The sequence below is a fragment of the Poecilia mexicana genome, unplaced genomic scaffold (genome assembly GCF_051168715.1).
Source record: "Poecilia mexicana isolate PSO_F unplaced genomic scaffold, ASM5116871v1 scaffold_8, whole genome shotgun sequence".
In the NCBI taxonomy this organism is placed as follows: Eukaryota; Metazoa; Chordata; class Actinopteri; order Cyprinodontiformes; family Poeciliidae; genus Poecilia; species Poecilia mexicana.
The window spans coordinates 25,874,192-25,946,280 of NW_028263377.1; the positions used below are offsets into that span (position 1 = coordinate 25,874,192).

The 72,089-nt window shown below is 39.2% G+C and overlaps 3 protein-coding genes across 3 annotated transcripts; 2 read left to right on the plus strand and 1 right to left on the minus strand.

The window, feature by feature from the left end:
* Positions 1-4,710: 4,710 nt before the first annotated feature.
* tmem100a (transmembrane protein 100a) lies at positions 4,711-10,148 on the minus strand. Its single transcript, XM_014980470.2, has 2 exons — positions 9,848-10,148; positions 4,711-5,690 (listed from the first exon to the last, which is right to left on the minus strand). The coding sequence occupies exon 2, from the start codon at positions 5,626-5,628 to the stop codon at positions 5,224-5,226; it is 405 nt and encodes a 134-aa protein (XP_014835956.2). The 5' UTR covers positions 5,629-5,690; positions 9,848-10,148; the 3' UTR covers positions 4,711-5,223.
* A 1,145-nt stretch (positions 10,149-11,293) lies between these two features.
* pctp (phosphatidylcholine transfer protein) lies at positions 11,294-16,615 on the plus strand. Its single transcript, XM_014980599.2, has 6 exons — positions 11,294-11,506; positions 12,505-12,622; positions 14,259-14,338; positions 14,455-14,626; positions 15,291-15,358; positions 15,736-16,615. Exons 1-6 carry the CDS (start codon positions 11,381-11,383, stop codon positions 15,808-15,810), a joined length of 639 nt encoding a protein of 212 aa, XP_014836085.1. The 5' UTR covers positions 11,294-11,380; the 3' UTR covers positions 15,811-16,615.
* A 35,074-nt stretch (positions 16,616-51,689) lies between these two features.
* Positions 51,690-52,993, plus strand: nog1 (noggin 1). Its single transcript, XM_014980881.2, has one exon. The coding sequence runs from the start codon at positions 51,976-51,978 to the stop codon at positions 52,642-52,644; it is 669 nt and encodes a 222-aa protein (XP_014836367.1). The 5' UTR covers positions 51,690-51,975; the 3' UTR covers positions 52,645-52,993.
* The last annotated feature ends 19,096 nt before the right edge of the window (positions 52,994-72,089 follow it).

The window sequence follows — 72,089 nt, forward strand, 5'->3', positions numbered from 1 at the left end:
AAAAAGGGAGGAAACAGCCTGGAAGAGGTTTGTCTTGATCATGTGGTGAAACGGGGGTTTTACCAGAACCTCTGGGACTTCGAACAACCAGCACAGCAGCCACTCCAGGAACCTCTGGCAGCACATGAAAGGATCAGAAAAAGTGTGTGTGCTGCTCTGCTTCTCACACCTTTTGTGACCCGCAGATGTTTTAGCGTCGAAATGCACGTAATGTTTCTGGAAAATTAGGACAAAGGTCCACTCAAGCTTTTGACTTTCTCCCTCTTGGCCCGTCTTGAAGCAAAACTGCCGCTGGTTCCCCTCGAAATGTGCATCTCATTACTCAGTTTGCAGCAGAAGTTTTCTCTCTCTGCCTCAGACTCTTCAGTTCATAAAATCTCTGCTGCAATCCTAACAAACCGAAGGCTGGCGGGGCGGACACACCTCTCCCTGCAGGAAGGAGTTGAGCTGCTGCGTGACACGGAGGAGAGTTTAAAGACTCGGTTTGGCTCAATTTTATGGCCTCCTCTGATTCTGGACTTCCTCTCGCTGGGCGGCGTCGTGTCAAATCAGAGTTCAGATGAGGGAAATGCAGCAGATGCTGTGAGATTATTATAATTAAGAGCCTGACGTCACAGTTAACAAAAGCACTTCAACACTAAAACTGAAGTAATTCATTCATTTAGAAAATATTTTCATAGAAAAAAGTTTTAAAATGATAACAAAAATGTCTTTTGTGCTTGGTAAAAGATCATAAGCCATTTCTCCAGCCAGCGCTGGAATAGCACGTTTGTTTTTGGTTGTATTTACCCAGAATTCCCTGCGCTGTAGTCCAATTCCTGCTTTTGAAGCCGTCTCCAGATTCAAACACCACCAGAGTTCATTTCAACCAAACCCAGATCTAGGTTTGTAGGCGGCCAGAGTTCTCTTTTTGGTCCACATCAAACGAACCGGACTTTGATAAAACAGCCGTGAATGAAATCTAAGATCCGATTTAATAAACAATTAGATCATTTCAAACACTGACAACATTTTTATTAAAAGAACCATAGCTGCAAAATGGATTCTGACAAGACATTTGTTTTATTTTTTGTGTTTTTAAATCATCTTTGGGGCATTTTAAAAGGGAATCTTATGTGAATTGACTTTTTTGTGGCATAATTCTTGTCCTCATGTGTCTTGGGGCTGAATGTTATTACCCCAAACATAGCAAACATCAACAGCAGCTGCACTGCAAAACACAAAACCTTACCAAGAATTTATGGTTTAGTTTCTAGTGTAAATATCTTGGTACACTTCAAATAAGAGAAAAGTAATCTACAAGCAACTTTTCAGCTGGAGGCGCTTGTTTTAGTTAATAATTATTTACACTTGAGGAAAAAAATACTATTTCCATTGGTAGATTATTTCACTTATAACTTGGGAAAATGTCTTGTTATAAGTGAAACAACTTTTTAATCAGTATGGAGGAATAACAGACATAAAACAAGCTTCTATGTCTCGCTGAAAAGTTCATTTTAAGTTATTTTGGTCTTAATTCAAGAGTGTAAAGATATTTCTACCAGAAATTGGACAAATGGCAAATAGTTAAAATAAAAGTTAAAAGTAAAGTGATTTTCTGCTGATTGCAGGAAGTAGAACCTTAAATGATGCTGAATGTCTCTCAGTTGTTTATCGTCTTGGAGAGTGTTTGTGGATCAGTTCAGTCAGAACATTTATCAGCCAGACCGTCGTCTGGGTTACGCCGGTCCCGCCAGCTGGTCAGGGAGCCGTCGGATCAGGTCCGTTTGACCCGCTTTAGCTCCAGACTGCACAGCTGTTTCATGCAAGAGCTCAGCTCATTATGTTTAATTGTGGAGAATTTCAGCAATGTGCAGTCGGCTGTGCTGCAGGCTGGAGTTTCACGCGGCTGTTTGCCGTTTCTGCCCTGCAGATAAAGGTTCTGTGCAACCCTGAAGAGTGATGTTTATGTATTATTTATATGAATTGCAGAAACGTGACAGTTTCAGTCCTAGTAGACTCATATTTTCCGCTGGGTGAGCATAGATCTTTGTGCAGTCAGCAGTTTTTTGTTTTGTTTTGTGATGCTGATTTTATAGAGAAAAGGTTAAAAGCTGAAGACTGGTGTAGTGAACATGTATTTTTACATTTTTGCCATTTTCTGCTGGCCTTGTTTTAACCCTTATTCTGTCAGATTTCAACAATAGAATTACTGGTTGAAAAATAGAACCAGACTGAAACTAAATGTGGATTTTCATCCAAAAAACATGCATGAAACATACATGAATTCTTTGTAAATTTGAATCTTTGGTGAAACGTTCATTAGCAGAATCTTCTGCATAACATCTAGTTGTGTTTTCATTAAAATGTGTGCAAAACTTTGTCAGTAACTGCATTTCCACTGACCATATAATTGCACAATTTGACACTTCAAAAATAAATTTGCTTAATAGAAACATACCAATTCTGAAAAAAAGAAAAACGTGTTTTTTGGATTAAAAGTTTTATGTGCAAGGATGAGATGTTTTTTTCTTTGGCATTTTGAAATTGGTTTTGCAAAAGTGCAATGAAAACTTGACCAAGAACCTGCTGGTTAAGGAGAAAAAGACGTGTGGTAGGATGGTGATGTAGCATCATGCTCTTTAATTACTCACTGCTGGAACGAACTTATTCATGTGATTTTGATCATTTTCCTTATTTAATGGAAACTCTGGAATTGGGAAATGGTTATTTTTTTATGACATTAGCAGAATATCAGCACATGTACACTTGTAATGGAAATGCAGCTAATATTCCACTGATGTCGAAAGAAACACAATTTTGCAATTTCATTAAACAAGAAACAGGATTTGACCCTTGAGTTTGACACATGTGCTTTATCTGGTTTATCGATCCATTCTGGCACAACCGAACATTTGTGATCTTAGTGTTATGGGGTTCCATTTGTGTCAAAAATAAGTAGAAGTCATATGTGTAGATGTGTCGTTGCTATGTGTCGTTGGTCTATGTTGCATCTGCATGTATTAAACGTGCTTCATTAGTAAGTGGATATCTTCCGTTGTGGGGACTTTCCTCCTCCAGATTCCCTCCTGTTTGTTGATGAACTCCTCCAGCAGGCAGCGCGGCCCTGGCTGGAATGACAACCACGTGAGGCACAAAAAGTGACGCACGCAGACCCTGCAGGAGCCCGCGTAATGAGGCTAAAGACGCTGACGGCGAGCACCTGTCAAACCTCATATCAAGTCTCTCCATTTTTCCAGCTTCGGGCTGGCTTCCTCTGAACCCGAGCAGCCGGGCAGCAGACGCCCTCCAAGCATCGCGTGTCCCATAAATGTGTTAGCGATCCGCGCGCCGGAGGGGTGGTGAGCTCCCAGAAGTGACACCGTGTGTTGTAGGGTCTCCTCTGACGCAAGGAAACCTTTCAGTTGTAGTGTCTGGTGTCACTCGGATGCATAGCAACGCAAATGCTGCCTATAAATATACTTCCCTGTCCGGGCTATTTTAAAACCAATAGGGTCAAACCGAAGTGTTCAGCTTCCTTTCAGTGTTGGAGACAAAATAAAGTAAAAAACTGTAAACTAATAAACTTCTGTAAAGGGAAAGCAATGAGTCAGCAAATACTGTTATGTAAGACATAAAGGGTACTCTGCAAAAACACAAAATCATACCAAGAATTGTTATTCCAGTTTCTAGTCCAAATATTGGACAAAACGGACTCTTCAGAAAGATTTTGAAGCTTTTTAAAGTCAATAATTCCCTGATATTGACGAAAAAGTATTTGTACAATTGGCAGATTACATGGGAAAAATGTCAAGTTTTGTTGTTGTGGGGAATTTGGTTGTGGATTTTAAGAAACAGGCTTGAATTAAACACTGTTTCCATCACAGAAGAAGAAGTGGAGGTGGGTGAGGAGATGAGGGTGGACTTGTTTCTGCCATCATCTGTTACACTGATGGCAACAAAAAATCTTTCCATAAAATGTCCAAGTAGCTATTGTGATAAACAATAATAATGTTGTTATGAGACCATTTTGAACTAATATATTGATAATGGCATAACAATGCAAGTTTTCCCTCTCAAAATCAATAAACAACACTAAGCAAGTATTTTTGATCTAGTTTCTAGTACAAACATCTTAGTACACTTGAAATAAGACAAGTAGTTAAGTTAGTATTATTAACTTAACTATCCTTAATATTTATGAACAACTTCGAGCTCCACTTGCAGATTATTTCACTTCTGGGAAAATGTCTTGTTATGAGTGAAAAAATAAGCCAATTTAATTAGCACTTTTTGATCAATATTCAATTATTATTGACTCAAAACAAACTCCTATAGATTGCTGAATCAAATTATTTGTTAGAAAAACAAAACAGTTCAGATATAATTATTGTGTGTGTGTGTGTGTGTGTGTATGTGTGTGTGTGTGTGTGTGTGTGTGCGTGTTTGTGTGTGTGTGTGTGTGTGTGTGCCAGTGATTACAGGTTGCTTTCTGTGACTAGAAAGCAACCTGTAGTGTTATATTTTCCTTTTTATTATTGTCTTGTATATAAATTTTTATGACCTATCAAGGTACAGCTCATCAAATGGTGACATTTATGTTTGAACTGTTCCATTTCACCATTTTAGGTAAATTTTATTACTATTTTCCATCAGAAAACAACCAGAAAGCAAAGAAATATTCCATAAACATTATTATTTCTATCAGTTGTTTCTGAAATCTGCACCATGTTGGAGAATCAGTGGCTTTATTGAAACTCATCTTGTTATACATGCAGTAACTTCAAGAGTTTACATAGTAGACCATGAAGATAAGTTCAGACTTTGCTACATAAAGTTTATTATCAAAAACGATGTGGAGGATTAAAGTTCTTCAGGAGAAAATACATGAAAGGTTAAATAGTTTTCTCCAGAATATCATGTACATTATTATGATTCTGGATTTTCCCGTTTCCCTCCTCCATCCTGGGCTGTTTTTTCTTTCCCCACAATCCTTCCTGTTGCAATCAGCCGCCCCAAGCAGCAGCGCGTTAATGCAGGACTTCCTCTCCACCGCTGTGCACAGTGGTAATTCAGTTTAATTGGGTTTCGTTCCTCCTGGCTGTGTTCCCAGCACTCCAGATGCTCGTCGTCTGTTTGACAAATAAACCCCTGCCAGTGTCTTCAAAGCCCGCAGCGTCTGAGCTTTTGCAGGTCGGAAACGCTGCGATGATGCCTGATAACGTCCCAGAGAGTTTGGCGGGTTCATGTGAAAATACTCCTCCGGTTGGTGACCAGGGCGGTTTGACTCTCCCGCCGCCTCTCCTTCTTCCGCTCCAGCCGCACCCTCCAGCAGACGGCGCTGGACGCCAGCAGCACCAGCCCGGCCGACAGCAGCACCAACCCGAAGTAGGAGATGGTGGATCCGTGCGAGTTGAAGCTGTACGCCACGGCGGTGACCACGATGCCGGCGATGAGGACCACCACGCCGAACGGGACGGTGCAGCGGTAGCAGGAGAGCTCCGCGCCGCCGGTGGCTGCCGTCAGCTGGACCTCGTTCACCAGGGGGATGTTCAATGTCGTCATGGCGACTGGTGGTTGCTCGGCGGCTTTGGGCTTCTCAGAGGTCGCTGGCGTCTTCATTGCGTCCTTGTTGAGTTCGTCTGGCATCGCAGGATTAGGATGAACCGACTACAGTTGGCTCCTCACTGCGGCGCTCTGGGGTTCCCAGTCTGAGGAGAGACAAACCAACCAGTAAGCAAACCAGAAGAGGTTTGGATTGATCCAAAATCAATCAAAAATATTGATAATATCAGCGCACAACCTTTTACATTCTGAGGTGTGTGTGGACACTGCGGTGTGACTCTGTTTTAGGGTTTTTTCACATCTGATAGTCTGATAGACTTCCTTAGTTTGGAGACCAGAATTGCAACATTTGCTACATTTTCAGCTGCTGTGATTCACTTTCACATTTTTTTACTGAGTCAAATGATCCAAACTAATTGAAAACCTCCTCGCCTGTGGGGGCGCTGCACCAAGAACCATAGAAGGAAATGACACAAAAACCTCTAAAGAGGACACTGAGTGCAACTTGCTGCTTCACAAAATGCAAACAAAAATGCATGTATTCACACCTCACCAAAAGAGCCGGGCTACCAAGACAAATGAACTTCAGTTCAATTAAAGTGAACTAAACAGGTCTGGTGTGAATGCAACCGCAGATCGCATCATTTTCAAACACACAAACAGATAAAGGTAATTTTTATGCCTTTGTTTTGGCGCCCCCACTACCACAGCACCCATATGCAGGGGAAATCATGCATACCCACTAATGGCATGTTCTGCAGGATTTAACTTATTTTTGTTTTTACACAATATTAGAAATATATTAAAAGATACAAATAAAAAAATAATTAAATTAACTTTTTAAAATAAAAAAATACAACTGTTATTGCCTGACATAATAATAGCAATTCTTTTGTGTATGCTTGGTCATTTGTAGCAAAGGATGCATCTGCAGCTAAAAACATCTGTTTATACTTTTGGTTAATAGATAGATAGCCAAAGGTGCTTAATTGGAGGTTCATTTATTGTTCTTTCAGGAAATGAATTTTAGTCTGTATCTTCAGGTAACAATTATTAAGTTAGATGACGATTATTTCTATAATCATGATTAATTGGATAAATCGTTTCAGCCCTGGTCAAAAGGTCAAGTTTAGTTGCTCAACGCAGAAGAAACGAGACTGAAGCAGATGTTTCTGGTTTGATTTCCACATCACATTTCACAATTCGCCAGCTCACTCTGACCACCACACACTGCTTCAATAAACCAATGTAACCTCTTTGCACAATCCAGGCCGCCTCTCAGCCCAGTCAGGGGAGAATGACGCAGGTCCGCTCAGCCCGACACGAGCTGAGACATTCCCTGGAGAGCGCGGGATACGGAGCGCTCGCTGAAACGCAAGAAGCTCTGAAATCACAAGCAGTTTCACAACCGTCCCCTTCTTTCTCCCGCCTGTAGGTTTTCCCAACGCGAAGCCGGGATTCAGACACTGAGGGACAAACAAGTTGCTTCATCACAACCAGATGCTGCTGGAGTTCATCTTTCTTATCCCAGAACAGTCACTGCATGTAGGAAGCTTTCCTGGAGGTTTGTTTTTTCACTGCTGATACTGGACCTCAGGTTCAGCGTCAGTCTTTGGGTTAAAGCTGAAGTTCCTCCACATTCCAGCATGTGGCTGAAATGTTTGATTTTTGTCTAAACTAGGTGACAGATTTCTGTTTGTTAGTATTAAGCATCCCGTTGAAGAGGGAGGGACACAGAGGGAACAGAAAATCAGTAATAATGACTTAATTTGTTCATGTCTCTGAAAGTAAAGCAACTCAGAACCAGAAAGTGTCCACACCAGAGATTCACAAAACATTTTGTCCAAGTTAAGGTCCAGTGTCAGCTGTCTGAATTATCATTTTCTCATCAAATCCCCATTGTCAGTCCTCTTAGGCTGAACGATATGCATGACAAACAACATAAGCATTTCATATCAGTCAATATAGATAATTATTGATTTATTTTTTGCCAAACTGGTGGCATGATCTTTCCTGTTTTATCAACAGTTTTCAGTTCATGCTGCTGTTTTTTTATTTTTAAGCAATTAGAAGGCATGGCGGTGAAACCTGAAACTGCTACCGCACAAGTGGCTCAACAAGTTGTTGCTATGAAACCAAGGAATGAGTTGCTAGGTAACCAAAGAATGAGGTGAGTGAGTTAGTGCAGGGGTCCCCAAGCTACGGCCCGCGGGCTGGATCCGGCCCGCCACCTCATTTGGTCTGGCCCCCTGAACAATACCAGAGAGCATTCAGTGTTTTTTTTCCATATATATGTGGATTTTTCTTCAACCACCAGGGGGGGCTCTTGAGCAGATATGAAACTTAGTTTCCCTCAATGGAATATATAGTAGTCAGTACCAGTCACCGTTTCGCTCACGGTTTTTTTCCATTTGCATTCTGGGTAAAAATCTATCTACAAACGCGAATATGTCGTCGGCAGTAATCCAGCGCCGCACCCCCCGCTCCACAGTTTCACTCCCCCCCCCCCCGCCCCCTCCGTCAACAAAAGTTTTCTAAGGTTTCTTTCTTGAAAAACTAAGACCGGACCCCGACCAGAAAAGGGAACAGTTATGTGGCCCTCGCAGGAAAAAGTTTGGGGACCCCTGAGTTAGTGTATTCCTGAAACCAAGCTGGCTGAGAGGTTGAGCGACTAAAAGCCTTTCCATTGCCTACATCCCCCAGATTGCAGTGCGGTTCTGGATCAGAGTTCAGTGAAATTATTGAACATTTTATCAGATCAGTCAAATGCTACTTCTCCATCTTTGGTTCTGGTTCTGGGGATCCAGAGCAGAACCAGAAGACCTGAGAGGGATGAAATGTTGATACAACAGCAGCAGATCTTTAATGTATTGTGGTGCTATGCCGTTCAGTGATTTATAAACTACCAGTATGTTGAAGTCTATCTGCTCTATCTTCCTGGTTTTAGTCAGAACTCCAGCAGCAGTATTCTGGATCAGCTGCAGCTGGAGGATTTTTTAGACAGACCTGTAAAAACACTGCTGCAGTAACCAATGCAACTGAAGATAAACACATGATCTAGTTTATCTTGCCAGGACATTAGTCATTTAATCCTAGAAATATTCTTCAGGTAATAAAAGGCTGAATTTGTAACTGTCTTTAAGTGTCTCTGAAGGTTCATGTCTGAAATCACACACCAATATCACTTCCTCAGACAACCGATGTATTACCTGATTAAAAATACTTTAAACATCATATTAGAAATTAGACATTTTATCAGCTTTGATGGAAACCAGCACATCCCATTTCTTACCGACCATCACAAACACATGAACATTTCTTAACATAAAAATCTGGAGGTAGAAGAAACTTAAACGTGTTTCACTGTTCGGTCTTTCAGTAGGACGAGGATCAAAACATGCGGACAAAATCAACAAATTGTTCAGCAGAAACAAAATCAACTTTCTTCCTGTGAAATGTCGTGAGAAAATGAAGTTATTTGATCAAATAACTGAAAACTTAATTTCTAAGATTTTTTTCCACTTGTAAAATGTTGCATAGATTTATTTCTTGTTTGCTACAATGCTATAAACAATGAATGAATGTTCTTGGTGTTCTCAAGTAATTTCTAGAAATATTAAAACTGCAACAAGGTGCATTAATTGAATAGATAAGATATTAAAAACTATTTTTAATGACTGTTGGGAATTTTGTGCATAGTGGACCCTGTTTAAATTTCAGATCTGAAAGAGATGGTATCAATCTATGCATACAAACATTAAAAACTTCAGTGAAAAAAAATCTCATAAAATCCTCTGAAACTCTGCAGGCTGGTCGTTATTTTACTTATTTGAGGAACAAACAGGAGCCTTTTGCTTTTATATAATAAAACTGCTGCTGGTGGTTAAGTTTGCTGCAGAAGTAAAAACCAAACATTTACATTTCCTTGAATAAATTTGTAGAGTTAATTATTTAGTGTGATTTGTTACCATCCAAGCTAAAATTAAAGAAATCAAAAAGGAAAGTTTCTGAAGATTAAATCGGCTTAAAATAATGTAGCAACAAGGGACCTGAAATGAGTTAAACCTTTATTATCCCATAGATTAGTTTACAAATTCAGCTTCCTTTATTTACACAGCGACAATTCGCAATAATACTAAATGAATAGATAATCTTCAGAAACATCTAAATAAATCCATCAAGCCAGATTATATTCACCAAATTAAATACAGAAAAGTGGAATTAAATCTACTGAAGGCGGCATAAAATCATTTCAAGATTAATTAAATTAGTTGGAATTAGAAAAATTAAAAGTATTTGTTACCTCATGAGTTATTCCAACACCAAGTTTCCGAACCGCTGCAGTAAAAGTCGCTTGTTTCGGAAGCAAAGTGGGTCATAAAGTGTTCTGGCTGGTTCGGTTCGGGCTGCAGTCCGACTCTCCTGTAGTCCTGAGTAAAGAAGCCTGGGAGCCGAACTGCCATCCTCACCGAGGCGGACCGTGTCAAGTATCGATGACTGCGTCAAGTTCACGGTGATCAGGGAAAAGTGGACACTTCCGGTTGAGTTTTTCCAAAATAAGATAAATCATAGCCGTCTAAAAAAGCCAAAATGTAAAAAAAAAAAAAAAAAAAAATCTGATTTCGTTATATCTGTTCGATTTGAAAGTCAAACATCTTGAAATTAAATCTGATGTTTTAGGTTAGCTATTTTTATCATATTAATAAAGTACAGAAGTTTAAAATTACTCCGCCTTTAAGTTGTTTGGAAAAAACAACTTTAAAAAATTGAGATAAATTTTAACAAGTAATCAAATTAATTTTATTTAAGTAAATATATTAAGTTTAGTTAGATTTTTGGACACATTGTTCTGAACTGGAACTCCAAAATTCTTGCTAAATTCAGTTTCAAAACAGAAAGAAAATGTTGACAATTAAAACTCATTCAATTTAATTCAAATATTATCTAAAGTATTCCTCGTTTCTTATGAACATTTCATTTGTTTGTCCTTACAATATTTCTTCCTTCCACTCAACTTTCCTTAATACTAGAATGCGGGACACAGATTCTTTAGCAAAATTATTGTTCTTGTTATTATTTATTTATTTGTCTTTTATAGAGCATGTCAGTGACTAACAAGTAAGCAGACTTTCCAAAACATGACTAAAAATACTTCTTATTTACTAATTTCCTAGTTTTATCTTCATTTTACTTTAGAAAAATATTATTATGCAATATCATTAAATTGTTGTGTATAATTTGTTTATATTCACCTTGTGTAAATTACTGAATAAATTAAAAACAAAAGAAATCATAGTGTCAGTGTTGGGCAGTAACAAGTTACATTTACTGATTTACATTTACTTAAGTAATTTTTTTTAAAGATGTACATTTAGGAGTATTTCTATTACTGTGCTTTTAACTTGTACTTGAATAATTTTATTATAAAGTATCTCTACTCTTACATGAGTCTGGATTTTCTACCCACTGAATGAAAAACAAACACGTTTTAACCATTAATTCACCAGACACACACACACCTGTTTCATAAGTTTTATATTGAAAGAAACTGATTTGGAAAAAAATTATTTTGTCTGTTTTTTTGTTTGTTTGTTTGTTTGTTTTTTGTTACCTATATGAATTATTGATATTTTGGCTCGTCTGTTGATGTCATTTTTAAATATGAAATGATTGATCATTTGAACAGTTCTTGACTTTTTACCATACAAACTTGGCGCAGAGTCGTGACCGTGTCCAATCTTTTATTTTGGTATTTCTAAGCGGAAGCTGTGAGTTTGTGTCCGGCCAGGCAGCTCGGTCAGCTGGCGGCTGCTGTCAGAGGAGCCGAGCCGCCGTCATGTCGCTGCAGTTCGGGGATGAGGAGTTCCAGAGCGCCTGGCAGGAGCTGGACGAGCCGCAGCTGGACGGATGGGAACTCTTCACCGAGGCGATGGGGGTCCAGATCCACCGGCGTTACGACCGGGTAGGCAGAACCGAGCCGGTCCGACTGAACAGAACCTCTGCAGAACCTGCAGCAGGTGTGTAAATAACACACATGAATACCGCTCAGCCCTGGCCTCTTGAAACGAAAATAGATTTTTTTATTATTATTTTGTTTTATTAATAATACTTCACCTGGGATGTCCTAGCGGCCAGAGGCGGAAAAATCCGGAACTGAGCGACAGTTTGCTGATTTACTCAGAAACCACCTCAGCAGGTTCTCTGCAGCCTTCAGGAGACTGGAAATTTTTACCAGAACTGGAAAAGCAGGTCATTGGGAACTGAAACTAAGCATGGAAAAATGAAATCATTTTAAAAGGGTGTAAATCCAACCCTTTTTAAAGCTTTATACCATGGCATAATGTTATGTTGCTTTAATCTCCCAAGGCAACCTTTCAGCTGTCCAAAACGCCTTGGTGAACCTCCTTCTGGCCACTCAGCTCCTTCAGACTAACCAGCAGCAATTAGCAAACATCAGCGGATCTGCTGAGCTCATCACTGCTCATCACTCAGTGCAACACTGGTAAAAATGTTTCTAAACCAGGGGTGTCGAACTCCAGTCCTCAAGGGCCAGTGTCTTGCAACTTTTAGATGTGCCTCTGCTGCACCACCTGAATAGAATAATTAGGTCATTAGCAGGACTCCGGAGATCTGATCTACACAAGGAGGAGGTAATGAAGCCGTTTCATTCCAGTGTTTTGTACCTGTGGCACATCTAAAAACTGCAGGACGGCGGCCCTTCAGGTCTGGACTTTGACACTTGTGCTCTAAATGGTTAATAGATGTGATAACTTCCTGAAAGTAGAGTTTCAGAAAGAGCAGGAGTTTTTAAAGAGACAGAGGCCCAATTTCAAGTCGTTAAGGGGCAGTATTATTTATTCTATAGTAATGTTTATTAAAACCTGTTGAAGTAAATCCAATAACTCTGCCGGTACGGGAGAGAGAAGGAGTGAAGACACACCTTCCTTTTGCTGGTTGCAGGAAACTGGACTTTATGAGTACAAAGTTTATGGAGCGCTGGACAGCTGCGACCCAGAACTCTGTGCAGACGTCTACATGGACCTGATGTATCGGAAACAATGGGACAGTTATGTGAAAGGTAAAAAGACAAATTCACACACCTTTGTTATTTTAGAATGTCTTTGGAAAACTCAGATTTTTGTTTTGGGTTTCATGCACATCTGCAGCACCAAGCAGGTAACATGTTCGCTGCAGCTGGTATTGGTCAGTTCCATCCAGAAAGGAAGGAATGGTCCAGTGTGGATGTAGTTTAGTTGAGCTGCAGACCGGCGATGAGGCAAAGTGGTTAAAACAGGCAGAAACACATCAGATACCGAAACTGGGTCAGGTGTTTTAGTTATCGATTATTCTGATGATTAATCAGCTAAAAGAGTAGCTGCATTGTGCAGATTTTTCATATAAGCCTTTTAGGAATACACCCATCCACTGTTTCACGTCTGATACCTGTATCGATATCTGAGGTTTAGTATCGGCTGATACTGATCCAATACAGAAAGAGTTCTGAATTGACTTAAAACGTGTGGGTTTTTTTAAACACAGACATAAATTAACTGAATGTCAAATGTATTTGATAACGCTGCACCAGCACAGCTCATTTAAATACACCAGTAACTTCACAAGCTTGGTCAAAAATGGACTGATACAGACAGTAAAATAGGATCTGTGCATCTCTAATTAGAAATGCATCAAAAGTTGCAAATAAACAATGCAATAACATAATTTGTTTATTGATTCTTGCATTAATGATTAATAAATTGAGAGCAAAATGTGCTTAAAAGAATATATATATATATATATATATATATATATATATATATATATATATATATATATATAAACAGTAATTTGAACCAGGTGAAGCCAAAACTGGTACAAATATTTACAGATAAAGATTTTTCTTTTATGTTAAATGCAAAATGTATTTATTTTTTGTTCTCACTGTTGTGAGTATGTTGTTCTTTTTTGAGTCAGAATACTCCAGTTAACATTTAACTGGTTGCTAAATTAGTTGACAATTGTTTGAATAATCGATTTATCATGATTAATCGTTTTAGCAGTAGAGGACACAGAGAATGTCCCAGATTGCATCCAGACCTCACCATTCCTTTCAGGTTCTGCACTGCAGCTGCTTATTGTTTGAAATATTAGAAATAATTAGATTAGTTTTGCTTTCTATGTTCTTGTTTAACAGCTTTTAGAAAACACTTTTAAAGTTGATGTGTTCATTTTGTAGTTTTGAGATGTGTCTGTCTTGTTTTATGTGTTGCAGTAAAAGCCATCAGAAGGTTAAAGTTATGTCTGCAAAATATGCAGCTGTGTTTATTTGAGCCTCCATGACTAACAGGAAGATTCAGCTGGAAATCTTCTGAATATTTGGGTCAGTTTGGGAAGCGAAACTCTAACATCAAGGCCGAATGTTTAGAACTTTGACAAATGTTTGAGGATGTTGTTTTTACCACAAACTGCAAAAAATAATGGAAAAACGGCAAATTACTCAACAAAAACTGCTTCTAAGTATTACATTATTAATGGTTATAACAAATAAACTGATATAGTTTGGTACATGAAAATGAAATGGTTGACTTACAGAGGAAGATAAAATGGAAAGTCATGGAAGCAAAATGTTCCTGAGAAAAAGATATAAATTAAACTGCTGCTGGGAAATTACTGCTTTCAGTGCTGCTTTATGAAGCTTTTTGTTATTTTTTTGTCAGAGCTCTATGAGAAGGATTTCGATGGACAAACAGCGATTTACTGGGAAGTGAAATACCCGTTTCCTCTGAAAAACAGAGACGTATCCTTTAGTTCTCAAAAACAGACGACTTCCTTTCCATTTTTATTCGTTACTTTGTAGTTATGACGATTTCATGCAATCTTAACATCCATGTTCCCTGACTGCTCTGACCTCAGTATGTTTACGTAAGGGAGCGGAGAGACCTGGACATAAATGGCAGAAAGATCTTTGTGATCCTGGCCAGAAGCTCGCCGGAGACGGCGTGTCCAGAGACGAGCTCCGCTCTGAGGGTGACCGACTACAAGCAGAGCGTCGCCATGGAGAGCAACGGAGCCGGCGGCACTAAAGGTGACCAACAGCTGATTAATATGCAACAAAGCTGATGAAAATCTGATTCTGGATTAATAATTTGATTAATTATAGAATAAAAACTGTGATACTTTACAAGAGAAAATATAAGTAAACAATGATTACTTCTGGAGTTCCCCCAGGCTGCTTTCTCGGGCCACTTATAATTAATAAAATCTATTCTACAAGAAAGAAAATCTAAAACAAAAATTATTCTTGGTGTTCCACAAGGCTCGTTTCTGAGGCCACTTACATTTAATCCTTAATGTCCTAAATTTAAAATCTCCGCCTGGATATTTTTGCTTGTTTTAATTATTTTTAAATGTCCAGTGAGTAAATATATATTTGCCCATTTATCCATAACAACTGAAAATTTCAATATGTAGCAAGTTATTTTCACAATTTATCGTCTATTAAAAGAATCCCTCAGATTAATTTCCTGCTACAGTGGGGGTGAAATTACCGTAATAACCCGATATTAGCTGGGAAGCACAACGTCTTTGCTCCAAGAGGGAGATCAGCACCTCCACTAGTTTCAGTTCACTGGAAACCACCTTCTGACTGTTGGAGGGTTACATTTCTTTTCTTAGTGTGATCAGCTTAATGTTTTAGCCGTTAGCAGGTGAAACCCTCATGTGAGGACTAATCTTGTGCTGTGTTTCAGTGTTCATGAACTACTTTGATAATCCTGGTGGTATGATCCCGACCTGGCTGGTGAACTGGGCTGCGAAGGTGAGGGCAGTCATGTTCAAAACGGTCTAAACAAAGCACAGAAATTATGTTGAAAACCTGCAAAATGAGATGTGTTGTTTTTGGAGATGACTCACCAGGTGTTTTTTCCCCCTTAAGTTACTTTAATTAAAGCATTTTCCAGAATTTTATAAATGAAAGTAAAGCAGTTCTCACATCTCTGCAACTATCTGCATGTTCAGACATTTGGTTTTTCCTGCCGACTCTCTGGGACTCATTTCTCCCCTTGCTTTATGATTCTGCTGGGGTTTTGTTTACTGGTGTGTTGTAGACTGACGTCATTGGTTCCCCTTCTAGGTGGGTCTTTTTGGCTCATCTTCTGAACTAATGTGTGTTTTTGTTTTTTTTACTTCTTCCAGAGCGGGGTTCCAAGCTTCATTAAAGATCTGCAGAAGGCCTGCAACAAGTACAAGTCGTACTGCGAGAAGAAATGAGAGCAGCTCACTGGAAAAACACAAAATCTCACCAAGTGTTTTTGTCTAGTTTCAAGTGCAAATATCTTGTTATACTTAAAATAACTTACTAGAAATGTTTCACCAAGATATAGGAACAACTGCCAGATTATTTCACTTATAAAAGACATTTTTCTGTGTTATAAGTGCCAGTGGAACTATTTTTTTTTCACCAACATTAAAGAATTTAAACAAGCTCTTATATCTTGCTGAGAAGTTATCTGTAAGTCATTTTAGGTTTATTCCAAGTGTACTGAGATATTTGCATTAGAAACTGAAGTTACTTGGTGAGTTTTCTGTTTATGCTGTGCTGATGGTGACAGTGGCTCATGCTGAAGAGTTTTCTTGCTGCTCTGTTTTCCGTTTTTGCGTTTGGCGGCTATGGGGTTGTGTTCAAGGTGCATGTGGTGTGTTGGTTTTTGCAGCTCTTCCTGTTTACTTGGCCATAAAGCGAAAGGCTGCTGTGAATTGATTGTGTTCCCAGTTGCTGGTCTACTCCTCTCTTTTCAGGGGATATTTTCATTTAATTGACTGTTTAGTTGATATGAAGATGTCAATCATTCCTTCTGGCTGTATTTACTGAAACAATCTTTTTGCACGGGATTTCATGACCTTGTCTTGTTTACTGTTTGTGTTGATTGAGGGAGATGCAATATATTTGACTGAGTTGGGATATTCAGTAAAATATCAGAACTTCTGCATATGGATGCTGGATTACTTCACGCTCCTTTTGTCCTGGTGAATGGAGCGTAGCTGTGTCAATGCAGATAAATTCATTTTAATTCACCGATGCTGCTTGTTTATTCTCTCAGCTAAAATCAAATTAAAATGACATAATTTATATGTTATGAAGTCTTGGTATCAATCCAATACCAAGTAAATACAGAGCCAGTGTTGGTGACACAGATCATTTTTTATTGTTTACGTTTGTTGTATCATCAAACGTCTGACGTTTTGGTGTTTTTATGATTTTTCATTTGAATTGTTTTGTTAAAATCATGAATATCATTTGGAAAAAGTTTATCCACAAAAGACTTTAAAAACATCTCAACACCAAAAACAGAAACAGTAGAAAAACAAAAATGTGTTTTCTTCCCCAAATAAAGTATAAAAAATGATAAAACATCTATAATACAGATAAACGTTATTTTGAAAAATAACGAGTCGGAATCAATAGTTTTTTGGACAACTGATTCTCAAACAATCTCCCCTTAACTTTGCTTTGCTTTTACACTCACAAGATGGCGGCTTAAAATGGACACAAAGGTTTCCGGCTCTGTTTATAAATCCATTTTAGTCTTATGTGTCCCTTTAATAACCGTTAATTAACAATTACAACAATTTATTTATGAATACCAGCAGTTTGCTACCTAATTGAGACAAAAAAAAACTGAGAAAGATTTACTTTTTTTTTCAAACCAAATTTTATTTCTAATTGCTAAATAAGCTTTTGCATTTACATATGTATCATCAACAAAGACAATAACTACATATAGATTTGCCTTTATTCATCTCTCAAGGTGGTTTCAGGTGGTTTCAATCACGCATGCGCATTGGATTCATCTTCAATCGTTGACCACAGAACTACGTTCTGTTAACGAGCAGCGCTAATTTAGGCTAAAAGGAGACTTTTCCATTTTCCCTGGAAATGGAAAAGCTGCAGAAATTGAAAATCCACTCTGGAAGCTAACAGGAGAAGCTTAGCTTCAGGGAGAAAACCAACTCGTCTGGATGTTGAAGAGGTGTGCTGCTGATTACCTGCCTGTTTCTGATCAGAGAGAGGAGGAAGCGGGGTGCGCACCATTTATCAACCGGCGCGGCGGGCGGACGATTCCTAACGGCTCCGTGAATCAGGTGGGCGGTTCAGATTGGTCCTGTCTGACACGTGACACATTCAAACGACTGGTTCTTTAGATTCAGATATACAAATATTTAAAAATATCTTAATACCAAATAGTTAAAAATCTGTTACACAATGTTAATGTGTGTGACAGTGAATATTCTTTATTTGTGCAAATCTTGGACATATTTTTCCAATCTCTGTTTAAAGAAAAGAGATGAAAATTATCCTTTAAATTTTAAACCCAAGAAATCAGGAAGATGTGCTACATTCATAAATTATTGCACTGGTTTATTCCCCTTATGTTTTCAGCTGGATTTAACAGAAAAACTGCCTGTATAGGACTTATATTTTTTGGAAATTTTATTTTCATTATCTCACTGTATTATTTAAAAGATGAAAGTAGCACCAGAAACTCTTAGTGTCACATGTCAAGGAAAACCTGCTGAATTGATTGTGTTGTTTTTCTGTTCTCTTCCAGAAAATCTAAAAACTTCCAATTCCAGTGGAAAGCGAAGTGGCTTCGCTCCATGTTGGACGTCTTCTCCAGAAAAACCAGACTTTCATAAGGTTGGTGGGAGCTAAAGCAGGAATATCATTCACTTTACTGTCATCTATAGATGGATGCTATCTGAAATAGTTAAAGTTAAAAAGTGTGATGCTCTTTTTCACTCCGTGCTGTTTACTTTTAAAAATGAGGTGGGAAAACCTTAAAGTTCAGCACAAGTTGCTCAATGGGTTGTTGCTAGGTAACCATAAGCTGCTCAGCAGGATGTTGCTAGGGAACCAAAGAGTGAGTGAGTTGATGCCACCCAACTTGCTTAGCTAGCTGTGAGAGGTTGAGTGGCTGAAGTGTTTCCTCTGCCTACGTCTCCCAGAATGCTGTGCGGTTCTGGCTCTCAGTTCAGTGAATATTCTTAATATTGAATATTCTCAGATGTATTGTCTGTTGATATTATCTGTCTATCGCGATATAAACGTTTTTATTGGTTTATTGTCCCATAAAGCTAAAACGTGACGGTTTAGATGGAATTAAATGCAAAACTTTGATAGTTTAACAGAGAAAAACAAAGCAGTTAACTGACTGTACATTAGTTCCAGTTTTTTGTTTTTTAAAACTAGAGAGAGGAAATTAAAAACTTTTATAACAGGTTAAAGATCTTTTAAAGTCTTCAAACTCTTTAATGGATGTTTTATTATTATTATTATTTTAGTTTTATCTAACAGTCATACTTGTAGTTCCCTCAGACTCTTCATTAGTGTCTCATAAAATAGCCTGAAAACATAAAAAACTAATATAAACATGTTTTTATTAGATTTAAAACAATTAAAAATGGAATGATGTTTAACAAGTAGTACATTAAAAACAACTCTGGTTGTAAATAAAAATCTTTTCCCGTGGAAAAAAAAAAAAAAAAAAATATATATAGTCCTAAATTGTTGAGCAACAAGTGTCTGACAGCGCGGTTATCTCTGATGTTGTTGCGCCCCCTTCTGGTTAAACGGACACACTGACAGGAGCTGCTCGCAGAAGCAGAAACTGTTGCTCAATTTTAATGTAGATAATGTTTCAAAATTAGATAAATGAATCCAGTTTGTTACTGTCCAATCGAACCTTTAATTTTTTTTCCTGGACAATATAGTAATTAATCAAAATCAATGTTGGTATGAAATATTCCCTTTTGTACGTTTTGTGTTTTCCCCATCGAGAAAATATAAAGCTCTGAAGATATAAATAATTGAAATATAAAATAAAACTTTTATTTGTATTTAGGTGAGAAGCTGGACAGATATGTGTTGAATGTGTGGGGAAAAGAAAATTTCCTCAAACTATTTTTTATAAGAGGGGATTAACTGAGGAGCTCATTTTACTCTGTGGTTTTATATTCATGTTTTAATATCTACATTTGATCCGCAATTCTCTTGTTGCCATGGCAACCCTAACAACATGTACCCTAACTTTCATGTCCTCAGTTTTGATCCATGTTTCACAGAACCACCAGGTTACTGTTGTTTGTTTGTTTGTTTGTTTGTTTGTTTTGTATCTAATTGTTGCAGAAAAATTATGGGCTGGTGCTGAAACTCTGGTGCCACCTAGTGGTTCCAGGAAATATTCCAACAACGGTTTGTTTCTTTGTTTAGATGTGACTCCATAGTTTTCATAAGGTATTTCTTGATGTGGAGCTGCTGCTCCTGGAACAGTCTTGTATTCAGCGTAAACATTTTCTGATGTCTTCCCTTCTTGGCACCGGTTCGTCTATGAGGAATGGACCATCATCAGATGCTTAGACGTGACTTTATCGTAACCCCGTATCTCCTGGATCAACATTCTGCTCCTAGTCTCACACATGGAGGAAAATATGTTTCTTGGCTGCCCGCAGTGTGTCAGAGTGGGGTTCTTTTGATTGCTAATATACAGCGCTAATTAGCTCTAGAAAGTCATCTTGGATTGCAGCAGCCCCCTTAACCTCAGCTCAGATTTCCCAGGTGCCTCGCAGTCTGCCAGAGCTAACAAAATAATGGCTCCACTTGGAAGCTAATTTTTCAGAGTTGTCTTGTTGTGTTTTAGCAGATTATTGTTGGAGATACTGGTCACCGGAGGGGATTCTCGAACTTGGGAAGGCCTATGAACACTTTATGAAATGTTTCAAGTATGCAGAGGTGTATTTATTGTTATTTCTTTGGCTGAAATAGATTAAAGGTGATCTATTATGCTTCCTTGAACTTGTTAGGGTAGGTTTGTGGGCTTTACAAAATGTGTTCAAAACATTTTTTGCACAAAGTCTTTCTGGAATAATTAGAATTGTCTGCTTTTCATCCTGAAAGGACCTTTTGGGTCCTTTCAGCAGAGCTGTCTCTTTAAATCCAAAGAAGCTGCTGCTGGCCACATGCCTCAACTCCATGTTTACACTCGTTCATAAAAAATGGATGCAAACATGAGCAATTATACAACCTTACATCTTTGAAAAACAGAAATGGAGCCTCCTGCACAATCAACAAGAATGCAGCAAGTGGTTTCTAGACTGCAAGTCAACAACAAAACACTTGTCTTTTTCAGTAGCCATTGTACTGCAGTAAAACAAGCTTACCAAATGTGCTGGAGCTCAGTTTGGGTTGCTAGGGAACGGACTGGGGTTACTAGGTGAGGGATTGTGCCTGCTGATTTGTGACGTCACCACTTCTTGCCAAAAACTGTGTGGATGGGTTTTTTTAAGCACTGTTTTTAGAAGCAATAGAAACCCAAATGGAAGTACAGAAAAACATGCAAAATGTGAATCTTTCATTTAAAAAATCCCCTTTAAAGATGAATTTTATTCTTTAGTTTGGTGCCAGTGTTTCAGGAGGAGACAATAATGCGTTTACACACAGCTGGGGAGTGGCAGGAGTGCTCCTGCATGTTGAAATATGTTTGTGTTTCTGCCTAAAGCTTGTAAAAGCTTCACCTTTAGACTTCAGTTACAGAGTATTAAACCGAGGCGTTCTGGGCTTCAGAAAGTGTCGGCCCCATCCACCTCCATCGCTGGCTGTAAAAGTTTAAAATAATATTTACGGACTGCCCGTGGATAAGTGCTGATTTGAATAAAGAGTTATTTTTACAAGCAGAAAAGCCACAAATCAGATATATAGGCTGATAATGTTCACCTCCAGGCTGAGAGGCTCATAATGCGCTCTTCTTGCCCTCTGCGCCGCCGTTTCTTCTGCCAACTCTCGGTTGCGTAAGCTGCATTTTGGGGTCAACTGTACCTCGGCGAATGATATTTTATCTGACTGTACTTTGCTTGAGTGCGCGCTCACATGACCGGCTTCCTGTGAGAGATGAAGACGCCTTCAGGCAGCGTAGTTTAGACACCATCAGTCATGAAATAACTGGAATTCAAATCCAGTATCAAACTGGACCTACTCTGTTTGTTTAAAAAAATAACCCACATTGCTGAGGTTTACGGGTCAAAGCATTTTTTATAAACCTTGTTGTTTTTTAATGCTAAAATTCTTTGAACACTGTTATTTAAATGTTCAGGTGATGCTGAACATTTAAAATTTGTCGTCTGATTTAAGTTAGTTTGTTGTCTTGTGTTTTTTTCTCGCGGCCTCATTTGCTTAAAGTGAAGATTTTTTTTTACATTATATATAAAAATGTTTATGTAGGAAAAAACCTTTTGAGATGCAGGTAAAATATAGCAAAGCAAATGAGTGACTTGCTCTGCAATAATTTTTCAAATTTAGGTCAGTGAACGCATCACAGCTTAGCAAGTAGCCATTTTGGAAAACTTTCTTTTTTGTATAAAAAAAAAAAATCAAAAGATAGACAAAAAAGACTTTTAAAAAGAAACTGTCCACCTTGGAATCTGCAGTTATTTTGCGGTTTATAATTGGCCTTTTTTAGTTCTTCACTTTGTCATTTTTCTAAATATTCTAATTTTGATGGAAATTATCTCCAACTCCACGTTTGGCTTCTTACAAACTGCAGCGGTCACTTCTCCTGTACTAGATTTTATTAAGGATCTCCAAAGTTAATGGTGCTGAGTGCAAATTTATTCAAACATTTTAATTTTCCTTCTATTTAGCTTGTGCGTCAGATTTATGTACCAGAAACGCAAGACACAGGTTCCGGTCCAGGAATTTGTATGTTAAAAACCAATTATTAGCTGCGTTAAAGTCTATGTAATTATTAAACATTAACCTTTTAAAGTTCTGACCCAGGCCAAAAGTAGAGACATATAAGTTCCAACTCTGAGTGCATGAGAGTGTTTCCCTGCTACCTTTGGAAAGTTTTAAAGTTTTCAAAATGAAAGTTGTCATCTGTTCCTTAAAGGAGGAATATAAAAAGGTTTTATTTGGTTTATTTCAGTTTTAAGCTCTCATTGCCTCTAATGGCAGCTGATGGGTCATTAGTAGTAACCGTCTCTGGACACCACAGACGGTTCCTCCTGCTCCTGCAGCTCTACATACCAGTCAGTTACTCTCCCTGCAGCAGACTGGGGCTCCTCTCCGTGTTTTTTTCTTTCTGTGGTTTCTGGCAGCCAGCTCCAGATTCCTGCATGTCTATCTGTGCAATCAGCCGACCAGACCCAGAGTCAGCCTGGAAAAAAGCAGCAAAAAAATGACTCTGATAAAACAAATACTAAACAATAACTTTTTCTGTTTGCAATACAGACACACTCATTACTCAGACTTCCATAATCTCTCTGCTTAAATAAAGTAATTAGCTCTAACCATACACAGGTTGATGGGAGGACGGTGTCATTTAAGGAGCAGAAGGTAAACATCATGTTCTTTTCCTCTTGGTTTTAACTTGTCATTGTTTACGTCCAGATTTACCACGTCTGGCTTCATCTGCTGCAGAATTATGATGCACGTCTCACTTCAGTTACATAAAAGTTGGACAAAATACATTCAAACTGCCGACATTTTCAAAAGTTACAGTTTATTGTTTTGAGGGGGATTGAAAAGGTTGTAATGGAGGAAAAAAATCACATTTGTGTCGTTGATGAAAAGCCACGGCTGTCACTACAGAAGGCTGTTCCTTTCAGGAAGTTGTGATTGTAAATATTAGTTCAAATTAACTCACCATTTGGAAATTTGACACGTTCCTGTTCTTTTCAGCAGACGTCGGGTTCTGTGTAGCTTTTAAGCTTAAAATATCTCAACTTTTACTGCAACTTTTAGAAAAATGTGCCACAAAATCTGTATTTTAAGGGCCAACAATTATGATAAAACATTACAAAACCCTGGAGGAACTGAGGATTGTAGCGAGAGCAACCTGTTGTGAAACGGATGGATGCAGCTGATTGGAGAAGGAACTGTTAAATCTCACACTGATGTCTACCAGTTTAAATACTCTAAAATCTAACTCAAACTATTAAAATCCAGTTTCAAAGAGGCAGTGTTACATAAAATCGACTTAGTTTTAATTCATGTTATGTTTCCTCATGAATTGTAGTTTTGTTTGATTCTTTCATGCATGTTTGAAGAATCACTGAATTACGAAGCGCTGCTTATTTCTACCAAGCTCCTCCAGACTAGTGGCAGCAGCTTCTGAGCTCATCACACAACTCTCCTGTCAACGGCTGCAAACGGCATAATGAGGAGCATGTTGTGACGATGTGCCAAAGGTGAAGTGTTGGAGTTTCTTAAAGAGACAGAGACGAAATTTCAAGGCATCAAATTGGAAAGCCAAATTTCGTTTAAGTCATGTAACAGTTATTTGATTGTGCTATGAAATTTCACTTTGTGCATGGAAAACACAAAACTGCCCCTTTAAGAGGTTTATCAGCCAGAAAGGTGGCTGATTGGTGGTGAACTGAGCTGAGTTTGGGTTTTTGGCATCATTCAGTCGGTTTAATGCCCAGAGCTTCTTTAACTCTCCTCACCTGCTTGCAGCTTGTAGTGGTGCAGGAGGATTCATGGGGTCTCTGAGAGAATTACTGTGATTCTGGTTCTGCTGCTGTTCACACCGTCAGTTCAGCCGTAATGGGTGTGACTCCTGCTGCCTAGTGGCTCTTTAACTCATTATGCTCACAAGAAGAAGAATCTGCGAAGGTTTCTTCCTCCTCTGCAGTAACGACTGTGAATCCTCCCTGATTTCCTCTGATTTCCTCAGATGTGATCGAATTCTGATCTGTTGGCTCAACACACAATCCTACCAAGTGTTGTCTACACTGTAAAAACATTCTGTATATTTAGCGGTGATAAATGATAAACTTGTGAGAGGAAAAATCCATAAATTGGTGAGTTTGTATAATTCACATTTGTACATTAATTTTATTTATTGTTTTCATGTTCATTTTAGGAACAAAAAATATTATTTTTCTTAAAATGTTCTTATTGTAGTAAAACACTGACTCTAGCACCAACCGTAAAATCAGCATTGCCAATGTGAAAGAATAAAATGTTTTTTTCCGTAATTTCACGGTGGAGTTTTGGCAAAAACAGCTGCCAGAATTTTATGTTTTACCGTAAAATCTACAGGACTTTATAAAACATTCAAAAAATGTAACGGTGCAGTTCACACAGCGAATATGTTTAACTTGAAATAAGACAAAAATAACTTGTCTGTAAGATAACAGCTTGTTTTAAGTAACATTGATTAAAAAAGTACAAGTTACACTGGCAGATAATCTCTTGTAAGTGAAATAATCTGCCAGTGGACTAGTACTTCTTATTTTAATCAATATTCAAGAAAAACTAGCTTATATCTTGCTGAAAAGTTACTTAAAAGTTAGTCTTATTTAAGTGCATCTGTTAAGGTAGAAACTAGATGAAAATACTTGGTAAGATTTAGTGTTTTTGCAGAGTGCCTGGCAGCTACACCTGGTTGGCTGCAGAACCTGGGCATCGCTCCTGCCTCTGTTCATTACAGCTTTGGACTTGAACACAAATCGAAAGTGCTGCAGCCGTAGCAACAGAAACTCTCCTGATTTATCCAGAGTTTGAGTCTTTTTGTCAAAACACAGTGAAATCTTTTGTATTTTCCTCGTTGGTTTTCATGTTGGCTTAGCAGACGAGCAGAACCTCCTCCATCCACAACAGAACAGAGGGAACAAACTGAGACTTGTGTACATAAATTATTCAATCTACCTCGCTTTAATTTGGTTATTTTATTGGCGCGTTTTTGGAAGCAGAAGATAGGCTGCGATCCAGACTCTTAGGGGTTTCGTGAGCTTGGCGCGGGTCGGTTCTGCCGCCGCCGACGCTGTGTTTGTAATTAGTTTAATTCTGCAGTTATTAAGCCGTCTCTCAAGTGCTGGAAGGAATTCAAGCTGCGGCCTGAATTCTCACACAGTCTGCTGTTTGCTCTTTACTGGATGATGCTGGTGCCGTGGTACTTAAGTGGGATGATTCTCCCATGTTGTAGTTTGTTGAGCTGTCGGTCTCACTAAAACCTGGTTCAGAGCCAGAAAACAGCTGCTGGCACCATTCCTCCTCTCCTCGTGAATAAAGGACTCAGTTTAATAATATTCCTGAGTTTTTTCTTGTTTGCTTTGCAACCATTTTTTTTCATCCCACCACAGATCAACAGAGCTAAAGTCTGGCAGACACAGAGGAAGGTAGAGATTATTGCCAATAAGCCTTAAAGTTATTCTAGTGATTCAGAAGTAAAACTACTTTAAAAAAATGTCCATGGAGTAATTCTGGTCTAGTTTCTCCTCCAAATAACTTAGTTTTATCTTAGTTCAAATGTATAAACTTACAAGTAACTTTTCTGCAAGACGGAGCAGCTTGTTTTAATTCAATAATTCTTTAATATTGATGGAAAAGTACTTGTTCCATTGGCAGATTATTTCAGTTGTAAGACATTTTAACCATATAACAGGTGGAATAATCTGCCAATGTAACTAACAAGTACTTTTTAAAATGAATATTATATAATTATTGACTTAAAACGAGCTTCTGTGTTGCTGAAAAGTTAATTTTGTTTTATTTCATGTGTACTGAGATGTTTGCACTAGAAACCAGATCAGATAAACCTGCTGAGATGTTTTTATTTTTTCAGAAGAGTTGAAAATGTGCTGAACTGTAAATCAGCTCAAAACACTTTAGAAGTAAAACATAAAATCTTACACAATAATGAGTTAATGAGAATGATTTGCAACCTGAATTAATGCATGTGGCCATGAAAGCTGATTTAGTAATTATTGAGAGAAGGGCAGGTTTATGCCAGATTTCACTGCAAAAACAGTCTTACCAAGTATTTCTGTTCTGATTTCTGGTGCAGATTTGATCAATTCACAAACACATTCATCTACATCATTTTCTACATTAGTGAAGAGGAAGCAGGAAGAAGAAAAACCCTTTTCTCTCATGCATAGTAAATGTAATAGAATGTGTTTGTGGATTGAAGGAATTCGTTCAATCAAGTGATCAGTGCAGAATTCACTGTTTTGTTTTTTGTTTTTCTTGGCGTTTATCTGATCTCCATTCGTTGCCAGTGTTTATTTTTGTGGAGCATCTTTTGAAATCTAAGTAGTTCATCTTAAAGGGGCAGAAGAGGTGCAGCGTTGCCCTCTGTCGCCCCAGAGACTCCAGAGCGGATCGGGTCTTTGCTTAGCCTGACCTCAGCGTCTTTAGAGACGCAGCCCATCAGTCACTGCCGCCGCGGACTTCTGAAGTCTGTCTGCTTATTTAGGTTATTGCTCTGATGTCCTTTTTAAAAAAAAACTATTTTATTGTTTCAGATCATCCGATTTTAAGATCAGACGAGAAAACCTGAGCAAATAGAAAAAGTTGTTTTGGAATCATAATTTTATTTATTATGGGACTAAAATCGTTTCAATAATATTCTATTTAATTCAGGAAGACCATCTGCAACCTGTTCCCCTTTTGGCCTGTGGGGGCGCTGCACCAACAACCACTGAAACAAACAACACAAGAACCACTGAGGAAGATAGTAGCTGCGTTTCTTCCAAATATGCACAAAACTGCCGATATTCGTCGAATAAACAAAATTTTGTAATTGTGGTGTTTCTGATTAAATGAGAAACGTCATTAAAATCCCACATGAAGACGTTTGGTCATGTGATAAGTTATTAAAAAACACGATCCAGGCGTTGTCTTCGTGTTTTCTGCCAGTATCGTCCGGATGTTGAAAACTTAACTTTTGTAATGTGAAAAGTTTCCATTGCAGTTTTGTGAAATATATAAAATCCAATAGAGCTGAAAAACCTCCATGTCCTAGCGCGAAAACAAAGACAATGAGGGTTTAGTTTGCTTTTTTTAAGACGTTATTTTTTTATGTAAATTTGTGCTATTTGCATTGACAATGGAAATGCAGCAAAACTTACTACTTCACATAATGTAATTGAAGGACTGAAGGTCAGATTTCTGTTTTGCCTTTGGCAGAAGACCTCCTGCTGTTTCTCCTGCTAGACTCGTGTGTTTGGTTTGGTTGTATTTACCCAGAATGCCCTGCGCTGTAGTTCACTTCCTGCTTTTGGAGCGGTCTCTGGTCCGTTTGGTGTTGTTTTCAAACCGCACCAGATGCCATTTTAACCAAACCAAAGTTGGGTAGTAATTAGTTACATGTACTCAATTACATTTACTTCGATTGGGGGGCGGGGGGTAGTTTTACAGCATTTCTACTGTGCTGTTTTTTACTTCTACTTCAGTAATTTTATGAAGTATCTCTTCTCTTTCTTGAGTAAAATTTCTGGTTTCTTCCCACTGAATGAAAAACAAACATGTTTTAACCATTAATTCATCAGAAACACACCTGCAGTTTTTGTTAAAGCTTCTTTATTGAAAGAAAGTGATTTGGAAACATGCATTTTGCCTGATCGTTATTTATATAAATTGTCATTTTGGTCCTTAAAATACCAACATTTCCACTTAACTTTATATTTTGGTCTGTCTGTGTAATTTTTAACTGTTATATGATTAATCTGACCAAATACCTTTTACTCTAACTTGAGTCATTTCTTGGATGGCTACTTTTTTACTCTTTGAGTAAAAACGTATTGCTACTCTTTTGGACTCTCTACCCTCCTGGTCCAAGTCGAGGTTTGTAGGCGGGCCAGCGTTCGCTCTTTTGGGCCACATCAGAGTTCGATTACGCATTCAGACCTCCCCAAACGACCCGGACCTAAACGGGCTGGAGTTGGATTAAAGCGGGTGTGAATCCTCCTTAATGTGTGTCACAGTTCAGAGGAAACCGAATCGTCCCCATAGAAACCAGCCCAGAGCGGAGCAGGACCGGGCTCCCTGCCAGGCTGGGAGGGAGAGACAATAAAACCGAGCCGACCGCAGACTCCTCAGCTTCCACCGTCAACACTCTCCTGTCTGTCCTCACCAGCTCCGTCTTGTTTTTTCATGCTGGGAATTGTCTAAAAAGGGTTAAAACTGTAAAATAAATCAGCTGCGCAGAGCTGCAGGATGTGGAACTGCTGTCAGTCACTGCGGCTCTCTAATCTTTCTGCTGCGGCTCGTTGTTGAGAGAAACTCCACAGGGAGATTATCGGACTTTAAGCACAGATATCAGTTCAAATTATTAACTTTAAATCATTTTTTTCCTTCAAACTTCACAAAATATATTAAAAAGAAATAGAATAAGTTCTCCTGGATTTTAGCTTTGCGTTCATTCTCCTATTTTATTCAAAACAAAATGTGGGTGGCAGAGTTTGGTAGTAACTAGTTACGGTTACTTGAGTAACTTTTTTTATTTACTTTTTACTTGAGTAATTTTATTTTGAAGTATTCCTACTGCCTTCCCACTGAATGAAAAACAAACATGTTTCAACCTGCAGTTTTTATTCAAGTTTAATAAGTTTTTTTTAATGAAAAAAAAAACGGATATGGAAAATAATTATTTTGCCCAATTTTGTTATTTCTTTAATACTTATATGGATTATTGTCACTGTTGTCCCTAAAAAGTCAAAATTTCAACTTAACTTTGTATTTTGGTTCTTCTGATGATGTAATTTTTAAATGTTAAATTATTAATTTGACTTCTTACCAAATACTTTTTACTCTTGAGTAATTTCTTAGATGGTTACTTTTTACTTTTATTTGAATAAAGATATGTTGAAGTATTTCTACTCTTATTTGAGTATCATTTCAAGTCCTCTGCCCCCTTCAGGTGGGTGGTCTGATTTAATTTTCTATTATCAGAGCAGCTTTCCTGAATGTCTCCTAATTAATTGTTGCAGCATGTCCGTCTGCCCTTCCTGCCTCAGTGAAACTTTAAGAAAGGAGAGGAAATAAATGATTGAAACCGAGTCATTCCCAGGGTCAGATGCCGAGCTCCACCCTGCAAAAACAAGAAAAAAATTATTTTTTGTCCACTTTCTAGTGCAAATATCTTGGTACTCTTTAAATACGACAAACTTACAAGTAACTTTTTAGCAAAATATAGGGGCTTATTTTAAGTCAATATCTCATTAATATTGATTGAAAAAGTTCAAGTTTGTCTGGCAGACTATTTCACTTGTAGCATGAGAAAAATGTCTTGTACTTTTTCACCGACATTAAGGAATTATTCACCTCTTATATCATTTTAAAAAGTTACTTTAAGTTTTGTCTTATTTCAAGTGTACTAAGATATTGGCACTAGAAACTAGACATCAGTACTTGCTAAGATTTGGTATTTTTGCAGTGCAGTGTCTGGGAAGCTGATTTGAAGCAATAAGTGTTCATAGAGGACATGATGGGAGCAGCTGGACTGGAGATCAGCCTGGTGGGTTTGAGTGTAAAACCAGATGCAGCTGATGGAGGGAGGAAGATGTCATATTTATCAGGAAGCTGCATCAACTCTTCTCTGAAATCACTCCAGCTTTTCCAAACCGACTGACTGACCAGAAAACAGTCCGACTCCACCAACCTGCTGCAGAGCCGAAGCCTGCAGGAAAATGGAGAAAACGTGAGATGATTCATCAGCTGTTGATCTGAGCTAAAAGGCAACTTAATACAGAGTTCTTCCTCTCAAATACACACATTTAAGACTTTCCATTAGAGAAAATTAAATGACACAAGCAGCCTCCTTCAACAATCAAATCAATGAATCACATATTAAGTTAAAATGAGTTCAACGATTTCCTTTTACATGACTTGTTTTTCTACCAAAAAGGGAAAAGTCTTCAGTCTGGAGTTTGGGTCTCAGCTAGACATTTTTTGTAAGGACAATTGTGTTTACAGAAACTTGATAATTAATTTTATTTGTTTCCATTGTGTGGCTGCACAGTGGCGCAGTTGGTAGAGCTGTTGCCTTGCAGCAAGAAGGCTCTGGGTTCGACTCCCGGCCCCAGTCCCCCTGCATGGAGTCTGCATGCTCTCCCTGTGCATGCATGGGTTCTCTCCAGGTACCCCAGCTTCCCCCCACAGTCAGGCTAATTGCCCTCTCCAAATTGCCCCTAGGTGTGAGTGTGTGTGTGCATGGATGTCTGTCTCTGTGTTGCCCTGTAACTGGCAACCTGCCCAGGGTGACCCAGTAATCTCAGTGAGGAATGATTTAAAGTAGAAGATTCTGCTTTTTAATCCCACAAACGATAACAAATTAATGCATTCTAGCAGGTCAACACGATGTTTAATTGAGTACTTTGATTGGACTGAAGTGTAATCAGAATATTAGTTTAGAAAATATGTAAAATGTTTGAATGCAAAATATTGGGTGCAGACATCATCCCCATGGTGAAACATGGTGGCGGCAGCATCATGCTGTGTTGTGCTCTTCTCCATCAGGGTTCATGGAATCCAGTCTGAGTTGTTCTAAAATATCAGAGAATCCTGAGTAAAATGTGCTTCTACATTGAATAGACTCACAGGGCTGGATATAGAAGCACGCCGCACATTTCAGATTTTCATTTACAAAACCTGAAACTGATATGATCACTCATGAAATAAACATAAATAACATTGAAACATGTGACTGATACCTTTGAGGACATCAACCATCACCTGAATGTTGTGAATGTTTTGCAGAAACTTTGAAACTTTGATTTAAAAAATGAAATTTTGATGTGAAAAATTTGTAAAATTTGTATTTTGTTCTCTGATTGGCTCAGTGGTATCCTATTATGGTTTTGATTTGTAGTAAAGCTGCACCTTTGCAACATGGAATTCATACAAAGACAAAACTGTTTTTGTCTAATTTCTGAGGTCAGTGTGAAAATTAGAAACCAAACTTTGAACCACAGAGCGGCCATGTTCCAGGCGCAGCATCGGATCGGATGGAGGAACATGCCAAGCCTGGATGGTGTGAAGACTCTCCCTCTGACCCCTGTGGCTGCTTTGATCGCTGGACCGTGGTGACGGCGCTGCACTCCGTGCCAAATTGCCGTGTCACAACATGGCGGCTCATCTATCAATCCGGATTTCTCTGCTGCGGATCTGAAATGCTGCAAATTGCCGTGACGAACTAAAGAAACGTTCCCTGCAGCACTCGTCCATTTGTGCCCCGCCTTCAGCTCGGCTACTGTAGCCGGTTCCTGGACACTCTCCTGTTCATAAAAAGATCAACAGTTGGATCCATCCGATTTAAAATCAAGAATTTGAAGTCTTAAATGTAAACACTCAAGCACCTTTAGCGAAACAATCCAGTGGTCTGTAGTGGTGAAGATCCAAGAGTGACAGGAAGTTTGACTCTTTGACTTTTGAAAAACTAGCAAAGAAACGACAAACTGACCAATAAAACTTTCCTTTTCCCGAATGTCTTTTAGGAAAGGAGTAATTAAAATGAAATAGTTTCAGTTTCTGTATGTTTTAGTCTGATTTAGTTTAAAAACAACCAAAGCAACTTCACCTTTAAATGTCAGAAACAGTTGTTAATTTAAAGGGGCGGTGTTATTTTCCACACATTTAGTGCCATTTTGTAACAAAATCAAAACCTGCAGTTGTTATGAAAATTATGTTAAAAAAAAGACGTATACTTCAAGGTAAATTTGACACCTTGAAATGGGTTTCTGTCTCTTTAAGAAGCTCCTGCTCTGTCCGACCCTCTGCCTCTGAACAGCATCACAACGCTCCTCCATTATGCCGTTTCCAACTGTAAGGATATGTTGAATGATTCTTTTAAGGAAGGCAGCAGAAAGTTGAAAGGAATATAAGATGCAAAATAAAAAGTGGAATCTAATAGATTTAAATTTAAATAAGTTTAGATTAAAATCTGATTTTCAATCCTTGTTATAAAATATTGGCTAAAGTAGCTTGAGATGTTTGCTATGCTCATCTTTCTGATTGTATGACGCTGTGTTAATAAAGTCATAACTTTTTATTTTCGTAATATTATGAGTTTATTCTCATGTTTTGATTTTTGTTCCTGTACGAGTTTATTCTCGGAATATTATAACTTTTTTCCCCATATAACTTTATTCTTGTAATTTTACTTTCACATTTTTTTATTAGTTTGGTTCTAAAACTGATATCAAAACAAGCATGAAATGGAAAAGTTTGCATCAAGAAAAAGCTATCCAGAAAGTGTGAAGCAGCATTTATTCTAACAAATGTAATAACTGATCAATAATGAGTAAACGTGACGAATAATATCATTGTAAAAGTTCATGTTTCTTTACACATTTGTAGCGTAATCTGTGGAAACATTTGGGAATCCTTTGGTCGAATCCCTGCAGACGTTTCTGTGTTTCTTCTTCTCCTGGTCTGGTGATCATCAGGAAAATCTTCAGATTTTTTTTCACCTTTTCAGATTTAATTGCTTTTCTTGCCTTTAAGTTAATTTTTGCTGAATGTCCAGACAGGTTTCCATCGTCTCCGTCTAACTGAAGCTGTGCTGAAAGCTCCGCTGTGTGGAGGCCTTTATATTGTGTCTCGGTGTGAGAAAAACTCTTTGGAAAACAAACGTCTCTCAGCGTTTATGTGAATGTCTAATCCAAGCTACAACACATCTCATTGCTACAAATTGCCTGTTAATTTTCTGTGTGCAAAGCAAATGATTTCTCAAGGCTGTGAAGTTTGCTTCTCTTTCCCTACGAAGACCTGACAGATATTGGGTTTAAGAGACTTCCTTACAATCCAGGAATTATGTCCATTAGTCCAGGATATGAGCTCCCAAATGTTTCAGAAGAAAAATGGAGCAGAAAAAGAAAGCGGCACATTTTCAGGGTCTGACTGCAGGGCTGCTGGGAAGAATGCGACTCCGACTGGAGCGTCCCCTCTTAAAGAAAGCAGATTATGTTACATGCAAACATGTCATTTGTGGGACACTGGGGTGGAAATGTCTCCCTGGGGAGCAATCAGAGCGACTCCAGGTTTTTTAAAAAGTCTCCTCTCTGCACCGCTCCTCATTTTTCAGTCTTCCAATCGGTGGAAATCCAAGCTTGTAACATTTGCTCTACCCACTCAGCTCAGTTACAACGATTAGGAATCAATTAACGTTTCCCAGCTTTGCTTTGTAATTCAACCCCAGTGAGGATAAATCTCTCCACGGCGACGTCTCTGAACTGGCTTTCTGGCATTTTATAATGGGAAAAAACAAAACAAAAAAGTTAAAATTAAGTATTTGCTAAATTAGCAATGTGGGAAATGTTCAGCTGATAAATCCAGGGATATTCAACAGAATTTACCAAAAATACTTAAAAATAAAAACATTCTGAGGCTGCAGCTTCACCTGGATTAAAAAACATAGATAAATTATCTTTAAGAAACTACTGGAGCTAAAATTTGATTTAATTTGCAACGTAAACCTGAATATCATCAGCATAATAATGAAAGCCATGCTATGTTTTAGAGTTAAATACCCCATGTTGATCAATCAGGTGTGTTGATTGGTGTGAATCCTGTGCAGATGCTGCTGTAAATACTGGCAGAAATGTGGAATGTGCCAGACGATGGATTAATTGGGGATTGCAGGTCTCCAGTCCATCAGAGACACACAAATAGACACCAGAAGGCAATTTAGAGACCAATTAATCAAAATGTCATGAAATCAACCAAATAAAAGCAGCGTTAGGCCACTGCCTCTGTTCTGATAAGCTCTAGGTTGCTCTGGCATCCATCATGGTGGAGTTGACTACTTTCCGAATGTTGTGGCGTCGGGTGATCATGTCATTGCTCCGTTTCGCTGCTCTGAAGCCTCCAGGTCTGAGTTAATACAACACCCAGTCTGAAAGACATCAGCAATGACCAAAAGCAGCTACACATTAATCTGGTAGATTATGATAAGACCGAGATTATTCACAAGGAAAACATCTTAGACGGACTGGACAGAAAGTTCAGCCCAAGGGATTAGCAATTCTTCAAACTGAGAGTGAAACTTCAGTTTAAAGCTGCAGAGTGTAGCTTTTATATATAATTTTTTGTTTTTGTTTTTTATGTTGTGATATTCTGTGAAAAGCTTGATCTACTCCACCTTCTACTATTTCTGTCTGCAGAAATGTACTGCTACTGATCAAAAACAACCAATCAGAGCCAGGAGGCGGTTCATAGTGCTGTAAATCAACCTCGTGTACACGCTGGAGAAACAATTAACTTTTACAGAAAAACTGTTTATCTCCCATCATCTGTGGACATGCTAACTATCATTAGCATTCATGGCAGACTATTGGGAAGAAGCTGCAACGTAGCAAAGAGCAAGGAGGCTGAGCAGCACATACACAAGCTTGATTGACAGCGCTAGTTGTCATCTTGTTTCTGTTGTTTTCACAGATTCTTTCTCATACTCTACTGTCATGACATAGTGACAGTTTAAACAAATATGTAAAACAATATTTTTTAATAAAAATTACACACTGCAGCTTTAAGACATCATATACTTGATTATTTCAACTAATATTTAACTGACCACTAGAGGGCACCAATAAAGCTCCGAACTGTCATTCCTTCAACCTGAACTATTACAAGCAAGACCTACAGACCTGACTTCCTGTTCCACAGCCTCCATTTTTACACCCAATTAGCAGCTTTATTTCATTTTATTTTATTTTATTTCATTTTATTTTATTTTATTTTATTAAGGACTAATACTGAGTATGCTAAGGATGTGATGTAATTATTTTATTTTGGCTGACATGACAGAAGGATTCATAATGTTTTAATTAAATAAGAACAAAATCCAACATTTCAGCCCAAATGCCTCAAACCAACTGTCAACACTGCAAACACAGGAACTGCAAAAGTTTTTTTGTCTAGTTTCAAACATCTTAGAAAACTTTAAATCAGACAGAACTAACTTATAAGTAACTTTTCAGCAGTTTGTTTGAAGTTAATTCCTTAATGTTGATGGAATAAGCACCAGTTCCACTACATTTTCATTAATATTAAGGAAAAAGTTACTTGTAAGTTAGTTTTCTTTTATTTCAAATGTTCTAAGATATTTGCACAAGAAACTATACAGAAATATTTGGTAAGATTTAGTTTTTTGCAGTGAAGCACGGCGGTGGAGGGCTGGTGATGCGGGGACTCGACAGCAGCTGCTCATTTTCGCTGTTTTTGGTCCCGGAGCCAGTCCATGTGTTTGGGTCCATCTTTAGAGCGAACCCCACAGACCTGGTCGTGTTTATTCCAGCAGCAGGAAGTGCATCTGCTCTGCAGCTCTGAGGGCAGCTGTGTGAGGTTGCACATTTACACACTTGGCAGTGGCAACAAAGCGGCTATTGCTCTGGCAACCTCCACTAGTCATTAAGCATAATTTGTCTGGTATCCCACTGCTGAAAATGCACAAAGGAGGGCGAGTAAAGCCAGCATGAGTTCGTCTTCTGAGCTGTCATGTTGAAGGTGAAGCCGGGGGGGGGGGCAGACAGCGACACAGCGGCTGGCTCGGCTCCCACAGGACTGCATGGGAACAGCAGCAACCCGAGCGGGCGGGACGCCTCCTCACCCCCGTTCTCCTCCTCCCAACAATCAGCCCCCCGTTCGGCCGGCCGGCCTCCAGACTCTCCACTACTGGATTTACGCTCCTTTCTTCTTTCCTGGTCTCTCTCTGCTGCGTCCTGCGGTTTCTAGGAACTGTATTCCTTTTCTTATCTGCTGCATCAGTAAAGGTGAACCACAAAATCTAAGCACTGTAGAGATGTTGTCAGGAATTTCAGAAACATTTCACATATAAACTACAACTCTGCTTTTTGACAAATATTTCTGTTCACTGGAAAATTATAATATGCTCCTGCTGCGTTTCCTAAATCCCTAGTAATAAAGTTTTAAAGGGGGCATAATTTGTAAAATTCACATTTTTGCACATTTTGTACTTCCCTTTTGGTTTTCTACTGCTTCTAAAAGCAGTCCCAGTGCTTAATAAAACCAGCCGGCCGTTGTTTTGGCATTAAGTTTATTTATGTTTTTTGGGTGAAAAATGAGCCGTTACAAAAGCCTCCGGAATGTGATTTAATAAATCAGCAGTCACTACCTGTCACATAGCAACCCTGGCTGTTACCTAGTAACCCTAGCAGACTTCCGCCTGTTGCCTGGCAACCCAAGCAGAACTCCAGCATGTTTGTTCAGCTTGTATTCGCTATACAATGGCTGCTGGCAAAGACAAGAGTTTTGTTGTTGACTTACCATACAGAAACCACTTGCTGCATTCTTGTTGGTTGTGCAGGAGGCTCCATGTCTGCTTTTCAAAGATGTACAATTATATTAATGCACATCTGTTTGCATCCATTTTCACGTGCGACTGTAAACGATGAGTTGGGGGTGTGGCCAGCAGCAGCTCATTTGGATTTAAAGTAACGGAGACCCTCAAAATGATCAGACAAATCTAAAAATGATTTTGTGCAAAAAAATGTAATGAGCATGTTTTGTGTAGGCCATAGACCTATCCTAACCTATTCAAAGAGTCATAATAGCTCACCTTTAAAAAGGGGCCATTATGTAAAGTTCAGGACTTTATAGCTTTTGTAAAAATTACAAAAACATGCATGTTTTTCTGATTCTTGGACCAATTTCAGCCAAGAAAATGTCCCTTTTCAGGGAAACATTGTAAAAATCCAGCTGAGTTTTAGTTTTAACCAGAACTGCATTTAAGCCACTTGGATTTGTTTTGATTTTATGACGGCAGAACTGTTAAAAATGTGCAGTGAGTGCTTATGCTTGTGTTTCTAAGACGACCTCAACTTTACTGACAGTAATTCTGTGTTAGTGTATGTTTTGGACTGTGCAATAACAGCTTATAGGGAAAGTGCAGAAAAACCTCCTGCCACCTCTTTGAGCACCAGGGTTTGGTGCAAAAACAACAGAACAACTCTTTAATATTGGAGCACACAAACCTGGCCAGCTTGGTGTCGTGTTTTATGACGAGAGGTGAAAAGAGAGAACAGTAGTTGAATTAAAAACTGTCTGTCTCCATGTCTGCAAGAGGCATAAACACCGGTGTGACTTTATTGAACCTCCACAGGAGGCTGGCTGAGGTGAGACCTGCAGGGTGTGAGGAGCTTATAGAGGCACTAAAGTGATTATGAGCTCCTTCTCATCAGCCCACAGATGTGCCGGAGTGAGCTTCACTTGGCTTGTTGGTCTCTGTCTGCTCTGCTTTATCGCTTCAGTCAGGGAGCTTTAAGAGGCTTCATCCATCCAGGTTTAGACCAAACTGTGGTCCCTGGGCGCCACCTAGTGAGCCGCAAGGTACTGCATACCGTGACGTGATAAAGTTAGCTTATTACGTCACATCTTTTATTAATTTACTAAACATAATAAAAGATAAATGGCTTAAAACTGGGTCACTCAAAATGAAATCTGAAGATACAGATGGAAAGTTTCTCAGGGTGAGTTGCAGAGCCGGCATGCAGATCCAGGTCTGCGGCTGTGCTGAGTGCGATACGTGATGAGGGGTTGAGCAGCGCTGTGCCCCACGCTGACGAACTGCATCTTAACCCCTAAAATAAAAGTGTTTACGTTGCGTTGCTCAAGTGCGGCTCGGGGCCATTTGTGGCCCTGTGGACAACTTTGGGCGGCTCACAGGATCCGTGCTGTACGCGCAAGTATGTGGGAGACTTTACAGTCCAGAAAGCCTCTCTACTGACTGCACCCACCACAAGAACTGTGCTAAGCTGGTGCTCCTGAACAGGATTTTATAAAAAATACATTTTACCAACAATCCCTACAGCTCCTGAGAAGATGATAATTCAGTTTTTGTTACAGCAAGGTTGAAACTGATGGTGGAATGTAGAAACCTCCCATTTGTAAAGGGAAATTCCTTCGTTTTGGTGCAGAAAACGTTTGTGGCGAGTATTAAGAGTGTTGTAGCCTCACAGTCATGGAGCTCATGGGTGAAGGATCCGAACTGTGGTTTGCTTTTAGTCAGAAGCTGGAATTAAATGACTGAAGAGATGCAGAGCAGCAGCGGAGCTGAATTTAAGGTCTGAGGTTGAGTCTGAAGTCCGGCGGTCGGTGAAAGTGAAGACTTGTCTGCCAGCCCGCTCTTTGCCCCCCTGCTTGTTGGACTCATTGAAGCCACACTGACTCTCGCTCAGCTGGCCGTCTCATCCCGCGCCGCCGCTGTGAGAGCCTGAGGAGGGAGCTGGGAAGCTCCTGGGTGGCAGGGCAACGCATGGGGGCCTCCCTGGCTGGCGCCTGTAATTTTACCTTCCCATTCATCAGCCACAGATATTAATAATAACAGCACATCTGGATTCACTTTACTGTCTCGTGTTAACCCTTTCCACAGCAGGACTGAGGGCTGCTGCAGCTACCAACGAGGACTGGCCCTGCCCTCCCTCTTCTTCTGGTGCAGGTCTCATTCCTCTCGCTGTCAGTCTTCATTTCGGCCCGAGCCGCTGCGGCTCCTTTCCTTCCTCGGCTTCCAACCATTCAGCTTTTCTGTTTGTTGACCAGTCAGAAAAGCTGACACTTTGTGGTCTGACAGTTGTGTGTAAACCAAAGTTGGAACATGCAATGTTTGCCGTTTTTTTACCTGGTGAATATAAATGTGTTTGTAGGACAGTTTGAATTTCACCAAACATTAGTTTATTCCCTTAAAGATGGCCTATTAAACTTCCTTGAACACGTTAGGTCTGTTGGCTGTGCAAAACATGCTCTCTTCATTTTTTGCACGAAACCATTCTTAGACAATGAGATTTTAGTCTCCTCAGTTTTGCAGTTTTGGCATTCACTATCCAAAAACACTGCTGCTGGCCACGCCTCCCATTCAACGTTTACACTCCCACTTGAAAATGGCTTCAAACAGATGCACAACTATACAACCAGCAGACGTTGAGCCTCCTGCACAAACAAGAATGCAGCAAGTAGTTTCTGGATGGCAAAACGGATGTACGGCGCATACAATGGGAAAACCAGCAGAAAAAAACAGGCTGGAGCTCAGCTTGAGTTGATAGGTAACGATTTGGGGTTGCTAGGTAACAGCACAGTGTGACTGAACAATCAGTTGGTTTTGGAAATTGCTCATTTTCCAGAAACCAAAAATCATCTGGATGTTTTTTAAGCACTTGGATTGTTTTTAGAAGCAGAAGAAACCCAAATGAAAGTACGAAAACATCCGAAAAGTGAATTTTCATTATAGATCCCCTTTAAACCAACACTTAGAGGTTTAAATATTTTTACACCACAATGCCTAAACTCAGCCGGACCCGCCTTTCTCTTCATACCTGTTGCAGTCTTTGAGTTACCAGTGGCTCAAAAGACATAAAAGTCAGAGTGTTTCTATAATTAAATCTGAGTTTAATGATAATAAACACAAAAACAAATTAGAAGAAAGGAGCCCAGCCAAAAAAAAACAAGTCTTTCCAGCAAATAATTGGCCTAACTGAGTGACTGGTATTTGTAGTAATAGGTTAGTCCGTCCCATGTGGCCTGATGCTGCCTGCTCAGCCAACCAATAAACAGCCATTAATACTTTTAAAACCTTTACTTGCTATATTTACAGCTATTGTTTTGGGTTGTTTGCACATCTAGACCAAATTAAAGGCAGTAAAATGTATTTGGCTCCATTTATCTTGCCAGCAACTGGGATCATGTTAGCTTTGTCTTTAACAAACTTCTTACAAAACTCATTTTGGTTTTCTTTCAACAATGGATGTCGTTTTACATCACCAATAATTGTTCTGTGGACAGATTCCTCCACCTGAGCTGTGGATTTCTGCAGCTCCTCCAGAGTCGCCAAGATGCTCCTTTTAAGTATTTTAATATATTTCTCCTGTGGTTATCTCCACTAGCCTGTTGCTCAGCATAAAACAGAATTTGTTGGAATAGAAATGTTTGTTCATATCACAATAACAAAATATTATCAGTCGAATGCTTATGAAAGTCCTGAATAAAGAGAAATCCTACAGCCACTAAAATTTGACGCCACACCATTTTTGTTTACATTTTGTGAAGAATTAAGTTGTGTTCATCTCTTCTTCAGAGGTTTTCGTGCCTCATGGTTGCTGTAGTTCTTGGAGCTTATTGAAGGAAACGACACGGAAACCTTCTTGTGATGGTGTGATGTGATGGACCCAATAGCAGCAGGCTTCGGACACTGAGGTGGAGTTTTAATAATAAAAGGAAGAACAAAAATGGGGATCAGAGGGAGTAAATGAGAGAATCTGGTGAGGAGTGACTGAGAATGAGAGGCTTAAATACTGGGGAGGTTGAATGCTGAACAAAAGACCTGAGCTGATGAGCTAAGGGAGTGAAGGGAGCAGGAGGCAGACTGAGGAGAGAGAAAGTGGCAACAGAAACACCAAGAACTGACCTGAAGGAAAACAGAAACGGATCTAACCAAAATAAAAACACAAAATAATAATGAAACTAGAATCAAATCAAACTACCAAAACGACTCAACAATCTGGGAACCCAAAACTTCTTTATACGAGTGCAACTTCCTCCTCTGCGAAAATGGAGTAGTTTCAGATTTTAGCAGATTTTTGCCATTTCTCCTGCTAGTACTAGACTCTCGCATTTGTTTTGGTTGTATTTACCCAGAATGCCCTGCGCTGTCATCCGCTTGCTGCTTTCTGAGCGGTTCCTGGTCTGATTGGTGTTCACATATGCATTTGAACCGCACCAGAGTTCACTTCAACTGAAATGAGACCGAGGTTTTTAGGTGGATCAGAGTTCAATCACACATTCAGATCTCCCCAAACGAACCAGACTTTGTAGACAAACGGACTGGAGTTGGATTAAAGCAGTGTGAATGCACTGCTCCTCATTATCCCAGTTTATCCAGTAACATAATGTGGGTTTGTGTGTAACAAACACAGTAGGAGTTCTCATGAATTTCTCTGAAAGTCTAACCCAGCTTGGCCAGGAGAGAAAGTCTTTGCCTTAGATTGGGATTAAGTCTGAAGGGTTTCCCTTCGATTATTAGCATCAAAGCTTCCTGCAGGATCTGGGGAAAGCAGTTTGGTGCATTATTAGAAACGCAAACTTGGTTGCACGCCACCGCTCCTGTAACACACCGTGTACCCGAACCATCCCACCATGGAGGCGTGCAGGACGGGGGGAGTAAATCACCCCACCGAGCTGTCTATAGGTGGAGCCAGGGTCCTGCCGCTGGCCGCCAGGCTTGGCCCCCCGCCCGTCGCCTGAGCCTCCCGCTGGTGGCAACAGGTGACAGAGGTCTGCTGTGTGCAGAGCTCAGAGCCCCCTCAACCCATAGAAACACTTGCTTCATTGCTGCCCCCCTCCCGTTAGCTGCAGGGAGACAGACAGGAGCAGAGTGAGGCTTTACTGCTGTTTATGTGCCACTAAATACGAGGCAAAAAGCTCAGTGTGCATCACTCATCTGCTCATGAGTCAACGCTCATGATGTCACGCTCTGCCATGCCAGCCTCACACACAACTATACTGTAGTACCAGAATGTTTTATAAAAGAGCTTATTTATTAAAAATGGGGAAAGTCGGCTCTTTTTTCCGTGCAGTTACCTCCCAGAGAGCCGCGACTGTTAAAGCGTCGTGCCACAAACAACCTGCTAAAAACACTTATGTCTCCCATGCAGAAATAAACACGGGCCAATTAGCGTTCTTATTTTTGGAGCTGCAGGAGCTGCCAGAGCCGCTGAAAATCTACCAAGCAGACGCGGGCTGACGCGGGGCGCTGCGGGGCCGGGGCCCCGGACACGCAGGAGCCGCTGCAGCTATCAAAGAGCCCCGTCAGACTCGACGAGGGTCTGTCCCCCCTGAAATGAATCCTTGTGTCGGGGAACAATAGGGCCACTATTATCCGGCGCAGAGAGGGATGAATTCACATGGGGACAGGTCATCTTGATTTATGAAGTGTGAATTAGGAGCTGAGAGTTGGAGACCAAGGTGGGGTTTGGTGGGGAGGCGGAGGTTGCGCCGCACAAACAGCCGTCTGTGTTTTTTAGAGGCTGGAGACACGGCGGCAACCTCCCGTCATTCCCCCGTGAACCGCCGCCGTCACCAACTGCAGCAGCGGCGGCTGCAGCAGCGCTACGGCAGGCCAGTTTCACATAAAATCCGCTTCACTCTGACTTTACAGATTCCTGAAACTGGTTAATGACGGAGTGTCAGGGCCACGCTGAGAAAGTTATAAAAAGAAACAATAAAATTACAAAAGTAAAGTCATATTACTTTATTCTTGTAATACTATGACTTTAGTCTTGTATTAAATTGACTTTTATTATTTGGCTTCCTGAAACATTTTAACTTTTTCATATATTACTACTTTACTCTCAAAATTTAAAGAATTTATTCCCAAAATACAATGTTTTTTTCTCATTTTGACTTCTCACACTTCTAATATTCCTGTATTATTTCAGCCTTATTCTTGTATGACTTTATTCTCGTAATTCTCTGAATTTAGTCTAACATTATTTTGACTTTTTTCTCAAAATATGACTTCATTCAGTCAGATGAAACTGATCGTGTGTACAGTCGGCCTGCCGTAGCGCACCGCCGCTTCCTGCCCTGTTCCCTCCGGTTCACAGCAGAGAAGCAGCCAGATCTCTGCCTGGAGATCAACGCGCTAAACTCCTGCTGGTCGTCAGGCTTCATTTGAATCCCAGGGCAGGTTGATGGAGTGCTGCTCCATCCATCAGGAGCTGCACTGTTTGCTCAGATCCCAGTAATGTAAAGGCTCATCTAAAGCTGCTGGCCCTCATTCTCCTCTAAGCCAACATGCAGTGTGTGCCAATGTAAACCTGCTGACCAGACGGTCGGTTGCCCCAAAGCCACAACTCACCACTACTCTGGTGCATACAGTGTGCAGTATTAATACCCTTTACGCGCTTAATCATTTTGTTGCTTAGCAGCACATTTTATTGCATTTTATTAGTATTTTATGTGACAAACACAAAGGTGCATAAATAAGGAAAAGTTTTTTGTAATAACCAGATGCATTCTACTTTACATCCCCAATTGGATGAAAAACATCTGTAAACATCAGTTTTCAGTTCTGATTTGGACTTTGACTAGACTTTCCTATCCTGTTGCTCTAAACTGGCAGCGCCCAAGTTCAGTCCTGCAACTTTTAGATGCATCCCTTCTGTAGCACTCATCACTTTTGGGGCAGATGTAACTGAAGATTCGAAGCTGTTTGCTTCGAACTAAATTTTACAGTTTTAGATTGAAGAAAGCGAGAAAATATTTATCCAGAAGATTCAGCAGGTATGCATGTGCATGACAGTTTGCTGCTTTTTGTTGACCACTGAAATTAGGGATGCAAACATTTAGTCGACTTACGATTATCCTATCAATTAACTAATAACGTCTGTTTATGAAAACATGAAAACATAAATATGTCTTGTAGTCAACAGGTGGGAAGACCAACAACAAACATTACATTTTGTCAAGTGTCATCATTAAAATCTCAAAAGCTTAGACCGATGTTTTCAGTGCTGTAGTTTGGCTGCCATCCAGAAGAGGGCGCTGCTGGTCGTCTTTAAGCGTAGCCAGTTGGCACTGAAATAATTATGGTGGAGTCATCCCAGAGCAGGAGAGAAAAACAGTCTAAACAAAGTTTGATTTGGGATGCAAAATGCATTTTATGCGGATGGACTGAATAATGACCTGCAGCTGCTGCTGTGGTTCTGGTTTTTCTGCAGGAAGTCCAGTCACTGCTGGGGCGTCTTCTGAACAGTCGATAACAATGTTTCATTTCAATTATTGCAAATTTTGAGCAAACTTTTAATATTTAGCAAAAATAAAAAATAAGAAAGATGTGAATGAGGCCTGTTTCAATTCACTGAAAAACCCCTAAATGTTTAAATGTTCGCTACATCAGAAGTTATTTAGCAACTTTAGAGCCAGATAAAGTTTCAGAAAAATTCCAAAAACCAGTGAGCCTGAAAGATTTTTCCTGGAAATAATTTTGCTGTTTCTATTGAACTTTTCTAATGTGACACAAAGACGGCGCTGTTTCCACACCAGCAGCCCTGATAACAATAAATACATTTATACATAGTGCCTGCCTTTGTTGCCCTTTAACCTTGGCGTTCCCCAAGGCTATGTTCTCATAGCCCCACATTTTCACTTGTTTGGTTTTCATTGCATGTTGCACAGAAACATTTTATCCAACATGATTTTATTTACATCAACTCAGCTTTTCAAATGAGGAAAGTTTACAAAAGTTGCATTAATATGTAAGGATTTCATTTCTGTTTTAGTGCTGACACAATCGAAGCCTCTCCTCCAACTGGAGACTCACAGAGCTGAGGAACTCTGTTGTTTTTCTGTTTAGTTTATGATTCTGATTAAGTTTGTACCCTTTTTTTTCCTGTCAGCCGGCTTTATAAACCCAGGCGTCTGGTTAATCACTGAGCACTTTGTTCTGCATTTTGCTTTTTAACGACCATGTTTGGATGCCCGCTTTTCTGTCTGTGAAAGTTTTATGGAGGAATGGAAGGAAAACTGACTTGCATCAGGTTTTGGGTTGTTTATCAACTCTGCAAATAATTGCACTGAATTTGCTCATTAAAACTGCTTGTTTAAAGCTGCAGGTTTGTGTTTTCATAACAGATTTATGAAAACAAGACACTTTTCTCATTTCTCAAAGCTTATTCTAATAATCGTTACCTATATGTTTTGAAAGAAACTGAAGAATAAGTTGGAAAAAGATCGAAGTCTAGAGAACTCAAATTAAAGAAATAAATGGTAATTAATTATTTGACTTTAGAAATCCTTATTTATCCGTTTGCCACCAGTGTTTTTGCACCCTTTTCACCTCAAAAGTTGTTCTGCGAAGGAAATGAGGGGAATTTGCTTAATTTATCAGATTGATTTGTATTTGGAGCGCCTGTCTGACCCTTTGAGCAGAAAACCAGAAACTTTAATGTACAGGAGCAGCTTTAGCCTCAGACTTTCATGGTCATAAACAGGAGCCACAGATTTCTGGGTCTTCATGCCCCTTTGTAAAACTATTTAATTTAACTGCTGTAATCTGCGTACAGTCTGCTGGATTCAGGTCGTTTATTCTTTGATTTCTTTTACAACATATTTCACACAGTCACATTTCATGAACTCATTAAACCCAGACGGAGCCAAAAATGGAAAAGTTGTGTGTGTTGGTGGATGGAGGGGCCATCCCATAATTCAACAGCTGATACAACCACCTTTAAGTACCAATACATTAAATCAATCAACATTCAAAATGTGGGAAGGACAAAAAATAGACATAAAACAACTACAGTGTCATTAAAACACTAAAACAGAAGTAAAAGCAAAATGTTTAAAAATTTTAAGAAGCGTGTGTCTGATTATGTGACCAGACAGCTTTCCGTAGTTTACTGAAAGCTCTGTCTCCTCAGTTGATGAACCAGTTTGGACCAAACTTCAGTTTGATGGACCCACATTCAACAAATACTTTATGTGGAGAAGCTACAAAGCAAGCCCACATCATGACTCCTCCACCACCATGCTTTGGCTTGTTATGGAAACAAATAATCAGTTCAAAGGTCATTTCTCCAGACGTTTTCTGATTTAGGAAGTTATAAACTAGCTAACTGGAGTTGATATTTTATTTAACCCTAAATAATTCTGAGAACTTGTTCTTTGTGATCATGTATTAGTTTTTAGGGCTGAAGTGATTAATCAGGTTAATTATGATGAATTGATTGTTGAAACTATCAAATAATGTATTAATTGATTAGCTGGAGTACATAGATGCCAGAAAAGCCATTTAGTGAAAAAACTACACATTCAATTCAATAATTACTTTTCTCTTCTTACCTGCACAAGTAACACCTTTATAAGTCGTTATATATTCATAGTCACACTTGCAGTTTGTCAGTATTTTATTTTTGTGTCTGGTTGCTAAATTCACTGCCGTGTCTTTGTGCAATGACAATAAATTAAGTCTAATTAAGTCAAAACTGTACAAAAAAAAAATTTTTCAGTTATGATAAAAAACCCTTTTTTTAATGTTCTACTCAGAATTAAAGTGCCAGTTTTAGCTTCACCTGGTCAAATTTCGCTACATTAAGGGAAAGTGTTTGCAGTTTGATCAATAAAATGTTTTTCTTATTAGAAAAAAAATGTTTGTTTGCTTTCATATATAAAATAGGTTTCAATGGTTAATAAAAAGTCTGCAGAATGGGACAATAATTGATGACTAAGCTAATCGTTAGCTGCAGCCTCGTTAGTTATTGAGAAAAATAGACGATTTGGTTTCTATAGCACTTGATTGTTGCTGCTTTTAGACGCATCTCCCGGGTTTTTTGTTGAATCTGCTGAAATCCCAGCAGATTCAGGCCAACATTTAGAAATGGATTTATTTTCTCACACTGAGAAACAGCAGCTGGGTTTTAGAAAGCGGTGCAGTGGTGTCTGTGATGCAGTCCTAGTGATCCTCCAAACTAAACAGGATTGAAAATCTGAGGACATTTAATCCCTCAGAGGAGATCCAAGACGAGGATGTTCCCTCCAGGAATTTATTCTGGAATATCTGGGATTAAAAAGTCTGATCCAATCTGTGCAGAAATATATGTGCAACTGGAGCTGTCAGTACTTTTCTATTTTTTTAATTCTAGAAACTTTTGAAAGATATTATTGAACATTTTTACCTAATATAAGAGTTTTTCATGTGAATTCAGGTTCTGTCTAGCGCTCAGCATAAATAAAAAGATGAATTGCATATTTCCTTAGTTTAGGTAAACATATTCTGGCTGTACATGTTGGTACTTTGCGTTGATAAATAGGACAGGAGGAGTGTGACACGCAAGAAAACGATCCATCATCTGACTCATGGTCAGCAGTCAGCAGCAGCCATTAATTTTAATTAAGCTCCCAGCAGGAGTGATTATTGGGATTGTGTGCTTTTGGATTGCAGACGAATGGAAAAGAGTGTGAAACAAACTAGCAATTTGCACACCTCCCAAGTGCCAGAGTAAACAGAGGCACCCACTTCGTGTCTGTGTATTCAGCTTGGCTGAGCGGTGTGAAACGGCGCGCTACGACTGCGAGATAAAGCTGCAGAAGGGACGGATCCGACCGCTCTCTGCAGAAAATCCCTCCTCAGATGCTAAGCATGCAGGTTTGAAAGCTACCTGAGCGGCCGGCTGCTCTCTGTTGTCAAGATGGCTGCCAAGACCCAAGTCTGTTTTTTCTCAGTAAATGAGAAACCAGCAGTGGGGGTCACCGTGACCTGCGCCAGCCTCAAACATGGAGATTAATTCTGAATCCTAAACTCTTCAGGAACCAGACCTGCATTTAACAAAGAGCTCATTACATCGGGCAATTTATTAGCCCAAAGAACCATGTTTGCTTAACTTAAGAGTGGAAAAAAGCCCTCAATTAAGCAGGCGTCTGTCTCAAGTGGGCTGGCGCTTTAAGGAGGAATGATCCTCTATCTGAGTGTTCCTGTGGTTAAACAGTAGGAAGGGATTAAAAGAAACCAAAACAACTCGGCGTTAAATGAGCCTGGCGCTCCCGATGGCTCCTAACGAGAACCATGTTGGGAGTTCTCCCAGGCAGACGCGTCACAAATGAAGCGCTCCGCCGTGTGAAACGTCACTTAGCTTTACTTTGGATCTCAATCAAGTGTTGGAATATATACTTTGTTCTCTTAACGATTTTTGCTTTTATTTCTTCCTCTTAAAATTTTTAGATCCTCAAGCAAATTTTAGTTACAAACAAGAACTTGAATAAATACAGAAATATATATAGACATATTTTAAATGATGTCCTTCAGTAAACGATGCCAGAACTGACAGGTCATATCAAAAGACGAGTTTATTAATAAAACCAATTAACAAACTGTTAATATATGAGTAGAAATGTGTCTCTATAGGGCTGCACAGTGGTGCAGTAGGTAGTACTGTTTCCTTGCAGCAAGAAGGTTCTGGGTTCGATTCCCAGCCCAGGGTCCCTCTGCATGCTCTCCCTGTGCATGGTGGGTTCTCTCCAGGTACTCCAGCTTCCTCCCACAGTCCAAAAGCATGACTGTCAGGTTAATTGGTTTCTCTAACTTGTCCACAAACTGTCCACTCTCTTCCTGTCGGCCATGTTTGTTCACGGTGAGATTTTCTGAGTGTTGGTGGGTGAAATCAGTTTTTGTGTGTAGCGTGTTTCTTCTGCCGTGTGGCCCAAAAAACCCTGTTATACCCCAGATTTTTTCTATCGTCATATTTGCAGTCTGTCAGGTTTTGAAAATTGAACATTTTAAAATATAAAGTGTGAATCTGGCATACAGGCTTCACTTCCTCCGATAAGACCAGAACAACTGCTGACCCAAAAAAACAAAGTTCAGTTTACAAATAAAATCTGACGATGCCAAAGACATTAGCAGAAATACTCTGGGGACGGATGAGACAAACATACTTTTTGGAAAGGCTGGACTGAAAAGTAACAAAACATTTCAGAGAAAGAAAATTATAATATTATACCTGCAGAAAAACATGATGGTGGTCTGGGGCTGGACGACGTGCATTAAAGGGGCGAGATTTAATTTCCAGGAATATTGTGGCATTTTAAAGCACAATCAACATGTTACCTCCAGTTGTTATAAAAATATTGTCAAACATAACTAAAAAGAAATTTGACTTCAAAATTTGACACTTTGAAATTGGGCCGCTGTCTCCTTAAGAAGCTCCTACTCTTACAGACACTCTGAATTTGGCACATTTTACTTTATTTTTTTAAAAATGTTTATTCTATAAATGTTTGTCCTCCCAATACAGCAAATTGTAGTAAGAAGTAAAGAACAAGTAATGGACTCAAAAACTGTTTAAAATATGTTGTTTCAGATTTTCCACAGTGTTATTGGTAAATAAAAATAAATATATTTATATATCAACAAAAGACAGCCAATAATTATGTCCAGCCAAATTGGCGAAGACAGGACTCAAATGAAGTCTTGAAGGTTTTAATTTTTCCATTTTTTAGACATTTTTAAAACTTTTTTCCCGTTGAAGGAGTGTGGAAGGCAGATCCGGATTCTCTGAACTTTTTTTCCACAACCCACTAAAATCAAAATATTTGGATTGAGAAGCAAATTAAGTTTTAACACAGTTCAAGTATCACATCTTTGAATGGATCAAAAAAAGATGAGGTTGAGATGGTTGGCCTAGTCAAAGTCTGGACATATTTGACCAAGACCAGCCGTGTTTCCTTTAAACTCTCCATATGGCTGAGTTAAAGCACTTTTTGCGAAACTTTTAATTGAAGGAACGTTTATTGGGTTTAATTTGAAACATTAAAAGATGAAATATCTTTGCACAGCACTTTTAAAATCTGTGAAACGTGTAATTGAGAATGAGACTTAGCGCTGGACTCTGAGGCTGTTTGTGTCGGCTGTTTACCCGCCGCGTCCCGGTGTGAATGCTCCGGATTGAGCCTATCTGTCAGCCGCTTTCAGGACCGATGGTTTATGATACGAGCCGCTCAGATGAAAAATATAAGGCTGACATTTTCCAGACTTTTCACCATCATCTGACCGTAAACTAAATGAGTCGTGTGCTCAGATGCTTGTGTGAATTAGCTCATTGAAAATGAAACAGAGATGCATTTATCTAGAGTGCATGGTTTATGGCTGATGTAGCAGCTGGCTAAGTTCTTCCATTAAATTATTTTTCAAGGAATGATTCTCAGACTGCGACTCGGCTTGGACAGGTTCACAAATTGTGATACTTTCCGCTGCTACTGCTGCTTGTTTGAGCAGCTTCATTGAAAAGTGGCTCCTGCTGCCAGAAATGTTGTCCCACTTGAGCTGGACACAAACAGTAAATACGCTGCGAAAACCGGAGCTGGCAGAACCACTTCACCTGGAAACGGCTTTTCTCTCTCACGACTTGAAGTGGCACTAGCTGCGTAAAACTATGTCCTTGTTTTATTTTTTTCTAGAAAATTTCTGATTTATTTTTTATTTTTTTAGAAAACTTTGTTAGAAAACAAAATGCTTAGAAATATTGCTAGAAAATACTAAATTTTTTAATTTATCTGAGATTTTCTAGAAAAAAAACTTGGAAATTTTCTGTTTCAAAAATCAAATATTGAAATAATTAGTCTCAGACATTTTCTAGAAAAAATTTTAATGTCTGCATTTCAAACATGGAATATGCTAGAAAAAAATAACATTTTCAAAAGTTGAAAATGTTTGACTTTTGAAACTCAAATGTAAATTTTTCTATAGAAAATTCCTTAGATAAATCACAAAATATGAGTTTTATTCTTGCAAATTTTTGATTTTTGAAACTTATTTTCTTGAAAAAAATTGGAAATTTCTGAGATTTTTGAGTAACTGTACTCTTTAAAAAAAAAAAACAACAGCATGCCTTGCATTCAGCTGAATTACAATCGGTGTATTTTACAAAACTGCAATGGAAACACTTTTTTTGCATCGGGTGGTCATGTGATCAAGAACAGGAAGTTACCACTGCGGAAAGATGAAGAAGACAGGAAGTGCTAGGAGGATGATGATGTAATGTTTTTGTTTTTTCCTTAAATGATTAATCGTAAAACAAACATAATCTTAAGTGACTTTAAATTCAGTTTATCTCATTCCACTAATCTAGTTTAATAATCCAAGTGAAAATATTTTTATCTCACTTCTGCTGTTTAGCTCAATAGGAATTGGTTGGGATTTTATCAAAACAGCTTAGTGGATACTATGAGGTTAAAGGAAAACGAATTAACACTTTAACTTTTTTAACTGATAAAGATCTGAAAAGTGTGGATCTGTTTTCAGCTCTGTGATTCCAGCTGCAGGAATTTTGGAGTTTTGTACATCTGAAAACTGAATTTCCCAATTTTCTTGGACACAGCATGATGCTGCCACCACCATGTTTCACCACAGGGATGTTTCTGTTTGTTTCAGAGTTTGGCCTTGTCTGAGCAAACTTCCTCCATATTTTTAATGATCTTTTTACTTCTACTGCCTCTTGTGTTTTATCTTGTTTTATTTGGTTAACCTAGTGGTTGTTGTAACGGCTTATACAAATAAATGTATTATTGTAGAGCGAGTCCCCTAAACGACTTGTAGCAGTTTATCAATCTTAAAATCTCAACAATTTACATAAAGTTTGCGGATGCAGCTTGATGAACTGTAAAGAATTTGAAAGTTTCGACCTTTGGTTTTGTTCTTTTGAGCATTTGGTTTCTCCAGTATCGGCTCATCAGACCTACAGCCGTAAAGAATGAAAGTCTGATTTAACCAACAGGGGGCGTCTCCTTTCGCGTTCCGGCGCGATGGGAGGAGGAGGAGGTATTGGGGATCTCCTCCTAGACAACAAACCCACATTGAAAGCGGGGCGCAGGGATTACCTCACGCTGCGTGCGGAGGATAAAACGGAGGCGGCGGCTTCGCTTCGGTGCTTTTCTGCAGCGGACGCCAGCGGAGCATCATGCCGAGCCGCGACGCGCGGAGCGCAGGAACTCAGCTGATCGATCAAATCCGCTCCCACTGATGTTTTCCTGCTCACAGGGAGTTTCATGATGGAAAAGTGATTTTTGAGGGATTCTGGACACGCAGTTTTGGAGACCGCCGGCGCGTAAAGTTGCCTCCTCTCCGCTCCGTGTGCGCGCTGATCCCGCGGCTCGCCATGGATCAGCCTCAGCAGTGCGCTGCCGTGTGTCTGCTGATGCTGTCTCTTGGACTCCTGACGGACAGAGCGATCTGTCAGCACTTCTTCCTTCTCCGCCCGATCCCCAGTGATAGTCTGCCGGTGGTGGATTTAAAGGAGGACCCGGATCCGGCCTTTGACCCCAAGGAGCGGGACCTTAACGAGACCGAGCTCCGGAGCATCCTGGGAGACTTTGACGGCCGCCTGCTGTCCGTGTCGCTCCCCGTGGAGGACAAACACTCCGGCTCCGACGAGTCGGATCACTTCGACATCCTGAAGGCGGGCGGAGTTCTGCCGAAGGAGATCCGGGCGGTGGACTTCGACGTGCAGATCGGCAAGAAACACAAGCCGAGCAAGAAGCTGAAGCGGCGGCTGCAGCAGTGGCTGTGGGCCTACACCTTCTGCCCGGTGGTCCACACCTGGACCGACCTCGGCTGCAGGTTCTGGCCTCGGTACGTCCGGGTCGGCGGCTGCGTCAGCAAAAGGTCGTGTTCCGTTCCGGAGGGGATGGTCTGCAGACCCGCCAACTCGACCCACCTGACGGTGCTGCGGTGGCGCTGCGTGCAGCGGAAGGGCGGGCTGAAATGCGCCTGGATCCCGGTGCAGTACCCGGTCATCACGGACTGCAAGTGTTCCTGCTCCAGCTAGGACTGCTGGGAACTCTAACTTATAAGCTCGGTCATTTTATCCTCTTTCTCCCCCCACCTGCACTACAGAGTGTAAGAATGTATTTCTGTACATGCGTGGCCAACTTCCTGTACAAAGTCAGTATTATTTGTAACCAGAGTCTACTTTATTTGTGCAGAATATTGCTTTTATATATTTTGTATTTATGGAGAAGTGGCGCACAGAGGCACGCACGGACTTTGTGTTGGACGAAGCGGATCAACCTCAGAGTTGAACTATTGATTATTGATGCAGTCATGTTTTATCCTGTAAATTTGGGAAATGTACTATTTATTCTTTATATTCTTACAATAAAACGACACAGACATGATTATGAAATGACTTTTCCTTCATTTTCTCCATGCAGACTGATTGGAATCACCCAGCCCTGTGCGCATAAGGATAGCGCCAACTTTACGCACTCACTTTCAGCTTTGCGTATTTCCGGTGTAAATCAGTTTTTTCTGCTTTGCTTCTCATTAAGCCGTTTTATCAAATCATCAACAATGCGGTCAGTTACTGCCTGCATCAGGCACCTTACAGGCTGATTACCTGGCTGCGCTGAAATCTCCATGTGTTTCATCACAAACCCTCCTCCCATGAACACCCCAGCAGGAGCAAAGCTGCTTCCTCCTCAAACAGGAAGAGACTCTAAAAAATGATCCTGCAGCATCACCTGGATGATCAATTGTCCCAGAAATGATGGTAATAAACGATATTATTATTATTTTGAGATCATTTTCAAGTAATATGATGATGATAATGGAATAAAAATGGGACATCATCCTCTCAAAGATCAACACATTTAAATTAGTTTAAAATCACTTAACACTGGAGCTGCAAGATATTTTAACAAAATGACCAAAAATAAAATAAAAACACACACATACAAGGAAAATTTTAAACAAAATGGATCATGAACCTTCATTTCTTACATTTTATTTAGGTTTCAGTTTATATTTAACATCAATGCAGCCAGATTACATAACCATGATGAATTATTTCCAAATGTTTCCCATCAATGTGGCATTTAAACTATAAAACTATAAACTGAAATAAATGAAAACCCAGCAGGATAAGTGCAACGTTTTGATTTAATGTCAGCATCCACACTGCAAAACCACAACATCTGCAAATACCCTTTACACCTGAAATAAGAAAAAACAAACTTGGAATAACTTTGATTAAGATATAGGATCTTGTTTCAAGTCAATACTTCCTTAATATTGATGAAAGAGTTCTAGTTCCACTGGAAGATTAATTCACTTATGGGAAAAATATCTTGCTGTAAGTGAAATAATCTTGCAGTGGAACTAGAACTTTTTCATCAATATTAAAGAATTATTGACTTAAAACAAGCTGCTCTCTCTTGCTGAAACATAACATGTAAGTCAGTTTTGATATTTACACTTTACACCAGACAAAAATACTTGGTAAGATTGTGTTTTTACAGTGCATTGTGTCAGCATCCTGCCTCCCGTTGCCATGGAAACGTTCTCCAGGTGTACTCCGGAGATCTGTTGTCCGTCGCCTGACGTCAGGTGACTTTCTGTCAGATTCGGTTCTTGAATCAATTTCTTCTGCTGAAACCGTTTCTGAGTGAAAACTGAAATCCTTCCCCAGCTTCAGTCCTGCTGCTGGGTTTGGGTCAGAGCTGACTGGGTTTTCTCATCGCTTAAAGAACAACAAACATCTTACTGTCTCACATTTAAAACCACGGCTTTAGATCTCTGCACACAAACAAAAAGTCCTGCCGTGTGAGTGTAAATAAAGCTCCGCATTGTCTCCTTAGCGGTGTGCAGCCGGGTCTCCGTCTCTGAGTCAGGCCCCTCCCTGCCGTCCTTCCAGGGTTTTAGTCGGGCAGACTGTGGGGCACCAGGGAGCCTGTGTTTTGTTTTAGTTGTGTTTAGTCCGTAATGATGCTCCTTAACCTCAGAGGCGGCTCTGCACGTACGCGCACAGCTGACAGATCCCTGAACTTGTCACCGGATTGTAACGTAAAGCTGAAGGTCGGTACAGTGAAGCCCAAACAAACAAAATGTAGAAACTAACAGCAGATGAACTCTGATGTTTCTGCGTATTTTTATAAATTTACATTGAGAGCAAAATTACCTTTTGACTTAAAACAAGGCTCTTCAACCTGCGGCTCCGGAGCCACAGGCGGCTCTTACTGACTTTGGCTGAATAATAAAGAGCTTACTAATATAAACAGAGAAAGATGTAATGTTAAACGCAACTTCCAGCTACTTTTCAGATTTTCTTCATGAAATAATTGCACTTTACAAAAAACCCAAAATCTTATAAAGTAATTTTCTTGTGAAAATATCTCAGTACACTTGAAATTAGACAAAATTAACTTAAAAGTAACTTTTCAACAAGAAATAAAAGATTGATTTAGACCAATAACTTCTTAATATTGATTTTAAAAAGTATTAGATCCTCTGACAGATTATTTCATCTATGATGAGGCATTCGTCTTTTGTCGTAAGCGGAAAAATCAAAATTTTTCGTAAATTTAAAGAAATTATTGATTTAAAACAAGCTCTACGTCTTGCGGAAATGATGGTTGTAAGTTAGTTTTGTCTTATTTCAAATGTACTAAGATATTTGAACTAGAAACTAAAACAAAAATACTTGGTAATATTTTGTTTTTGCAGTGCACAAAAATTTCTACTTCAATTTCAAGCGCTCTCAACTTATAAATTAATTATAAATATATAAACTTTAGCAGATTTTTTATAGTATTTTTGAAAAATATCAACATCCCACAGAAGAAAATGTATCCACCCACTTTATTGAAAAAAACTTGTCTTTCTTTGTTTTAAAAGCTTGAAGCAGAAATAATAAGTGGATGAACACATTTTCTGTTGTAGAAGAAATTACAAGCAGTGTTTCTTTGTCTTTTTCAGAATATGTTGCATCTGCAGCTCTAAACAAATTTCACTGAGCTGGACTGAGAGCAAAACGGCTCCGTCAGTTACAAAGGTTACAGGCAGATGAAATAAACATGATTAATAAGTAAAAGGAGGTCAAAGTTGTTTCTGCTACAATCTGGTTGTTCATCCGTCACTTTCATTTCAATACAAAACTTTATTCATTTCAGTAATTTAACTAACAGTTTATAAAAACTGTATTTATTCAGTTTCTGCTCCCAGTTTTTGGTCCTTTTGCATGAATTGCTGCTTCAGCGCAGCATGGAGCAGAGCAGCCTGCGCTTCTGCTCAGGTGTTCAGGTTGCTTTGTTAGATGTCAACTGTTGCTTCTCTTGACCACAGTTTATGCTGTTGCCATGGTGATTACCGCAGGTATTGGTAGTTTTGGCAGTGTTTCCTGGACCAAGTCCTGTCAGCAGCATGGAGTGCTCTAAAACATCCTGGCTGCTCTGAGTTCGGACTTGATAAAAACCCAGTTTTTCTTCCACAACCTCTTTTCCTTCCACTAAATTTACTTTACTTGGGGGCCAGCTGAACTGCTGCCATGGTTGCAGTATTCCCCATGTTTTTATTAACTTCATTTCCAAAAAACTACTTTTAAGTCCTAAACCAGAGTTAATTGAAATAAATGCTTGAAAAAAAAGAGAAATGCTTCCTATTTTCACAAACTCCCCTACAGTGAACATCCCTGCACCACTCAGCTCCTCCAGACTAGCGGCAGCAGCAATTAGGAAACACCTGCTGGAACTGGAAGTCTGCTGAGCTTATAATGCAAACTACTTCTCAGTCCAACGCTCCTAAGAACAGTTATAAACGGCGTAATGAGGAGCATTGTTGTGATGAGCCTCTGAAAGAGTCAGAGCTTCTTAAAGAGACAGAGACCCAATTTAAAGGCATCAGATTTCTTTTAAATCATGTTTATGTTTTTATAACTGAAGCTCCTTATATGAACATGGAGAATACATGAAATAAGTTTTGATATTCAGATCGAGATGCGTCTTGAAGAGTCGACATGGATCATCTGTAGGATGATAAAATATTAAGGGAACCCAGCTGCAGGTGGAGTTAAGACTAACAGATTAGTCCATGAAGTTCTGGATGCCTCTTGACTCCGTTCATCATATTTCATCTGTAAATGTCCTGAAGTCTCACAAATCCAACAATCTTCAGCTCTTAATCAGCAGCCATCCATTACCCTAACGAGGCCTCGGTGTTTGAGCTTTTCCCGCTGATAGTTTCCTCCCTCCTCCTTAATCAGTCGTTTGCTCTTTGCAGATATTCTGAAGCCAGACCCTGATTCTTGATTAAATTCGGATACTTTCCTGATCAAAGCAAACCTCTCCCTGCTAGTCTAGCCAATGATTAAAACAGGAGTTATACGGATGATAAAAGTGGTTTAAATAAGTCTGACCTGCTCATTAATGAGTCGGAGGTTTGCTTTCCTTTGCTGTTTTTCCTCAGTTTGCAAAGCCAGGCAGAAAAGTGATGTTTATTCAGGAGAAATGACAAATTGCAAATAATCCTCCTAAACGGGACATGAAAGGATGTCCCGTAACGATCAGGTTTGAAAGCTTCAAACACAAACTCACTCCTCCTTTCTGACTGCGCCTCTGTAATAAAATGATGTGGAGTTTTGTGCTTTTCTGCGGTGATGAAAGAGAAGACGTTCTCTTTGATCTTGATAAAGCTGGAAGCTCAGAGACGGTATTGGCTGGCAAACAGAAACGGTGCCATTATGAGACGTTTCTCATATCAGATATATCCCTTAAACTCTAAATATAACGCGGCTGAGCTGAGTGAGAAGTTCAAAGACGAGTTTCTGCTCTGCAGAGTTCGACCTGCATCCACCTGAGCGACTGGACTGTCCAGAAGAAAACCAGGTCTCATGTTAAAACAGCAGCTCTAACACTCATTCTAATTATTTTTTTACATTATATTACTGATGTAGTTCTAATACCGGAACACAACAATTTAATAATTTGCATTAATGGGAAGCAGTGGCTGATCTACACTGCAAAAATATACAATTTTACTAAGTATTTTTGTCTAGTTTCTGGTGCACTTGAAAAAAGACTAAATGAATTTATAAGCAACTTAATTCCCTAATACAGATTTTAAAAGTAGTAGTTCCATTGGCAGATTATTAAATTTATAATAAGACTTAAAGAAAGAAGCTCCAAAGAAAAGTCTGTGCATATCTTACACTTTTTTTGGTATTATTTTTTAGTATTTTCTGCCAGTTTCATTATTTTTTACCAAACTTTATTTTATTTTCTGATTTAAATTCAGTTTAAAACAGATGCCATGACTGCTGTGAAGTATTTTTTTCACCTACTATATAAATAAACTTCGACTTGCCTTCAAAATAAGACAAAACTAACTTTAAAGTAACTTTTCAGCATGATGCAGGAGATGGCGTTAAGCCAATCATTTCTTAATTTTTAGTTCCACTGGTAGATTATTCCACTCCACTGGATCTGACTGAGTTTCAGCTGTTTTCCAGAGGAGGATAAACGTTTCAGTCTGAAGGTGGAGACAAACTCCAAAAGACGTGCAGCCAATTTTTGTTTTTCTTCCACTTCACAATTATGCAAGACTGCAGACATAAAGAAGATAAAAAGCTTATTTTCTGATTTCTGAAACCTGATTTTAAACAAAAAGTTTATCTTTTGTTGTTTTTTGCATTTAATCTGATGCATTAAACCCCACATATCTTTTTTCATGGAAATTAGAATTCTAGTTTCATTTTACAGTAACCAGCAGATTCCACAAACTGATCTGTTACTAAAAGCTCCTCTTCACTAAAACCGGACTCCTCTAATGACTGTCTGTCTGTCAGTAGGATCAAATCTAAGGACGTCCAGATGTCCATCTGAATGGAGACAGGTGTTGTGTCTCAGGGGGACGGCGAGCAGCTGTCTCTGCTGTTAACACGCCTCCCATATGAACCTGTCCCTCATTTTAAACTTTCTGTCTGCTTTGCCCTCTGAAGGAAAGTTTGACCCATTTTTCTGAGCGGTGAATCTTTACTTTGCTCCTCAGGTTTTCATCCAGAAAACTTTTTATGTTTCTTTCTCTTCTAACATGATCATTTCTGCTCAGATTTGCTGTTTCTTTCTCAGCAGCTGCAAGTCAAGCCCATATGATGACTCCTACACCACCGTGTTTATGACTAATGTGGTGTCATTTGTAAATAATGACACTTTTAATGCAAAATTGCACTAAAAGTTGCATTAAAAGACCATTAGGAGTGTAAACCTTTAGCAGATTTATGTTCAATCAAATGTGAGTGGATCAGTGATCAAAGATTAAAAGATATTGGATCAAAGTGAACATGAGTAAAACTGATAATTAAATAGTTTTAGGGCCTCTGTCACTTTAAATTCAAATAAGCTGCTGATGGCCACGCCCCCAACTCAACATTTACACTTTCACCTGAAAATGGATGCACAATTACACAACTGTACATCTTTGAAAAGCATTTGTGGAGCCTCCTGCACAACCAGCAAGTGGTTTCTACTTAGTAAGTCAACTCTTGTCTTTTGCAGCAGCCATTGTACAGCGAATACAACGGGAAAACCTGCTGACAAAATTTACAGATGCCAAAACATCAATTTGTCACCAAGAAGAGCCAAGTGTTTTTTAATCATGGGTTGTTTTTTAGAAACATTTGAGAACCAAATGGAAGCACAATGATGCACAAAATGTGAATGTTGTATAATATTTCCCCTTTAAGGTTTGTGCCAATTAGTTTTGGGAATTGTTCTTGAGTTAATTTTAGAATTCACTCAGGCCTCTAATATCAATAAAAAAATGCTTTTGTTATTTTGTTTCTCCAACTAATCATGTTTGATGATTTATTTTGATTTCGGGGACTTTTTAGTTTCAGCATCTCGTAACTTTAAGGTCCAAATATCTGTAGTCATCCACTGAACACCGTTTTACTTCTTCCCTTCTTTATGAAACTGTTTGTTTTATAATGTAGGATACAACTTATCACCGTCGCTCTACCATCTCTGCACCAATGATTTGATTTTGTTGCTTTTTCAGACTTTTGCCATTCGCTAAGAGTCGTTCCGGTTGCTGTTGAGGTGAAGGCGTCATGTTTGTTGTTTTCCTGGTTTAGCTGTTTGGTTGAAACTTAAACATCCTGTAAGACGTTTTATTTGCTTGGTGAAAGTTGCGGCTTCCCACTCATCAGATAATCAGAGGCTTTTTGAATCCTCTCCCTGCTGCTGATGTTCAAACGGAGACGCTGACATGGAGTCCTTTTCCTTTCTTATTTCAGGTATTTCTTTCTTTTCAGGCTGTAAATTTCTTTGATTTGTAGGGGGAGGAATCTCAGTGTTTGATGTTCAGACCTCATTAATCGAAACCTCATCTGGTATGCAAGGTCAGACCTTACTTTGATGTGCATGGGGTGGCCCTGCCAAGTGGAGAGCAGCGAGGGCGTAGCTCGTTTACTTAAATTCACGAACCGTAGCAACCCTGACACATTTTGGCTTTTGCCCATCCACTACTGTGAACGACTGGGTAGATACGGGCGGCTCCAGGACGTACAAGAGTTTCACAGAAACTGATTTTAATGCTAATTATTTCTTTTGTTTCTTGGTGTCATGGGAACCTCTCTTCCTAATCTCAGTAAGCAAGCAGTAGTTAATCTTTTTATTGTTTGGATTGAGAAGTTTTACACGGCAAAAACACTGAAGCTTAACTTTTATTTTTCTCTAGTTTCTACACTGAAACTCAAAACTTCTCAGTGTGATCTGCGATCAAGTTTTAAGTCAATAATTTCTTAATATGGATGAAAAAGTTACACTGGCAAATTACTTCACCTAAAACACGACATTTTACCACTTTATAAGTGAATGATCTGCACTTTTTTTCAAACCAATAGTCAATTCAATTTAAAAAAATATTTATTAAAGGAGACACACAGAAAATAACTACAGGATAAAATAGATAAATAGAAAGGTCAGTTTGTTTATGCAATTAATTGATTTTATTTACTTTTTACTTGTTTTAAGTCAGTATTAAGAAATGATTGACTATAAGAACATATTTTAGTTTTGTCTTATTTCAAAGGTAATGAGATATTTGCGATAGGAACTAATATTTTGTTTTGGTAGTGTGCCCTTCTGCATCTTCATATTACCAAGTATTTTTGCTTAGTTCCTAATGCAAATATCTCAGTTTTGCCTTATTTGGAGTGAACTAACTTAGAAGGAACTTTCCAGCAAAGTTTAGGAACTTAATGTTGTAAAGTTTTCGTTCCATTGGTAGATTATTTTACTTAAAACGTAACATTTTTCCCATGCTAGAAGTGAAATAATCAATAACACAATATTGAGAAATGATTGACTTAAAACAAGCTGCTACATCTTGGTGAGTTATGAGTTAGTTTTGTCTTATTTCAAGCATGCTAAAGTATTTGAACTAGAGCTAAACCAAACCTACCTGGTGATCTTTGCAGTTTTGCAGTGTTCCTGTTGGTGTGTTTGTTGTGTGGGATAAAGAAACAGCCCCCTGTTTGCACCTTCTACAGGAATTCACTGTAATTACCTCCTGAGCGTCGTATGTAAATATGAAGCTGCGGGGCTCCAGCGGCAGGCCGGCGCTCCGAACCGGGCCTTTGTTCTACCTGGGCTCGGCTCCGCTGGCAGCTTCCTGCTCCAGTCTGTGCCCAACGAGCGGCGTGTGAGCCATCAATCACTCATTTCCAGCGTGTCCCTCTGTAATAAATCCCTCCCGCCCCATGGCACCTCCAGTGTGTTCAGGTTTATCTGCTCTTCGCTGCATGCCAGGCCTGGCTCTTCATCTCGCACCACTAAACCAACGGGGCGATTATTGATCCACTCTGTTCCTTCGGCTTTGATCGGATGGTAAGAAGCTGAAGACGTGGTTCCATGAGGTCTGAGGGATTCCCAGACTGATCACAAGATATCTGCAAATTGATTCCAGATTTGCTTCCTTTTTCTAGTAGGAATAACAAAAATAGACTTAACATTCCTCTGTGTTCGCTCAAGAACCATAAAACATGCCTAACAAATGAAAGTCCCATAAAATCAGAAATCCTTTTATAGTGAGTCATTCTCAGCTTTCATTTTTATTTAGATGTAAAGCAAACAAGACAAGTAGATATGAAATTATCCAGAAGAACATTTTCTATAATTCTCAAAGTGCTAATAAACAACTCCTCCAGGAAAACAGTTTATCAGCTGTTATCAGTGGCTAAGCTAACTAGCATGAGCATTCATGGCTGACTCCATGGTGGTGAACAAAGTAGAGTACACGAGCTTGATTGCCAGCGCTAGAACCCTCCTCCTGACTCCAATTGGTTGTTTTTAGCCTTTGTAGGCAGAGGAGACAGATTATCTCAACACGACAATTTTAAAATCATATTTTATAAAAGTTACACTCTGCAGCTTTGCCTGAATGCTGCCCAGGAAATGTAACTTTCCAGATGCCTCTCACAGCCAATTAGGAAACCAGTGAGGTCTAATCAGAAGTTAAATGAGAAACATTGAGTAGAGAAGAATCAGAGATGAAGTTCCAGAAGCAGGAGCCTGATCCAGATCCAGCGCTCCGCAGGGTGGAAGGTTACCGGGAGGAAAAGCCCTGCGGCAGAACCAGGCTGGCGTCTGCCTGCTGCTGCCTGAGCGCTGTGGTTCTGTCACATAATTGCATTCTGTCAAGGTGCTGCACAAACACGCCACATAAACACGGTGATGCAGAATTAAAGCTAATATCTGGGATGAATTTCCAGCTTTTCTCAGCCGTTCAAAACAAGAACCTGAAGTTCTGACGGCTTGGATTTAAGCTCCCAATCAGGAATTAAGATTAATGTCAAATATATTTTCAGTTATTGTTTTTCATAATAGTTTGAGTAGGCTGCTCCTCCTAAAACCACAAATTGTTGGTTTTATGTTTCTGTTTGCATATGAATTACAAACAAGCTGCAACGTGTTAATTAGAGAGAATTACTCCTCTTTTTCTTCTCTTCTGTATATTCAACCTATGGAACATGCAGCCTTTGATTAACAGGAGTTTAACCCAAACTACAGGGAAACGTGTTGCTGCTTTCCACTAAATATGTGGCTTGAATTTGCGCCGCCGTGTGTCTGGTGTCGCTGTTTGAAGCTTCTGCGTCTCGGGTCAGACTCTCGGGGAGAGCTGAAGCAGCGCGGCGCTGGAGAACGGGAGATTTATCACCTGGAAAGAAGGGCTGCAAGTCTGGAGAGTGGGTTTCCACTTCAGCCTAATTCACTGTGAAGTGCTTTAGACACACAGGTTTGGGAAGATGGATGGAGGAGCCGGGCTTTTGTTTTCCACATGACCGGCTCTTCCCTGCCTCCCGATCTGGGATCAGATCCTCTGGAAGACGTTCACACAGTTCATGTTCAGCTTGTTTCGAAATTTTAACCCTGAGATAAAATACAAGTCTGGAATGAATTCATATCTTACTGCTGTTTAAACGCTGCAGCTGAAAACTAAACACAAAATCTTAACAAGTAGTTTTGGTCTAGTTTCTAACGCAAACATGTTGGTATGAAATAAGACTAAAATAACTTACAAATAACTGTCCAGCACGATTTATTGTATGTAATATGATGCATGAGTTTGCTCTACAGGATTTTTAGCAGGCAAATGAATATTATGGTTTTAATTACACATTTTCTATTGAGTCTGTAAGTAACATATTTCATTTAATTTAGATAAAGGGTTGCATTAAGTAAGTTTTTCACTTCCTTTTGCTCCTTTTCAAACAGAAAAGTTGTGGAAAACAAATTATTTTGTTCTTGGCTTTGTAAGTAGATGTTTTCTCTGTCCTACTGATTGCTTGTTTTCTTGTTTTTAAAAACATGTTTGAAATAAAGAAATCAAATCAAGATTGGAGATTGTTTCAAGTAAATAATTCCTTAATATTGATGAAAAGGTATTTCTCCTATTGACAGATTATTTCACCTATAATAACTCTAAATATGCTCCCATATCTTGCTGATAATTTACTTGTAAGTTAGTTTTGTCTTATTTCACTCAACTTTTTTGAGCATTATTATGTAGTTTTATTTCATGAATTTTGGTTCGGTTTGAAGGCGTATGTGAACACCGAGCAGACCAGAGACCGCTCCAAAAGCAGGAAGTGGACTACAGCACAAGGTATTCTGGGTAAATGCAACCGAAACAAACATGCTAGCAGAAGTAACGGCTTGATAGAAGAGAAATCCCACAAACACTAAAACTCCACTTTTGTTTCCATTTTATAAAAAAGGAAGTTGTGCTCAGTGTCTTCTTCAGAGGTTTTTGTGTTGTTTCCTTCAGTGGTTTTTGGTGCAGCGCCCCCACAGCTGAGGAGGGAAAATGTCCCGAAATGAACTGAGCTTACCAGAATATCAGGTGTGAAAACAGTTTGGGAATATTTTCTGATTGATGAGCAGCAGCAGTTGCTTCTGATAGAAAGTCGAACAAGAAGCTGCGGTAAAATCAAATCATCTGGTGTGTGAAGTTAAAGCAGCAGCATGACTGGGAGCAAGTGAAGGAATGCTGCAGGATGTGAGAACAGGGATGAATTATGCAGCGCGGCTCAACGCAGGAGACGCATCAGGAACCAGCGGGAATCCTGAGGATTCCTGCTCAGGTTGAAACTTTCCCTGTCAGCTGTTCTCGGCCAGGGCCCAAACAGAGAGGCTGTGTCTTCAGAGCTACAATGGCAGCCATCATAAAACTCATTCAGGCCGTGTTGGTCCTGTAAACATAATCTGCAGTGTGTTAATTACAAGCCGGCGCCTCTGGAGCAGCAGCCTGCTCTCCTTCCTGAACAACGCAGCTCCGGCCCTGGAAACGAGCTTTTCGCCCTGCTGGGTGTCCTGTTTGAACGGGCCGCTTTAAACAAATTAACAGCCAGTCAGATGCTGTTTGTGTGACCCCTCTCTCCTCAGGGTGGGAGTAGCATGGTGGGGGGAGGCAACCAGAGCTCTTGTGTTGTTTACTGTCATTCATGTGGAGGTCTGAGGGTTTGTGTGTTTAGCACACACATGACAATCAGAGAAGAAGAAGAAGAAGCTCCTGTAGAACGGAGACGCCGCCGGTGCAGAGCAGCATGGAGTCATCAATCATTCTCCAAAAAAAACAAAAACCCAGGAGCATCTTGAATAGAAATGTTTCTGCTTTATGTTTCATTTAAAAAATGTCTAAAAAGCATCTAAAAGTTAAAGGTTTGAATAGATTCGTTAAAAAAGCGGCTCCTCTTAATTTATATTCATTTGGAGAGGTTTGTTTTTTATATTTTGAGAAACGTGCATTTTGAGTTGTTAAGCTGACAAATATTTGGAATTTTTAAAATGTTTTTAGCTTTTCTGTGCATTTTAACTGCAATATTACAAAATAAATGGACTAAATCAAATCAACTTAGGTTAAATTTAACTTTAAATCTGTCATTAAAATTGTGCAGTTATTTTTCACTTTTCTTTATCAAAAGCAACAAAAGTTTTTTTTAACATTTGTATGGAGGGCAGAAAGTGCCACCATCTAACTAAAAACGTGTTTCTTATTCTTAATCAGTATTTATTACTTTTTAAATGTTAAAAATACTAAACTAGATCATTAAGTGTATTTTTTGTAAATTATTTATTAGAGCCTAACATCTGATTGGTTAACCTGCTTACAGCTAATAAATCAACATTTTGCATCACATTACTTTGATAAATACATTTAATTCACACATGCTTTTCATATTTACATTTTATAAGTCGTTTTATAGTTAAGTATCTGTATTTAATTTTATTTAAATGACTACGTAAAACAGTACTTTTTGCCCTGAACTCAGGTTCGTTCACTGGGAAAACGAAAGTTATGTTTTATGGACGGATTCCCAGAGTTCCTTTGGTTTTTCAGGAAATCCGACCTTCCTGTTTGCTTGTGAGGACCTAATTGAGAACCGTCCTCCTTTGTCCGCCTCTCTCACTGTAAACCCAGCGGACGCGGTTCTGTCAGTGAACCCGTCTCCCTGATTTTGTTATTCTGTTATTGTGTAATGGTTTCCAAAGGTTGATGGATGGCTCCTCTGCAGGTCTCCCTGAGGAGTGAAAAGCTCTATCTGGACATTAATCTACTGCTGTGAGACAGACACGCTTGTTTAGCCGGCACAAAGCCCAGTAAGCTGTTGTCTCTGAGAAAAAGCTGCCCGTCTCCAGAGCCACTGGAGGCAGCGATGGCTGGAGCCAGAGTAATGACCTGTGAAATTCAGCGATAGAGCTGTCCTGTTGCACACAGGTCCTCCGGCTCCGGGCCTTGTTCACAGCCTGCTGCTGATTTATCCGAGCGCCCCTCCTGGTGCCACGGGCTTTACGGGACTTTTCCGTGGGTTGAGTAAAGCTCCCCAGACTCTGGAGAAAATAATCAAGCTTTTGTGGAAGCTCAGCGTTAGAATAATGTAAATAAAGTTGACTTTTGTCTTTCTTCCTGCTATTAAGATGCAAATAGAGCAGTTTGGGTCACATTCCCGGTTTTATCCCATCGAGCATCATGGAAACGGCTCCAAATATTGACTCTGCTTTGTCTGGTGAATTAGTCAATATTTTCTCTCCACCTCAATCAGATCAGGATGTGAGGCTGAAAGTCGAGGCTTGGCGCCTTTGATGGAGGTAAGGAGAGGAGCTGTGTCTTCCCCAGGGCAGATTATACGAGGATCAGAAGGCCAAACTTCCCGCTGGCCCCCTAAGTCTGGAAGATACAGTTTGACTTTGTTACCACAGCTTCACAGCAGAGGCAGAAACGTCCTGATTCCTGCCCCGTGGGTGTGAAAAGAAACTCCTCGGTGGGAGAGAAAATGGCTTTCATGTCAGAAGCTGCTTTGTTCAATAACTCCTCACACTGTTGACTCTTTCTCTTCCTGTTTATGTGAGAATTTACAGGTAAAAATCGGATTTAGAACAAGCAAATGCTGATAACCTGCTGGGTTTTCTGTCATATAAATGCTCATTTGATTTCGTCCAAGACAGAAAATGTTTTATACTCTTGATACGTGTTTTTATTATTCCTACAAAGCTTGAAGGATTTGCTGTCATTAGTTAACAACTTCTTTTCCAGGGAAAGTTTTATGTAAATTTACTGAGAATGTATTGAAACAATAGAGGGAATCTGAAGTTTTATTGGCCTATTTAAAGCCCAGAACTAAATTTGACATTTTGTTGAATTACCTGAATAAAGATGCCTGATGCTCTCCAACCAATGAAAAGACTGAATGCTGAATCTGAATAAGGTGTTTCAAGAAAAGGCCTGCAAACTCCTACATCAAAGAATCTTTGTAGACTTTATGTTTTGCTACAAAACATCTAAATCTATGAAATCTGGACTGAAGCTGAGATCCCAAAAGTTACTTATTAGCTTATTCAGGCTTTTAAAAATAAACCTTTAAAGGAAGCGTTTACTTCCAGTTTTCTGAAACACTTTCAGAAAACCTTTGCTTCTGGGACAATCTGGACGATTTGTGTCAAATGTGACTAGAGCTCCTCAGAAGGTGATACAAGCGTGAAAGTTTGACTCTCGTTCAGTTTTCCAGGTAGTTCAACGATGGCAGGAAACGGCTCCTTCGCCTGGATGACATCAGACACCGTGACCAATCAATAAGTCCTCTCTCTGCCTGGTTGTCCTTCAGGTGTCGGCGCATTTCGGTGCGAAGGAGGCGGAGTCCGTCTGGCGTAATAAAAGAAATCTGGGGGGAAAAAGTGACAGATGTGGACACCCGTGCCAGTGAGAAAAGTGAGAGTGGGACTGTCAGACATGTCGACTCCGGCGCGGTGATGGATGGAGAGTGAGGTAAGATGGATGACATCGTCTGTCTGAGGCCGTGTTGTCATAGCGGAGGACTGCCGCTTGTCTGAACCTCTCAATATCAGAGAGCAAACTGGAGTTTGTTTACTCTGCTCCAGTGGAGTGATTTAGAAGGAGGGTGAGGGAGACGCGGGTGTAAGGTATGTTCGCTGGAGGGCCGGGTCGGGTTTCCAAACATTCCCTTTGAAATCGAATAGCAACTATTTCTGCTGTTTGAAACCAAACAGTTTGGTTACAGTGATTGGAAGAGGAAGGAGTCAGACAAACGAGATAAAGGTGCAGTGATAATAATCACATTATTTTAACATAACACCATAATTATCGAGCAGAATCTGGAAAACAAACGTCATCCTCCCTACTTCTGCAGTATTTAGAGGGGAAAGGTCGAGTCTGCTGCTAAAAATCATCTGCAAGTCCAGTAAGTTTGGACAGTTTGATGCAAAGACAGAAAGACGTCACCAGTGGAGAAGCAACTGTTGCTGCCCATCAATCTGGGAAGGGTTATGAGGTCATTTTCAAAACGCTGAGAAAAATGATAAAACTCCTCAGAAGCTCCTCATAGACCAGTGTTTCTCAACCTTTTTTGGGCCAGCGCCCCCCAGCCCTTATCCAGGTCCCTCACCGCCCCCCACTAAAGAATGTGTAGGCTACTTTGCACTGACTATTATTTTATCATTAATATTACTATCACTATTGTAAATGTTTTGATTTTTATGCTTGTTTCTGTATCTATGATCAAAAATAATTTCACAAAGAACAAAAAAGCCATGTGAACAGAAATTTTCACAGATCTCTACGAAAAATGTAATGAACATTCAACTTAAAATCGGTAGGCCTAACAGCAGCCAATCAGAGTGGAAAATATTCTTGTTCTTTGCCCTTTAAAGTTCATCTTTACACTGGAAAGGTAAACAGTGGGATTTAAAACACAAAGGAATCCCACCTTTTGTAAAAATTTCCACCAGCTTCCCCTGCCGTCCTCTGAACGCCCCCTAGGGGGCGGTACCGCCCACGTTGAGAACCGCTATCATAGACTGTTAATGTGGTAAACATTCAAGCTAATGATGGAACAATTAGAAATGATCTCATCTGGAAGAGTTAAAACTGATCAGGTTCACAAAGCTCCATGTGAATGAAGAACAGCTTCTGGAGGAATGGAAGCACAGTGGCAGAGGAGTCATGCTGTGGGCTGGTTTTACAGCCACGTGGACAACTCGGTCATGGAGTTGACTACAAACTGCAGTCTGAGTCCATCTGTACAACTGCAGGAGTTCAGTCCAAACTGCATCTTCAGTTACTCCAAACAAAGCAGCTAATCTGAAACAAAGAAATGAATTAATGGCCTATTCAAAGTCCACATCTTAACTTAACTAAGTGCTTTCTGTAAATTTCTCTATATATGTTTCTGTGTCTGTTTCTTTATATCTCTGGCTTTGTCTTCCTCTACCTCTCTCTAATTCTGTCTTTTTCTCTTTATCTCTGTTTCTGTCTCTCTTTCTACATATCTATGTATTAAAATCCCGACACAGTGGAACCTCATGTATTCCCCAGGTCAGTTTGTAGAGTGTGGTATCATCCTGGCTCTGACCGGGGTGTACTTTCTTTTCGACCTGACTGCCTGTCATCAGATCAAACTGCCTTCATGTTGATGTATTTGGCTGTTTTCTCATCCTTCTTATTAATGCATCACCGTCTCCAGGAGTCTGATGTCAAACAAAAAGACGTTCCAGAAGGAAAATAAAACTTTAAAAAAAAGTTTCTCCTGATGAAGAAATCTGCAGAATAACACGTTTTAGATTTGCTTTGGTATGACTGAAGATGGATTTGTCTGGTTTATTCACCCAGGTGCATCGATGAGGTTCAGTTTTAGGGTCATTTCTAACCTCTAGTGAGGCCTGTTGGCCTTTGTGTGTGTGTGTGTGTGTGTGTGTGGGTGTGTGTGTGTGTGTGTGTGTGTTGGGTTTGGGGGATCAGGAGTGTATTACACTGTCACACTGTTCATACTGTTTATGCATACCAGGCCACTGTGAGTGCCTCTTTGTCGCGTAAGTGTTTACTTGAATTTATTTCGGGAGAGCTGCACATGACTGGGACAGGGATCTCTATAAATTATGGAACAGAGCGCTTTGTGTAATGATAACTTCTGTCAGGTCCTCAGGCTGTGTGACAGTGTTGTTAGGAGTGTGTAAATACTGCGGTGGTGAAAGAGGGAAAGGGGCGTCTGTGGCCTGAAAGGTGCTGCACGGTTTCCTCCGGAGCCAAGCAGGAAACAATGCAGGACTAATCTGCCCTTCTGTTATTCCAGATTATCGATGACATTCCTGTCGTTTTGTCTGTGTGGAGGGAAAGTTCAACTTAGTCATGACCAACATTTTAACACAATCTGTTGACAAAACCCTGTAGTTAATGCTCAAAAGCCAAACTCTGTCATTATATTTAATTCAGCCTCATTCTTTTTCACCAAATAATGCCCCAAAATCTTTTAGAAATGTTTTAATGCTGACTCGTTTGGTGTTACTGGAAGCTGATCCAGCCTTTGATACAACTGATCACAACACATTGATCGATTGGGAAACTGTTTGTATCAGACTGAGCTAAACAAAAATCAGATGTGAGGTTCCTCAAGGCTCTGTTCTCAGATTATTACGGTTTACTGTTTGCCATATATATATCGCCATTTTCAGAAAATTTTATTATAAATAGGTGAGGCATGTTGGATTAAAAACACTTTTTAAAAATAATCTTTAAGAAGATATTAAAGATTTTTATGTTTTAATGTTCTAATTTTATATGTTAAGTTTTCATTACTTGTAAATGGAAAATAAAGTTAACAGAAAATAAGGCTGTCAAATGAATCTATATAATGTGTTTCACTTAGTGACAAAGTTCCTGAAATAAATTATTTTTTCATATTATTCTAATTAGTTGAATTTGTCAGAGGAGATTCGACTGAACTTGTGAGATAGTAGAAGATGTGTAACATGTACGCTGATGAGACAACTTTAGATTTCTGTAACTAAAGTCACCATTTTGGACCCAAAACGTTAAAAAAAGGTCAGAGGTCATGAATGAAGTAGACTAAATACTTGAGAGCAGCTAAAACACTTTGGCTCTGTTTTGGTCTTTGGAATAAATTGAACATTTTGTTCACACAGTGAAGTAGCTCGACTTTTAGCCTAAACATCTAAGGACAAGGAGGTTATTTTACCAACTGGACAGTTTGAAAACAGAGAAAACCAGCAGCAGAACGCTCCACTGATGAAGGTAAGAACAGAAAAATATCTGATTTTAAATCAATGGTCATTTGTTTTGCTTTGCCAGGTGTGTTTTCTGGCGGCAGACAGACGTTTTGACTTTTTGTGGCGGCAGCAGTTTGCAGCTCAGGAAGGATAGAAACTGGTCTTAAAACTTGTATCTTAAAGATTTTTAACTTGTTCAACAAGTTGATTTGAAATGATTTAAATTAGATGACCAATATTTACTCTGTGGTCACTTCTATGGTGATCGGTTGGAAACTGCACAGTCAAATCACATGAAGACCTGAAGGAAAGAAAAAGAGGCTTGTTTGAATTTTCTGAGTTGTCTAGAGAATCATACATTTTCAAATCTACATTTATTCTGAAATGTTTGGAGGAGTTAAAATTCAAATCATGGGAAAGAAAAACCTTTTTCAGAGAGAGAGAGAGAGAGAGAGAGAGAGAGAGAGAGAGAGAGAGAGAGAGAGAGAGAGAGAGAGACACTGTTCTCAGTGAAATTATTTTATCTTATTTTGTAGGGAAGCACTACATATAGACTACAGTGTAACATCTAAATTGTGTATAAAAACTTTTTTCTGTCTGTAGCATCAAGTGTAAGGGCGCCATCTAGTGGCGATTTAATGAACAATTAAATATTGGATTTATATGAAGCTGACTGATGAACTTACCTTTATCAGTTTTTACACTTTTTGAAGTTGAATTAGCTAAATTCTTGTCTACACTGCAAAAAGTCCCCTTTCAAAAACAAGAAAAAAAGTACAAAAATAGGGTATAATTTTCTTAAAATAAGAATAATTAAAATAATAAAAAATTATTATAAGTAATATTTTCTTAATATAAAGCTTTTATATCTTACTGAGATAATTAAGTACAAAAACACTTAAAATAATAAAAATATTCTAGCATAAACCCCTCTTGGTGAGAAAAATTATCTTGTCAGAAAGAAAACAAGAAAAATCTCCTTAATTTAAGATATTTAATCTTACTAAGATTTCCGTTTTTGCAGTGTACTCTTAGCAACAATAAGATTTTGTTCACTATTTCTTCATAAATTGAAGAAAAGTTCAGATTTTCAGTAAAAGTTGATGGATATTTACTCAAATACATAAGAAAGCAAAAACCGTGCTCATTAAAGATGAATACTTTATTCATCAGTAAAAAGTCTCCATGTACATCAATGCAGCCACCTGGTCACATAAAAGTTTAGATTACTTTTATTTATTCATTATTATTTCTTGATTACAGCTAAAGAAAACATGGCATTTAATATCAAAACAATAAAAAATGGTTAAACGTTTTGAAATGTTACTTTTAATCTGACAAATGAGCCTCATCAGATATTCATATTTATTCAATATTACTGTAGTTTTTGGCAGACACATGAAAAGATGCTTTCAGGGCATTT

Coding starts and splice junctions, on each gene's coding strand:
- tmem100a (XM_014980470.2), bottom strand. CDS start 5,628: ATGCCAGACGAACTCAACAAGGACGCAATGAAGACGCCAGCGACCTCT.
- pctp (XM_014980599.2), top strand. CDS start 11,381: ATGTCGCTGCAGTTCGGGGATGAGGAGTTCCAGAGCGCCTGGCAGGAG. Junction 11,507..12,504: donor TCCACCGGCGTTACGACCGG/GTAGGCAGAACC, acceptor TGCTGGTTGCAG/GAAACTGGACTTTATGAGTA. Junction 15,359..15,735: donor TGGTGAACTGGGCTGCGAAG/GTGAGGGCAGTC, acceptor TACTTCTTCCAG/AGCGGGGTTCCAAGCTTCAT.
- nog1 (XM_014980881.2), top strand. CDS start 51,976: ATGGATCAGCCTCAGCAGTGCGCTGCCGTGTGTCTGCTGATGCTGTCT.